The following is a 72,089-nucleotide window of genomic DNA, read 5'->3' as shown; positions in this document are numbered from 1 at the left end:
TCTGGGAATTTAGCTCTATCCTTTGCCCAAGGCCCTTTGTTTATTCATGGCTTTAAAACATAAAAGCCACAGCCTCATTCCTTGTTAGAGACAGTTCCCTTACTTGCCCTGCTGATCTCAGACTAATGAGCTTCTGTAATCCTCCTACCTCAGCTTGCTAAGTATCTGGGATTATTGTGGGTCTTTGTTGTCAAATATGACTGTTAGGCTGCCTCTGTCCTTTATCAACCCCTTCATGGTCAGGATCCAGACAAGTACTTTTTAAAATCACTTCCGCTGTTTTTAAACTTAGGCACTGGAATGTGTCAGCATTACTGCAACTCTTTAGATATGAAGCTATGTTGCTGTTTTTTATACTCTTCAAGTATTACATTTTATCAAAGAATGTTCTTTCTCTCGGTGCCATTAACTTTATATGCATCATGGTACTCCCATGCAGACATTTGTCCCTCTTGTTCTCCAACTTTCTGTGACATCTTCCTTCACATCATGCTTGTGTTAAGTATAGAGTGTGATTTAGTCTCTGCTATCTCCATTATTCATCTTTTTACTTTTGTCTTTCATTTAATTAGGATTTTTTACCTTATGGAGAGAAGATTTATTATATATTATTATATATGAATAGTAACCCTTTCCATACATTCAAAGTCAAGTAAAATATTTCCTAAACCCTTTACACACACTGTGTTTCTCTTTAAATTTCTTGTGGATTCTGTCTCTTTCTCTGAAATGTTTTCAACTCATTTCTTTCTCAAAGCATCCTTGTCCACTTCACCCACCCTGACGCACACCCCACAGATGATTCCTCACAATGTTAGTTTTACTGTTACTCTAGTCCTTTCTTCACAATGCACTTCTAGTTATCACTGACTATCTTCTCATAGATGTTGAGGAGTCTCTGTATAACATACACTCTAGAAAGTGCTTTTGAATAAATGGTCCTGTACCCAGGACACTAGAGGTCTGCATGCACCTTAGAGAACATTTCTCAGCTTCTAGAATGGGTCACATCCTGGGTGTGCTTAGTAGGACATAAAACAAAGGGCTGGGGATGGTGCTTGAGGCTGGTACTCACAGAGAAAACCTGTAAGGCTTTTGTGGGGCAATTTAAGTGGACAGGTCATTTAGGTTTGAGAACTGAATTAGTCTCATCTTGCCTTATTAAGATTCTTCCCATACAGCCACTGCTCACATGTAGCATGTCCATTCATACACCAATACACAATGACATTCAGAAGGTAGTGTGCATACCTGTGTGTAACACATATGCACATCACTCACAAACATCACACATTTCACACACATATACAGTTATACTTAGAAACATGTACACTCACACATTTATACAAATTAGTTTGTATTTTAGCAAAAAATTAATAAAGTATCTGTAGATAAAATGAGAACAAATTTGTGTGTTCCGATCCATATCACATTCAAAGAATGAAGTAACAAATATATGCTCATTCTCTTAGAAAAATAATTCCAAAAACATATTGATGTTTAAACATGCATGGATATGGAAAATCCATGTAGAAACAAAAGCAGTGGTCATAATTATGTATTGTTACACATATATTTTTTCATGAAATTAAACGCTCAATATTAATTGCTAATCACTAATCTCTTAACACTTCACACAGCAAAGAAAACACAAAGACTGAATCATGCTTATGCAAATAGTTGATAACTTCTGTACTTCGTGTACATATGTGTTGACAAGAACTTCATAAACATCTTATCAATTTTTAGAACTCAAACATCCAGCATGTGTATATACACGTATGCACACACATGTATATTCATATATATGTTTAAATACATGAGTGCATGTTCTCATAAATAATACCTTCTAAGAGTCTTTCATATCACATAAACCATTGAGTTATTCTTATTTTGTTTCCATAAATAATAAAGTGCTAGAAATACAAGTGAATCTCCCCATGAAATCTTGAATTCTGAGAGTTTAATTTTAACTAGCCAACATAGGAAGTGAGCACATCATTGCTGAAAGACATTTGTAAATACCACACAAGATTTTCAAGAAGACATAGTCTTTGTACTTTATGAAATTATTTTCCTGTTACTGAGATTCAGATGACCGAGATGACTCAGTGATTAGAACAGAATATTTAGGTATATTGGAAAGTTGATATTGGTATAATGAAGACAACTTGCAGATATATTGAAGTGACAGACAGTATGAAAGATTTACAGTAATTTGTTTGCCATCCCTAGCCTTGACATTTAAATACTTCAGGAAATGTTTTCTTAACATTTACGAGACATTGGATTACACAGTGTCTGCCTCCAGTGCAGACATTGATTCCTCCTTTCTCAAATCTGTAAATCTTAGAATGGCTCTAGTGTGTGGACAATATGGTAGAACATATAGCATGGACTGCACAGGGGATTGTGTAATCTAAAATAGGCCAGGCTAGAAAGCATGGCTAAGAGTACGGATTTCTCTTCAGAGTAGCGACTGCACTCCTTGTCTTGAGAGACTGCCATGCATCTCAGCATTAACTCATAATATAGTAAAAGAGATTCCTCAGTATTGAGCACTGTTGGAAGACATGTGGTATATATCATAGAGAGACAAAATAAGATATTAAGTCAGGTAAAAATATCCATATGAATATAAACAGCCAGATACAAAGAGGTCCTCCTTTTTATCAAATCCTTTTAGAGAACTTTACATTTCAGAGCTAATTAAATTCCAAAAATAAATTTATAAAGAAAAAAAAAAAGCAAAATGAGGGCAGAGCCATGTTGAGCAAGAGAGCAATCAAGGAATGCTAAGTATACAGTAGTCAGGTTTTAGACCTGTGGTGTAAATAACCCTCAAGATTTTTAGCCCAATTTCTGAGAGTGGATGAATTTGGAGAGCAGTTCTGTGTCACACTATATTACAATTTTTCTTATGCTGTCTCTTCATTAATGCCATCTGTGGGATTCAGCTTTTCCCTGAAGGACTGGGAGAACACAAGCCTAGCAGATTTCACTGGGGGGCAGGAAGTTGGATGAGCAACTCAGATTCAATTATCAAAGTTCCTCAGATTTACCATCCAGGATGTCTGGCTATCAGTAATCTGACTAAACTACACTACACATTTTAATGATATGTATCAACGATAAGTTTGGTTAACAAGGTCTGATGTAAATAAATGGTATTCAAATTTAGAGCACTTTATCCTCAGTTGTCCAACACCCTCACCCCGACCCGACCACATTTGATGCTGTGGGCTCCTTCACTGGACATCCTTGTCCCTGCAGCTGTAGCTGTCTCCTCAGTAGTGTGTACCACAGTTTAAGTTTCCTGTGATTCAGCAGCTCCCAGCTCCTCCAGGCATTGTGATACAGTGTTCCTTCACAGACAGGCATTACTCCAAATATTATCTCTATGTGTGGTCCCCACACCTCCCTACGCTTGCAGGCAGCCAGCACACTGTTACAAACCTCTCCAATCACATCTCTGACTCTGCGATTGGTTTAAAAACAGAGCTTATCTTTTCTGGTTTCCATTTCTGTAACAGCATCTGTCCATTGCATCAGACGCAGCTTACTGAACTTCAAGAGTTTTGAATTGGAAACACCTGCTTACACAAACATTATTTCATTGCCCAGATTCCTGGCCCCTGTCTCTGCATCCTCCCTGAGAGCGCTGGGCTTTTCCTAACCCCCTACCTGACCAATTTTAACTTTCTAGCTCTAGTCCATTTTTTTTTTAATGTTAGAAAGAGTCAAAGTAACATTCTAATTAGGGTGTTTCCCGGATCTCCTTCCTGAGCTTTCGGGCTCAGAAATGGGAAGTTTTATGCCAACCCCGTTCCTCCTTTCTCACTTACTTCACATTCCCATTCTTTCTTGCTTTTCCCTGTTTACATTGTCACAGGCATACCTGACGTTTGTCATCTTTTCCCACTGCCTCTGTCTTCAATCATTTACTCACCATACCTGGTTTCTCAGCGACCCTCACACACTCTAGTGTGGTAGTGGACTGCCTCTGCTGCATTCTTTATGTTATGTCTGTCAGCAGCACCGAGCCTAGGGGTAAGGGGAGGGTGTGGGGTGAAGGAAAGGTGAGCACAGGTGTCCAGGCCTCTCTTTGCCAGAGCCCCATGGGGAAGTCTCAGTGAGAACACTGTGGTTAGTTAAGAACCTGTTTGTCCCAGTAGAAAGGCCATGATGACCTTTAAATTGCAGCAAGAATCGGACGATCCCTTCATTACTAGCACTCAGCCTTTATTTCAAAATGAGAGGAGCAAGCCCCTGTCTACCCCACACTACTCTGATATTCATAGTCCCAATAGGCCCAGATGCCCCATCTTCCCTTGACCTGTCTGGCCTTTGACCATTATCACGTTATTTACCTAGCCTTTTGTTTTCAGACAGTGGATAATGAGCCCCAGAGAGTGTCTCTGGTTTGTTCCTAGGGGATCCCTTTTGGTTTTGTTGCTTCTGTTTTTGACTAATTGCCATTAGCACAGTGTGGCACCACATGGTGCTAATAGGACCCAGGTCACAGGTCCAGTCTCCTCAGGGATGCTTATTCACTTTGCTTTGCTTCTTCAAGCTGAGGTCAGAATCAACCCAAATGTGCTACAGCATGCTATTAATCCCCAGTGTGATTTGATCTCTGTCTCTACATACATGTAGTTGTATGTTTATAATCATATATACTTAAGGTACACCTCAAGATTAGCTAGTTCTCTGACTCTTCAGAGCCAGTGGTGGAATTCTCTTTCCTTTATCTTCTCTGGACTTTTCACATGTGTATTACCCTTCTTGTTCTCAGTAGACTCTTCCCCAGTTCTTAGTAGGTGGTAGCATATCACCAGGCATGCCCATTCCCATCCTGGGGTGTGGATTTTTCATTGCATCCTTAACACAATCAGCCTATATCCCTCTAAATAACTTGGGTACCCATTGTGGACAATGCCATCGCTGCTCCTCTTCTTCCCCAGACCTTTTGGCAGTGCCTTTGTCCCAGTAATTCCTTCTACCAGCCCAAGTAACCAAATCCTTGGCATATAACAGCTCCTCTCTAACCCTCCAAATGGTGTGACCCTTAGGACCTGGAGGCTGCTATCAGATTTGCCAATTACATTTTAAGTATTTTTCAAACGAATTAATTGGCCTTAGTTTCTCAAACTTGCAAAATTTTCATATCCAGGCCCATGTTATCTATAGATCTTTAAATTTAGTTAATAATGCAAATACAAAATAATGAAAGTTGTAGGATTTTGTGCTTTAAGCTGATATCTTTCATGAAATTGATGTCACCAATTATTCTCATATATTATAATCATTGGTCTAGATTTGCATTTTTAAATGTTTCTATTATTTTAATTGTATATGCAAAATTACAATAATGCAGCTTAACATATTTGTCCAAATCTGTCTTATTGCAAAAGTGCCTACTTTTGTTTAGCTCCACATTGCTCTGTGGTGTCTTTCATTTTAACTTGAAGGGCTCCTTTTAGAAGATTTTGCAAGCAAGTCCAGTTTTTGTTTTCTGAGAACACTCCAATTTCACGTATTTCGGAAGACACAGTTGCTGAGCACATTACTCTTGGTCAACAGGATTGTTGTAGTTATCTTGTTCTTTCTGGACCTTTCTCGTTCAGCATCTACAACATTGATTCAAAGCAAGATTTCTGCTGAAAATATATTCTCAGATCCCCCAGCTCATGTGAAAACAGCCTCAACTAAATTTAGCTGTTTCTAGGCATCTTCACAGCTCCACTCTCTCTTTGAATTAATTTCATTTTAAAGGATGCCAGCATGGTTCTCTTTGGTTTACCTTAACTGAAGTATTAGAACCTTTTTAATTTATGTGCCTACTTTCCTCCTAAGATTTGGGTATTTTAATATTCAGATTATGGATTTTCTCCATTCTCTCTCTTGCTGTAGTTATAATACCATGTGCATTTTATTTATTTACTTGGTAGTAGTCTATGAATCAATTTAATTATTTACTTACTTTTTTCCAATTTTGTAACTTTAAATCCAAGATTCCTAATGTCTAGACTTTCAAGTCTGAGAACTATTTGTTCTGTCTTATCTAGTGTGTATCTGGGCCCCTGTAATGAGCCTTCAATTTTGGTATTATTTACACCCAACTCTTCTAATATTCTCTTTTACTTGGTGTATCATTATCCTGATTTTATTTTTGTTATCTTTTGGCTCCTCCAGTACCGTGTTTATGTTTAAGTTTTCTGGAGTTTTATGTTGATTCTTTTATCGAGCTTTAATTTTTTTTATCGTATATACCTTGTAATGCTTTTTTTGTATCCCTTGTATATTTTTTGATAAAATATGGTCCTTTGAGAAAACATTTCTTTCTTCTTGGGTTTGCATGCTAGCTTCCTCCTGGGCTGTTCTCTCCAGTGATATTGTAGCCCATCAATCATCAGTCTAGAGCTTCTTAGACTCTCTCAACTCTTTTACCAGTCTCATGTTCCCCCTGCTGTCTGTTCGTGGTACTACAGTTACTATTCTGGTGGTCCTTCGGTTTTTACTTCCATGCCCTCCCTACCTTAAGCGCTCAATGAATCACATAGAAAGGCAGGTTAAAGTTCACACTAAACATTAGGGAGAGCGTGGAAATGGTGAACATCATACTGTTATTTTTATGCATATAGTATATACATATGCATGCATGTGGGTGAACATGGCATGTATATGTCTGTGTGTGGTGAAGGTCTTCTCTATGTAGCCACAGCTACTGATTGTGCCTGATTGTAATGACCGTGTCATACCCAGTAGATAACACTTCATAGCCTTTCTTCCTGACCTTTTTATCTTACAATCTTTTGCCCTTTCTCTGTGATGTTCTCCGGCTTTGCAGCAGGTCTGGGGATGACCAGGTCACAATCCCTGGTTCTTAGCCCTTTTAGCTGTTATGGGGGTTTGCACTAATTGGTGCATTCTACATAAAGAAACTTCTCTGACAAAGGCTGAAAGCAGAACTGGTTCATATCTTATAAATCTTAACATAGTTAAAAATAAATTATCTGTAATACTTTTTACAATTTAACGAAATTATGGTCAACCCCACCTAATATTTTATAGTTGTCAATAGTTGCATTTAGCGCATATAAGAAAAACCAATGGAACAAAAATAGAAAAAAATTTTTGAAAAAGTGAGGTAAATTGGAAAGAACTACATTCTTTGGCTCCTACTATTCTGTAAGTCCATAGTAGCTAAGGGGTGTGTGAAAGAAATAAATACATAGATCAGTATGCAATAAAGAAATCTAGAAAATTTCATAAAATATTTGACATGAGAAAACAGCAAAGTAATGCAGGAAGCACAGATTCTTCACAAATAACCATAGAATAATTGGATATAAAATAGTTATACAGAAAGTGACTTAAAAATAATATATTTTACTGTGTAAACATTATTTTTAAAATGTTTTATTAGATATTTTCCTCATTTACATTTCAAATTCTATCCTGAAAGTCCCCTATACCCTCCCGGGACCCTGCTCCCCAACCCACCCACTCCTGCTTCCTGGCCCTGGCATTCCCCTGTACTGGGGCATATGATCTTCGCAATACCAAGGGCCTCTCCTCCCAATGATGGCCAACTAGGCCATCTTCTGCTACATATGCAGCTAAAGACACGAGCTCAGGGCGTACTGGTTAGTTCATATTGTTGTTCCTCCTATAGGGTACTTTCAGCAACTTGGGTACTTTCTCTACCTCCTCCGTTGGGGGCCCTGTGTTCCATCCAATAGATGACTGTGAGCTTCCACTTCTGTATTTTCCAGGCATATTAGCCCAGAAACTTGTGTAAACGTTATTAACTAAAGTTAGAATCCATCAACACACACACGCACACACACACACACACATATACTTGATTTCATAAGTTATGTCTAAAATATTTACAAATTGTTAAAAATAATCCAGACACTGGTGACACAGTCTTTACTCATTTATATATAGTTAGCTTTATGTTTATTTCTTGTGCTTCAGCTGTGTTGGAATATTCGGGGCCTACTATGGTAGGATAGCTGGGATCTCATGGAAACACATTGCCCTGGCTGTTGGCTGTGTTTTTACAATGGCATCTAGGCACTGAGCTTGGGATGATTACAGGTCTAAGTACTGATTTTTGTGTTTGTCTTTGTTGAGTTAATGTTTTGTTGTTTGGTTTCTGTTTTTTTTCTGGATTTTGGGAGAGTGTGATAGCTGTGTATTACTTGTTTTACTGGCTTTCTAAATTGGTGACTTCACAGGGAATGCCTCCTGTTGTGGATCTGGGATACAGGGATGAGTGCGGTGAGGGTGGTTAGGAAAGAATGTTCAGTAGGATCCACAGGGGATGTGGAAAGGAGAAAGGGATGCTGAAGCTGTAGCTCCATTACAGCATTCAGGACAACACTGAAGGATTGGGTTCTGAGGAAAAGAGAGAGAGAGGAGAAGGTCTATGGACATCATACCTTCTAAAAGTAGATCATGCATACCCTGTTGAGTCCTTCTTGTTACTTAGCTTCTCTGGATCTGTGGATTACAGTATAATAGCTAATATCTACTTATAAATGACTACATACCATGGTTGTCTTTCTGGGTCTGGGTCACCTGACTCAGGATGAATTATTTTTACGTTCCAATCATTTGCCTCTAAATTTTGCGATTTTTTTAAACAGATGAGTAATATTCCATTGTACAAATGTACCACCTTCCCTTTATTCTTTGGTTGAAGGACATCAAACAGTGGGAGTGTGGTCTGTCTTTGACTCTTTTACTTGTTTTTTGGTAACCTTTTCTTTCCAATGGGTTGCTTTGTCCAACCTTATTAGGAAGGGATGTGCCTAGTCTTATTGTAACTTGACATGCCATATTTGGTTGATATGCCCTGGAGGCCTACACTTTTCCAAGGGAAACTGAGGAGATGGTGTGGATTAGATAGAGAGGGGAGGTGGCAGAGAGGAGGAACTTGGAGGAGAGGAGGGAGGAGAACCCAGTCAGAATGCAGTAAATAAAACAAGAATGAATAAGAAAAATATTTTAAAAGTAGATTGTGTTACCAATAACATTTTATTTTCAACCGTGTTTTAGAGTTAAAGAAATGCTTAGTAAGGCACTGGCAGTTAGAAAGTTGTGTTTTTCATCAACCAACGTATTACAATAAAAAATGATGTGGTGACATTTGTTAAAGTTTTATAGTTGAGCTGATATAGTATGATAGAAAAACAATAGAAATCAGATTACATAGAGATATACTTGATTGACTTGAATAACTAATAAAGTAATGTTTGTTAGGTATTTAAAATAGAATTATGATTATTCAATGGCAGAAACAATTATGTGTTTGAAGTGAGAAAAACTGAATAACAGTATGATATAGTGCAAGATGACATATTTTCTCTGAGCACTGGAATACAGAGGTTAGGATGCTGAAAGCAGAGAAGATCTTCATGTCATTAGCTTTGTAATCATACTAAAACATGGTTATGTGATTTAAATATGAACCTTGAGCTGGGAATATAACATTTCGGGGGACTCTGAGAACATAAGAATGTCTGCACCAATGTTTAACAAATCTGGGGCTATCATGCAGATAGATGAACAGCAGATGTGGAGCAGGGATCAGTATATGAATTTCATTTCATCATAATTTTGTCCTCCCCTTTAAGATTCCAGGACTCAAGAGCACACTTAGGGCAGGAATCACTATATGAATTTCATTCTTTGTCATCATTTCATCCTCACCTTGAAGATGTCATGACACAGAGAGCACAATTAGGCCAGAGTTATTTCTGTTATTTCTATCCTGTGCTATCTCTGCTATTTAATTTCTACAAATTTACTAAGTCTGGGACAATTCCTAAAGTGATCTTTTCTGAACAAGAGATCAATATACTTACTATATTTATTAAGAACCATGTGTATGAAAGACTATGAATAAATGCAATAAATAATATTATAGGAAGTAATATTTACTATGATTTCTGTTATATGTTATTTTTTATTTTTTATCTGATGTAATAACTAGATATTATAGGATTCATTCTCCTTTGATTGATGGAGGCATTGATTAATGACTCCCCAAATCTTCTCTTACTTGTTTTTTATAAAGGCATGACTTATGATTAGATTTACTAGATGGATATTGATGACTGAAAAATGAAGGTGAAATATAAGAAAAAGGCTTGAGAAAAATCATTATATTTGGGAATGTTTTTCAAGTGGGAAAGTAATGAGGTACTTTTTCTTTGATTTTTAAAAATTTGGATGCGTTTTGAGATAAATAAAAGTGGATATCATTTATTCAGTGCATGGAAACAGTGAGATGTATGCACTGGCCATGAGAAGATGTCATAGGTACTAAACAGTTTCTGGAATCCCCCCACTTACTGTCTTAGTAGTTAGTGCTCTCAGCATTATTTCATTTTAAAATCCTGAATGGTTGGGGATGGTTTAGATGCCCTGGAGAGATCCCTGTTTTGGAAGCCCAAGGGATCTGCAAAAGTCTCCATGGCACAGTAAAGGGGAGATTTCTAGAGTAGGTCTAACATAAAATTCCTAGAGGTGTCACTGCAATGGTTTCACCAGATGAACCTCTGGCTCTGATGTGTTATATCTTTCCTTAGTAGTGTAGTCTCAACAATCAGGTAAGTGTGAGAGAAAAATAGGAACATCAAGCTGGCCATGGAAAAGGAGATTTGAAGATATCACTGAAAAAGCATCCTGTTGCCTCCATTATCTCTATCTCCTGGCTTTGATTTCTCAACATAAGCAGCCTGTGGCTTGTGTGTGGTTCTCACTCACATACACTTTAAGGGAAATGGGTGAATCAGTAAACTTCTGCAATCTAAGCTGTAGGACAGGAATAGAGATCATGTTCCAGAGTGAACACACTGACTCTGAAGCAATGGATTTCAGCCATGGAGTTAATGTGGCAGATGATACATATGGATTATGGTGTGCCTATTTCTATATTGAGCAAATTTAGAAAATTCTTTTCTTGTGGTGCACATTCATGGTTTTACTATGTGATGATGGTTACAATTGGTCTATCCTGGGAGAATAAATTTATTGTTTTAATTCTAATCCTAGTCATAGTCTATTTTCTACCAATACCTAGGGATCTCTAGAATCTGAAAAGTTACTTATTGCTTTACAGAAAATCTAAATCTGGTTTTGTTTCTTGGTGGAATAAAGAATTCTACCTGCTTCTTCAATCTAAGATGTACATTTGAAGATGTGAGACTAGGAACTTAAGATGCAGGTATGGAATATTTACATGGTCTCATGTATCAACATGAGGGATACAGTGCAGGGTGTAGAAGACCACGGCTCCATCAATCCACAAATGGCAGAGCTTTGGGTCCAAGGGCACAATGTTCAGAAGATAGAGTTGAATTCCATCTGCTTTCTAGATCTTGGATAATTTACATAAATTCAAGACTTAAGGATTCATGTGAAAAAGGGTCTCTGTCAAGAGCTTCAGTGACCTTGCCTTTTCTAATTGAGTCTGCAATTCCCTTGGTACTTAGTTTTAATTCTCAACAATGCTATGCAGCTCACCATCTCTTATTGTCATAGAATTTTTGCTCCTAAAATGAATGAATGAAAGAATAATAGCAAATAATGGTAATTCTATTATCCAGGCTTTGTTAATAAATTATTAAATGCATCAACTTTTATCTCTACTGCTCCTGGATTTTTGTTTTCTTCCCAATTCTTCTTTCCTCCCACCCTACTTTACCCCTCTTTTATTTGCTCATCTTTTAAATTTTCTTTTATCATCAACCTGCATTACAGGCATTTTGCTTATTAACAATTTTTATCCTCAAAAAGTACTAAGGCATACATATGTGACACAATAATTTATTAGAGATAGAAAATGTAAATGCTAATATAAAAGATGAAATTGGTTAGTGAATAGTCAACTGTGTTTCGTAAACACAAGGGAAAGAAATGAGTGTTGCATAGAAGTAGTAAATATCTCATCTGGAATTCTTGGAGAGAAATCTTTAGGGAGAGTTTTCTGGAAGAGTTAAAGCACAATTACAAGCAGTTATAAGGTATTTTCCACCATGTCAGAGAATCAGCCAGGAATGGATGGACAAGCACAGGCTGATCTGCTTAACAATATCAGATCAGAGGGTGAAAATGTTTTTAATTACAAAGGATAGTAATTAAATATGATTCTTTGTGTTGAGGGAGAATCTATCAGCTTCAAATTCCACTGTTTGAAAAGAACTCCACTTCACCTCAATCAGTAAATAAAATCTCCAGAAACAACAGCCACAAAATTAAGAATCACACAAAATAGAATATCACTATTAAAAACATATGTTCATTCTAAATAATTGTGGTCCCAGCTCATATTATCTTTTTTTCTTCATAGTGATCCTTTTGGGTAAATCCTGTCATTGCTCCATATTACTTGACTGTGAATGGAGAACTGAGATTTGAATTCATAATATGTGGATATAGGGCACATATTATTAATATTTCATTGGCTGACAGGAGACTTAGTAAATGATAAAGTAAACCGTAGCATGTGTTAATGCTGAGAGGTTTTCACAGAGTATGTTTTACTTCTGATTGTGAATCATGCTATAACTTCTCAAGTGGGGTCTTTTGAAAAATCATAAATACTGGCAATATAAGCAGATACTACAGATTTCCATTAAGGTGACCACACCTTTCCCTCAATCAGGGTGTATGACATGATAAATGTGCTTTAGAAATAAAAACTGTAGCATGATAATGAGCCCCAGTATATTCTACATTAACAAAATAAATAGCTTACTCTGGAAAGGATTTTAACTGCTGCTTCCACAGCTAAAATCTGCCTTCTGCTAATATCTCACCAATTTAGAAGAGACAAATACATTCATTTTAATGATTGATGCGGTTGCAGTGTTTGGATTCAGGTGAAATCAGACTCAACAGGATGAAGAAAGGTTGTGCTCTGAGTAGAAGTCTACAAATGTGAACCAGGCATTTTAAGAGCCCTGAGCCCAAGGAGTGTAATTGGTAACTATTATGGCACATAAGAAATTTATATTTAATACTATTATTATTAGAAATTTACTGTGCTATTTATCCTCATTCAGTCACTGGCACTCTCTCACCTTATGTATGACTCACATGGAGGTTGTACAAGGGAGAGCTGGGGTTTGAATATAAGATGTGTGTTTCTCAGCTTAGTGAATTTGAATCCAATCAAGTAATAAAGAAAACTGTGTCTTGAGGTTAGCTTTTTAAGGAGGATGTTCTGCCCCCTCAGCTGCTGAATAACCAACAATAGGACTTTAATGAGGAAGAAAAACTAGAAAAGAGGAAGGTTTTTTTTCTTCTGTATTTTATATTGGAAGTATACTGTGTCCTTTAAGCTAACTGTGGCTCATGTGTATCTGGGTGTGCCATTTCCCCCTGGACTATTAGTCACTTCTTCAACAATATCTTCTGTAGAATGATAATTTCAGCACATACTCATGAGGAAATAAAATGGTTTCACTCCCAGAGAGGTTGGATTGTAACACACCAATAAACACTGCCATTATCTTTTCAGGAAGACACTTGTCAGGATTGCCAAAGACTCCTCTTCATGCCTGTATCATATTGACTTCATGGCAGATCATAACCACTCTCAGTTCCAGCATCTGCACTTTATCTTAGCTGGAATCCCTGGACTTGAGCAGAAGTATTACTGGATGGCATTCCCATTGGGTGCTATATATGTCATCGCTCTCTTTGGAAATGGCATCATCATTGCTACAATCAAGTCTGAATCTTCTCTGCATATGCCTATGTACTACTTTCTGTGTATGCTAGCATTTGCAGATATGGGGCTCACCCTTTGTACTCTGCCATCTATGCTAGGCATATTCTGGTTTAATTACAAATTCATTACTTTTGATGGTTGTCTTGTTCAGATGTACTTCATTCACACCTTCTCAGCCATCGAGTCAGGAGTTCTAGTTGCAATGGCCGTTGATCGGGTCATAGCAATCTGGAGCCCTCTTAGATATGGCACCATTTTAACCAATGGTGTGGTCTGTAAAATAGGGATGCTCATCTTGTCAAGAGCAGTCTGTGTGGTCTTCCCTGTGCCTTTTCTCATCAAGAGGCTCCCTTTTTATCGCTCCAACATCCTCTCCCACTCCTTCTGCCTCCATCAAGATGTCATGCGCCTTGCCTGTGCCAGCACCCGTGTCAACAGTCTCTATGGCCTTATAGCTGTCATCTTTACCAAGGGTTCTGATTCCCTTTCTATCCTCATCTCCTATGTGTTCATACTTCGCACTGTGATGGCTATTGCCTCTGGGGAGGGCCGGCTGAAGGCTCTCAACACCTGTGTGTCCCACATCTGTGCTGTACTTATCTTCTATGTGCCGTTGATTGGAGTGTCAGTCATTCATCGATTTGGAAAGCACCTGTCGCCACTGACTCATGCCCTCATGGCAAATGCCTATCTTCTTGTTCCCCCTGTACTAAACCCCATAGTTTATACAGTGAAGACCAAGGAAATACGAAAAAAGATTATCCACATATTTATTCGAACCAAGATTACAACAGAGGGTTAAAACCTGTTTTGAGAGAGCAAGAAACAGTTCTGTAAACACTCAACTATGACTATGAAAATAAAAAATATATTTATTTTTTAAAGTTCTCTGTGTGAGTTGAATTGTGAAAAGACATTTTCCTTCTTGGAAAATAGATACTTCATTTCACATGTGCCAAATTGTCTTTTTCGTTTTTTTAATTTAATTTTTTTAACGTATTCTCTTTACATTCCACTCACTGCCCCCCCCCCCAGTGAATCCTCCCACAATCCTTCCCCCATCCCTATGCCCTTCTCCTCTGAGTGTGTGGGGGTTTCCCTAAACCCTGGCACTTTATATTTCTGGAAGGCTAGACACTTCTTTTACCACTAAGGCCAGACAAGGCATCCCAGCTAGTAGAACATATCCTACATATAGGCAACAGCTTTTGAGATAGCCCCCTTTCCAGTTGTTCAGGACAGACACGAAGGTCAAACTGCGCATCTCCTACATATGAATGGGGAGACCTAGGTGCAGCCTGTGTATTCTTCGGTTGGTGGTTCAGAAGGGTAGCATATGTATTTCTGGCTTCCTTATAAAAACTCAGGTGTTCACATTGTGTGCATTTGCATTTGTGTCTTTGTCTTTCATTCAATTTCATTGATCTAAGTGTCTGTTTTTGTGCCAATGCTGTTTTTATTACTGTTGCTTTGTAGGATGACTTTAAATCAGGAATGTTGAGATACCCAGCAGTTCTTTTATTATTTAAGGTTGTTTTGGCCTTCTGGGTTTGTTCTTTTCCTTATGAAGCTGACAATTGATCCTTCAAGATCTGTGAAGAATAATGTTGAAGTTTGATGGGGATTGCATTGAATATGTAGATTGCTTTTGGTAAGGTGGAGATTTTAACTATGCTAATTCTACTGGCTCATGAGAACAGAAGATCTTTCCATCTTCTGATATATTCTTCAATTTATTCTATGTCTTCAAGTTTTTTTTTTAAAAGATTTATTTATGTTATGTAACTGTACAGATGGTTGTAAGCCTTCATATGGTTGTTGGGAATTGAATCTAGGACCTCTGCTTTGCTCTGGTTGGCCTCACCCAGGCCCAAAGATTTATTTATTATAAATAAGTACACTGTAGCTGTCTTCAGACACACCAGAATAAGGCGTCAGATCTCATTAAGGGTGGTTGTGAGCCACCATGTGGTTGTTGGGATTTGAACTCAGGACCTTCAGAAAAGCAGTCAGTGCTCTTACCCTCTGAGCCATCTCGCCAGCCCTCAAGTTTTTATCATACAAATTTTCTACTTCATTGGTTAGAGTTACCTCAAGATGTTTTATATTATTTAAGGCTATTATACAAGGTGCTGTTTCCCTTGTTTCATATTTGGTCTCTTTGTCTTTTGTATATAGGAAGGCTACTAATTTTGTAAGTTTGTTTGTTTGTTTGTTTGTTTGTTTTTTAAATCTTGCTACTTTTCTGAAAGTGTTTATCAGCTGCAGGAGTTCACTAGTGGAATTATTAAGGTCACTTATGTATACAGTCATATCACCTGGAAATAAAGATACATTGACTTCTTACTTTTCAATTTGCATACTCCTGATAACCTTCAGTTGTCTTACTGATTTAGCTAAGACTTCAAGTACAATATTTAATAGGTAGGGAGTAAGTGCACAACCTTACTTTGTTCATGATTTCAGTGGAATTGCTTTGAGCTTCTCTTTATTTAATTTGAAGTTGGCTATAAGCTTGCTATAAACTGCCTTTGTTATGTTGAGGTATATCATTTGTGTTCTTAATCTCCTGAAGACTTTTATTATGAAGGAGATTTTGTCAAAGTTTATTTTTTCATCTAATGAGAATATAATGTAGTTTTTTTCTTTCAGTGTGTTCATATGTTGTATTACATATTTTTTTTTTTGTAAGTTGAACCATCTCCTTATTTCTGGGATAAAGCTCATCATGGTGGGTGATCCTTTTGATATGTTCTTGGATTTGGTTTGCAAGTATTACATTGAAAATTTTTGTACCTATATTCATAAGAGAAATTGGGCTGTAATAATCTTTTTTGTTGTGTTTTTATGTGGTTTTGGTATCAGGGTAAAGGTGGCCTTATAAGATGAATTGGACAATGTTCCTTCAGTTCCTATTTTTCAGAATAATTCGAGGAGTATTGGTATTAATGCTCTTTAAAAGTCTGGTAGCATTCTGTACTAAAACCGTCTAGTCCTGGAAATTTTGGGTTTGTTTGAGAGAATTTAGGTCTGTTTTAATTGCTTATCTAATCTTAATTTAACTTTGAAAGTGGCATGTATCAAGAAAAATTTCCATTTATTTTTAGATTTTCCAATATGTTAGAGTACAGGTTTTTAAAGCATGTCCTAATGGCTCTCTGGATTTTCTCAATGTCTGCTTTTATATACCCCTTTTCCTTTCAATTTTGTTCATTAGATATTATCTTTGCTTTTCAGTTAACATAGATAAGGATTTTTCAGTCTTATTGATTTTCTCAAAGAACCAACTTTTATGTTTCATTGACTCTGTAAATTTTTTTATTGTTATTGTTGCTATTTTATTGTTTTTTAGCCTTGGGCATAATTATTTCTTGCCATGTATTTCTTTGGGGTATTATTTATTATTCTTAACTTTCAGGTGTGATTTTATGCTGTTAGTATCAGATCACCCCCTTTTTTTTAATGTAGGCACTTAGATGTAGCTATGAAGCTATGAAGTCGCATCTTACCCCACTTTTATTGTATCATATAATTTTATGTATTAAATTTAATTCAATTCCAGAAAGTCTGTAATTTCTTTCTTAATTTCTGTCTTGACTAATTTTTCATTTAGTAGGTGAGTTGTTGAGTTTTCATGAGTTTGTAGGCTTTCTGTTGTATCTGCTGTTGATATCTAGTTTTAATTCATGGTGGTCAAACAGGATACATGGTATGATTTCAGCTTTCTTGTATGTGTTGAAACTTGGTTTGTGTGGGAAAGTTATTGGAGAAAGTTCCATGAGGTTGAGAGAAGGAATATTCTTTTGTTCTTGGGTGAAATGTTTTGCAAGTATTTGTTAGATCCATTTGGTTTATAACAGTGGTTAGTACCGAATTTCTCTGGTAGGTTTTGTCTAGATGATCTGCCTATTGGCAAGAGTCAGATATTTAAGAGTGAGGTACATCACTGTCAGTGTGTTAGGGTCAATGTGTGGTGAAAGCTGTAGTCCTGTTTATTTCACAGACATTGGTGCCCTTGTGTTTTGGACATAGATGCTATGAATTGTAATGTCTTCTTGGTACAATTTTTCTTTGATAAATATGTAGTATATTTCCCTATAGTTTTGATTAGTTTTTGCTTAAAGTCTATTTTGATAGCTTTTAAAATGGTCACAAGAGCTTGCTTCTTAGTACCATTTTCTTGGAATACCCCTTTCATCCTTTTACCCCGAGATGATGTCTATCATTGATTTTAAGGTATATTTCTTAGAATCAGCAGAAGGATGGATCTTGAATCCATTCTGTTAGTCTATATCTTTTTATTGGGGAATCGAGTTGGTTGTTATAGAGCAATATCAATGAATAGTAGTAGTAAATTCCTGTTATTTGTTTGTTGTAATTTGTTTTTGTGTTGTTGTCATTGGTGTGCATGTGTGTGTGTGTGTGTGTGTGTGTGTGTGTGTGTGTGTGAGAGAGAGAGAGAGAGAGAGAGATCCTCTCTTTTGATTTGCTGGTCTGGGGTTAATCAATCTCTAATTGGGTGGTGTTAACCTCCTTAGATTGGAGTTTTCCTTCTAATACCTTCTGTAGGGGTAAATTTGTAGACAGATATTGCTTAAATTTGGTTTTATCATGGAAGGTCTTATTTTTCTATCTATTGTGATTAAAATTTTTGTTGGGTATAGTATTCTGGACTGATATCTTTGGTCTCAAAGTCTGCAGCATATTTGTCTATACCCTTCAGCTTTTAGAGTCTCCATCAAGAAGTCAGGAGTAATTCTAATAAGCCTCCCTTTATATGCTACTTAACTTTTTCCCCTTGCGTCTTTTAATTTTTCTTTGTTCTGTGTATTAAGTGTTTTGGTTATTATGTAGTGAGGGGACTTTCATTTCTGGTCCAATCTATTTTGTGTTCTGTATGCTTCTTGTACTTTAATAGGTATCTCTTTTTTATGTTAGGAAAAATTTCTTTAAGAGTCATTAAAAATAGTTTCTTGTTGTGTGATGGTGGCACATATCTTTAACTCTAGCACTCAGGAGGCAGAGGTAGGTGGATCTCTGAGTTCAAGGCCAGTCTTATCTACAGAGCAAGTTCCAGGACAGCCAAAAATATACAGAGAAACTCTATCTCAAAAAGACCTAAAACAAACAAACAAACCAACACCCATATAAATAAATAAGTAAATAAATAAATAGATAGATTAGATAGATAGATAGATAGATAGATAGATAGATAGATAGATAGATAGATAGATGTTCTGTCCCCTGACCTGGCTCTTTTATCCTTCCTTTATTACTATTATTTTTATATTTGTATTTTTCTTAGTGTCATACATTTCTTGGATGTTTTGTGTCAGGACGTTTTTAGATTTAACATTTCCTTTGAGTGACATGTTCATCTTTTTCTATTGTGTTTTCTTTTCTTTTCTTTTTTTTTCTTTTTTCTTTTTTTCTTTTTTTACTATTCTTCTGTTTACTCTTTGGCTAAGAAAGAAAACAACAAGAAAAAAAAACAAACCAAAACAAAACAAAAAAACAGAAGACAACTCTAACACTGGTGATAAAAGAAACTTTTTTTTTAACACGTAAAATAAAGATATCAATTTAAAATCTTGGTACATTTTATAAAAACAAGAGGTAATGTTGTAATAAAACAGCAGTTAGCCTCAGCTAGCAACATACTGTTTGTTAACCCTGTGCAATAAATGACTTTGTTCATACTACGCTTACTCAAACATGACTAACAGTTACTACAGACATTTCAGGAGTCTTGACTGGGCTCCTACAGACTTGCTGTTAAACTGAGACATTTACAATCATAATGTGCCACAAGACCTTGAAAACGTCACTTCTAATAGGAAATAATGTAGTTATCACTCGAATTTGTTTTAGGTATTCAACAGCTGAGTTACAAGAACTGAAAAGCTCTCTAAAAGCCCATGTACACTGTTGTTCACACCCTTCTTCAGTACACACTAAACTTGTTTGACACATTTCTCTTCATACATAGCAAGCAACAGCACCCAATAAACGCCTGAGAAGAAATGCTGCTGTGTAAATACGGCAACTATTCCTGAAATAAGAATTATGGGTTATATACTCCAAAGCTGCCCATTCCCATAATTTGTATTGCATAGGTCACATAATCACACACACATATATACACATGTGTGTATATACATGTACATGCAAAGAATATATTAAGACGACAATGAAGTCTAGTCACAGAGCAATTTACAGGCTCAATATATTTTTTTACATTTTGCTTGAAAGAAATTTCAATATTTTACAGTCTTTCAGTAGACATTATATACACCGCACTTTATGAAATCTAAAGGGTATTGAAATAAATCTTTCCAACATTTTTTTTAACAAAACACACAATGTTTCTCCAAATACTTGTGCTATCTACATGATCTGTTTGCTCTGATAACCACTAATCACAAAAATTGACTCAATGGAATAATTATAAAAAGTATCTAACACCATGCATGGGTTTGAATCATGTTTTAATAGCCTATCCTAGAAACAGTCTACAAATCTTAAGATTTAAAAAAATTAAGTCTCTCCTCTGATTTTTAAAAGATATCTTTTTTATGACAATATCCGTAACATTGACAAGTACATGTTTTAAGGCCAGTATCATCTCTTTTTGTGAATATTTTTGTGTTTTCTCTTTGTTTGTTTTTCTAAGAAAGATAATAAAACCCACACTCTGTTTTTTGTTTGTTTGTTTGTTTGTTTGTTTGTTTAACTGTACCAACAGAAAATGAGTGCAGTGAACATAACGTTCAGTCCTACAGTCAGGATGCAGTCGCTCCTTCCCACTCCACAAGATACTGCACCTTCCCATCAAGCGTCACCCGACGAGCCAAAACTCTGTATTTTTCGCCACACGCTATTCTACCTGCGGCACCAAAATAACTAGTGATGGAGTTTTTCAGGTGATTGAGCTGCAACTCCTGATCTGCTAAGTTATTCAGAATTTCTGTGTTAAGTTCTTCAAACTGATAATCTTCTTTGCCTTCATCATCTTTTACAACTTCTGAGTTCTGAGTCTGGAGTGCTCTTCGTGGAAGGCGCCCTCTTCTCCGCAAATGTGGTATTGCAGCAGGCCATGACCTTCCTGTGCGAGTTCTCTTTCTAGAGTCAGGTAATCCATAATGCCTGGAAATGCTAGACGAGGTAGTTTCTTTTGCACTGGAAGCACCCGTGAGGTCCACATCTGAGGTATTGGATGAATGAATGTGCAATTCCCTCAGTTCTCCCTATAGAACAAGGTAAATCCAACGTAGATTCTCTGAAACTGATTCCTTATCCAAAGGCAGCTCAGCAGGTTTTTGAATCATTTTTCTTGTATATGGGCCAGGAGGGCGACCTACAGATTTTTTCTTTCCTTTTTTTCTATCCCATTGCTTACTTCCCTTGAGTCAGATATAGGTTTGGATGCCTTTCTGCCTTTAATTTTAAATTCATGGGATGTTCCTTCAGGTTCTTTCTCTGCTTTGAAAGCAACATTTGGTGGCACAGGAGGAACACGAATTCGCAACCCAAACAAATGCTTCTTCTTCTTTATTTCTTTCCCAGACATAAACATTTATAAGAATTTCCTTGTCATTTTGAAAATATTTTCAAGAAATGTAGACATGCTGGATTTAAAGGAGGAGAGTGGTATGGTCTTGTAATCATTTAATGCCTCGAGAACATGCTCATATCTTTCAGATTTGGGTGTGTCTGCCAGCTCTCCAGGGTGCAGTCTATCCCAGTTTTCATTAATGTATGTCATAAGCTCAAGTTCAGAATCAAAGTATTTCTTCTTGTGAATAACACTTAGGTTGTAAAGGCATAGGTGTGCTATATCTACCCACTGTAACGGTAGACATTTGAGGTATTCTGGTCCAGAACTGCAGACAGAGCAAATAAATGTATAAAACCTATCTCCAAACAGCATTGGCTTCTGAAGGCATTGGACACAAGCCTCATGAAACCACTGCTTACATTTGCAGCACTGCAGCATCTTTAAATATCAGTCGCCAGGGCCTCCACAGTAGCAGTAGCACTGCTGGACATTGGTTTTATGACCTGCATCCCATTCAAGGTCAGCCACACTATAGGGTAATGTCTGTTTCATGACTTGCAATGCTTTGGCATTTGGTCCTTTCTTAAGCTCACCACCCCTCTTTGTTGTTGTTGCAAAAACGCACTGTTGACAAAGCCACTTTTCATCTGAATCAATCACACTGGAGTCAATGTGAGGCGTATGACACAGCTGATGATATCCTTGACCACACTTATCACATATAACCATTTCATTGGGAGCTTCTGAATACTCTTCTTGACATATTGTACAGACCATTTCCCCACTCCCAGTGGCTCCTGTTTGGATGTCCTTCCAGAGAACCCAGGATTTGGAACTGTCCTCAAATATGATGAAGCAGCTCTGTTTCAATATGTTTATCTTTTTGATAGTTCCAAGATAAAACAAACCATCTGACCATCTAGCTAAGACATCTTGACCCTCTTCAAATTTGCATGCTGTTTTTTTGGCTTTATGTCCATTCTGTAAAGACAGCTTGTTCAAGGATGCTGAGGTCTTTTGGTTTCAACGTAAAGGAGACCGCTGTGGACCAGTGAATTACCTGCTCCTGTAGAGTCTCTGTAATCCCACTACTGGGGAGGTGGAAATAGCAAGATCAGAAGTTCAGGGTCATCCTCAACTACAGATAGCTTGAAAAGTTCAAGACCAGCCTGGGATATGTCTAACCCTGTATAAATAAGCAAACACTCTAAGTCCAGTGATGACTTCAGGGATCTTGAATCCCTATGTAAGTAACTGTCTCATTACTTACTGCACTGGGTGAAGACTTGAGCATAGGAAACCTCAAATCAACCTACACGGTGATACACTTCATCCAACAAGGCCATACCACCTAATAGTGCTATTCAATAAAACACATGAATCTATGGGGCCAAACCTATTCAAACCACTAAATTCCATTCCCTGGCCCCTATAGGCTTATAGCCATAACACAATGCAAAAATGCATTTAGTCCAACTTCACAAGTCCGTCTATTGAAGTGACAACAATGTTCAAAGTTCAAAATCTCTTCTGAGATTCATGCAATCTCTTTACTGCAGTTCCCTATAAAATCAAAAAGCAGACAGCATATTTAAATAAATGGATATACATTACCATTTCAAAAATATCAGAGTTAGGAAATACTGGATTAAAACAAGACCAAAAACCTGCTGGGCAAACTCTCAACTCTGCATCTGCCCATCTGATGTCCAATTCCTTTCAGCTTTGTTAACTACAACACACTTCTTTCTCCTGGGCTGGTCCCACTCCTGTTAACAGTTTTTCTCAGCAGATATCCTATGGCTTTGGCATCTCGAACATCTTGGGGTCTCCAAGGCAACTTCAACTTCACAGCTTCTTGTTCCAATGTCTGGGATTCATACATGATCTTTGTAGCATGCTAGGCTGACTCCACTCCACAGCTGCTGCTGCTCTTGGTGATCATGGTGATGGTACTGCTATCTCCAATACACAAGTGTCTTCCGTTGCAACTAGGCTTCATCAATAGGTTCTCTTCACGGTACCAAGTCTCAACACTTTTGCATGGTCCCTTCAGTCCTGGGTCTTCAAATGTCACTAAGGCTGTACCTTCACCGATGGCCTCTCTTAGCCTCTCACAGTGCCTAACTTCAGCTGCTCTCCATGACCCCTTCATAACTTCAAAATCGGTCCACCTGGGTATCTCTTACACACTACCAATTCCAGCTGAAACATGAGCTACAACCTTGGCTATTACTGGAACACAGGCTCCTTTGTGCTCTCTGAAAACACTTCCCAGATTTCACTTCAGTGATGCTGGCCTCTTCTTAATCACCGTGAACTTCCTAGCTCTAGCTAACCAGCATCCCAGTACTCTGTCCCTTCTATTCTTGACTAAAACAAGAGCCACATACATGGCCTAAGCTGCTAACCAAGTTCTGCTGCTTTCTAGAGCTGAAGAAGGCCCCCTTCTTCTATTACATTATCAGAAGCTTTCTATTTTCCAAATCCCTTACTGCCTATGCTTGGCTGTCTTGGAACTTGCTCTGTAGATTGACCTTGAATTTAGAGATCTGCATGCTTCCTCCTCCTGAGTGCTGGGATTAAAAACTCCTACCACCACACTTGGACCTAAGCTTTTCTTCTCTATTGTGTTTTCAATGCTTTAAGTTCTTTCTTCTGTTTCTATTATTCTGTTCAATGAGGCTTGCCTCTGTGGTTCTTAAAACTTTTCATTTTCAGATTTCCCACAGTCTGGCTTTTCTTTATTGATTCTATTTCCACTTTCATATCTTGAAATATTTTCTTTCACTGTTTATGGTTCAGTTATGTTGAACTACTCAGGACTTGCTGTGATAAGGTTGCTGGGCATACTGTCCCAGCGGATATTGACTGTGGTTTTATGCTATTGTCTAGGCATCTGGGTTGATAATATTCTAGGTCCTGATATCTTGCTTTTATTGTGTAGGTGTTTCATTCCTTGTTTTCTGTTTCCTCTCTGATTCTTGACAATGTTGTGGCTGTGTGCTGCTGGTAGGAAATTCTTCTGGGGTCTTGATTAGTGTGGGCACTAGGGATTTCTGGTAAAATTTTTTTCTGGGTATTAGGAGCTAAAATTAGGATTGTGGGTTTGACTGGTGGGGTGTTGAGTATGTCCACAGGAGGAAGCAAAGCAGGGTGTTCCACCAGAATCTACTTTTTTTTGGTTTTTGTTTTGTTTTGTTTTGGTTTGGTTTGGTTTGTTTTGGTTTGGTTTTTTGAGACAGGGTTTCTCTGTGTAGCCCTGGGTGTCCTGGAACTCACTCTGTAGACCAGGTTGGCCTCGAACTCAGAAATCTGCCTGCCTCTGCCTCCCAAGTACTGGGATTAAAGGCGTGTTCTACCCTTCCTGGCCAGGATCTACTTATTGCCCTGGTAATGGGGCAAAAAGGGAGGAGAGGCTACAGAAAAATATCTTCAATATCTTCTATAAAGCTGGGGATGATACTGAGAGACTGAACTTGCAGGAATGGAGGGAAAGGTGAAGATCTGCAGTTCTCCTATGTGTTTCCTTGTCTGAAGCAGCCTGTGGGCTCACAGGGAATGGCAGCTAGAGATGGAGGCCAGAATAAAGGAAATAGGGAGAGAGCTCTATGGGATCCACTGGAGATAGGGGCAGGGTGAGAAGGTGGCTATAGTTGGTTTCTTCTGCAGAGCTGGGGATGAGACTAGAGGATTGGATTTGGAGGAGCTGAGACAGAAATGAAGATTGCAGTTAACCTAACTGCTTCTCTAGTCAGAGTCAGGAACCTGTATTAATCATAGCAAAGAAGTTTCTCTGGTGAAGGTTGGGTGACTAACCTATGCTATAAAGACAAAAAGTTAGGTCATTTTCAGAATAATAGTACCAGGTTCTCTTCTGGAGCCTATGACCAAACAGCCTTGGGCTTTTTGTGCTAGTAGAGGTTCTGGCTTGTGGAGTAGGCTTTAAATCCAACAAGATTGGTTACTCCCCTAACATTCATGCTACTGTGGTCCTAGTAGACATATCTTGTCAGCCCTGGACATTTTAGTAGCTCATAGAGTTCACAACTGAAAATGATTGTTGATGATTTTTCTTTCTTAGTGTGCTTACAAAGCCAGTCAGCATGAATGAAGTTTCCAGAAAAGTAACAAATTGGTCTCTCCATATTCTATGACTTATGCATGTGCTACTTACTGTCAAGTTCTGGAGAGATACCAAGAGCAATGTACAAAGCATGCAGTGTTACCGAGTGTATGTCATCTCACATGTAACTCTTACCTGGCGCTGGAATTTTTTATTTGATACCCTATAGTGTTTGGGGAAAGCATTACATCAGGTTAAGCCTATTTAAACTCTCATGTGTGTTTATATGTATGTATGTATGTATGTATGTATGTATGTATATGTAAATATTTATGGAAGCTTCTACAGTAGTTGATTTCCATATGACCTTTCCAAAGGTCCTTAGTGTTAGTTTTCTTCAGTAAGACTCCCTCTAACTCTATCCTCTATCTCCTATTCAATCAAACCTGGCCTATTCCATTATTACTCCTTTTCCTAGTCACACCACTTTACTGTATATCTGCCTTGACTTAAATCCCTTTGCTAGTTTCTTGCATTTGCAGTACCTATTGTATCAACAAATAAGTCTGGTGATAGACTCAAGATTAGTTGTCTTTAAGATATCTTATTTTAATTTATAATTAAATGTATTTTTGACCATTGTTTCTTGGCTTTCCTAACTTTCTTTTTCCTAAGAAAACTTTCTCCTTGTGTTTCAGTCACCTTCAAGATTCTGAAACAAAATGTAATATTTTTTTTGTAAGAAGACGAAGGAAGACTGATTTCTACACATACACACATATGCATGGTAAAGGCAGGCTGAAGAAAGAACATGGACTTAATTTACAGTGTTTATGTTGTTTGAATGGGGAATGTTTCACTTTAATATAGAGTAAAAGTAATTGCTGGGATATCAGAATTATTTCTGGGTTTTGTGGTAATTAAGGTGTGGCTATAAATTAACTGAAGGCAGTTAAATAGTAAAGATACATATATGGTAAATGACTTCTAATTTCTAAGGCTAGAAAACAGTAATTTGAATGGTTTCACCATAAAAGAAGTAATATTTTACTTGATTGAAGCCTTATACAACATATAGATGTGATTAAAGGTGAATATATATTAATAAAACCTATGTATTATATATAATACTCAATTTGCATATATTTTCATAATTTTATGGTTTTTAGAGTGAAATTAATTAAAATTTTAGAAAAAGGGAAAGATAAAAATGGAGGTGTAGGAAGGGAGTGAGAAGGAGGAAAAGCTAGCATGGAAATGCACACGTAGACTCACCACATGCTGGAAGAAGAACAGAAGGTAGACAATGAAATGGTGTCATGAAATTACTATCAAGATTAAATAGAATTGTAAATACTTGAACTTTTCACAAATAGATAAAGCTCAAGGAGAATTCAGACGAAATATTTGAATTGTTAATTAAAAGGAGATATGAGCTATGGAAAGACTAATTCAGGCAAAGTCAGACTGGAGAGGCATATGTGGAATCCCATGGTGTGCTGAGAGGCTTGCAGAAAGAATATTTGGTTTCAATTGTGTTTCCTCATAGACCCATTAAGTAATAGGGGTATAGACAATAGAAAGGTACCTTCAGCCTCTGTTTTTACAGTTGAACATTACATGATTTCCCTCAGCAACTATTTTTTGCTCTCAAATTAGATGAAATATAATTATGTTGTGGTTGTTAAGCTGTTAAAGTTGATATTGAATAAAAGAAACATACCTCTAAATATAATTATATTTTATATATAATCACTTAAATTCATATACAGCTACAAATATAACTATACTACTATATAGCTATATAACTATATAATTATATAAGTATATAACTTATATATATATATACACACACACATCTCATACATGGTATTTTTTGAATGATGAAGTAAACAAATGCAAGTAAACAAATAGACTAATAAAGTCTATTAATTTCCCTCATAGATCAATAGATCATAATGATTTTTGACTTTCTCTTTGTTGCTAATTTCCACTTAGATTGCATCAATACTGAGTCCTTGCTTAAATTAGAATAAAACTTCCTAACCTCCAGACATGTGCATTCAAATTCTGCACAGATCAAGAAATGATCAGATAATTTCTGTTGAAATTTCAAGCTTAGTCTTTCAGGATTAGTCTTTTTTCATTAATCATTTTATTCACTTATATTTCAAATGATATCGCCCTTCCTGGTTACCCCTCCATAAATTTTCCATCCCCTTTCCCCTCTCGCCCCACCCCTTTGCCTCTATGATGGTGCTCCTCCACCCACTTACCCATTCCTGCTTCACCTTTGTAGCATCCTCCTATGCTGGGGCATCAAGCCTACCTCCATTCCCATTGATGTCAGAAAAGGCCTTCCTCTGCTACATATGTATATGGAGTCATGGTTCACTCCATGTATACTCTTTGGTTGGTGATTTAGTCCCTGGAAGTCTGGGTGGTCCAGATAGTTGATATTGTTCTTCAAATGGGGTTGAAATTCCCTTCAGCTCCTTAAGTACTTTCCCTAGCTCTTTACTGGGGTCCTTGGGCTCAGTCTGATGGTTGGCTGTATTTGCATCTGTATTGGTCAGGTGCTGTTAGAGCCTCTTAGTGAATAGCCATATCAGATTCCTGTCAGCAAGCACTTCTTGGCAGCAGCAATAGTGTGGGGCTTTGGTGTCTGAAGATGGGATGGATCCCTAAGTGGGTTGGTCTCTGGATGGTCTTTCCTTCAGTCTCTGTTCTGTTTTTTGTCCCTGTATTTCCTTTTGACAGGAACATTTTTGGGTTAAAAATTTTGAGATGCATGGGTGGTAACATCCCTCAACTGGGGGCTGTGCCTATTTACTGGAGGTGGTCTCTACAGGTTATATTTCCCCTTTGTTGGGTATTTTGTCAAAAGTCATCATCACTGGGTCCTAGGAACCTCTTGCTTCCTGGAGTCTGGGACTTTCTAGTGGCTACCCCCAGTTCCCCATTCCCCACTGCTACATGTTTCTATTCATGACCCTCTGTACTTCTATCCTGTCCCTTCCAATACCCGTTCCTGCCCCCCCTTTTTTCCCTCTCCCTCCTAGTTCCCTCTTTCCCTTTACCTCCTGTGATTATTTTGTTTCCCCTTCTATGTAGGATTGAAACATCAGGATTTCTTACACTGACTCTATCTAGTTCATCTTGTCAAGTTGAAGTTCTTGTTTAAAGTTTCAACAGCATTGATTTATCTTGTTTGTCCACCATCTATCATAGGACTAAATGGTCTTTTTTTTTTTCCTCTGTGCAATTGGCTTTTGAGTTTTGGAACTCCTGAGGCTTGAGCCAAGTCTCAGTCCACAGGTTTCAAATAAGTAGCTTACAGTATGAATTCAGCTATGCCACTTAGAAGTAGTATGATCTTTGACAAGTTACTAGTCTGCATTTCATTTTCCTTTTGTATAAAAAAGCTTATCATACTTATTTTCAATGATTGTTGAAGAATTCACTGAACTATCAGGAAAATGATCTAGTGTTATTTCTTAGCCCTTACACATTAAATGCAGAAACCTAACACGATCTTGATTACATTGTAATCATCCGAGTGCACTTATTACAGAGAAACACTGCAGGATTGAACAGAACATACTAAATGTTTCTTTGTATCCATGTGGTCTAGAGTAACTATTGGGACTTCTCAGTATTAAATATATATTAATTGAGGGATAAATGACCTTAGTTGTCTGATAGTTAACATAATTATTAGAACAGATATTAGTATAAAGAGAAGAACATATTACATATTTAACTAACATGTGTATATTGCATTTCAAATCTCTCACTTATGCTCAGCACTTATACTCTGCTTACACAAACCTTGGAAGTGGCTTTACTATGTCAACTGTTTTCAAAACCTCTAGTACACAGTAAAATTGGCAACAATTTAGCTAGATAAAAGAATTCTGCATTATTGTATTAAATGTGTGAAGACAAACTAAAGCTGTATCATTTAAAAAGATATTTATAAGCCGGGCGTGGTGGTGCACTCCTTTAATCACAGCACTCGGGAGGCAAAGGCAGAAGGATTTCTGAGTTCGAGGCCAGCCTGGTCTACAAAGTGAGTCCCAGGACAGCCAGGGATACCCAGAGAAACCTTGTCTCGAAACTGCCCCTGCCAAATATATATATTAGAAATAACATGAATAATTTATTTTATAACAGAATTCTTTAAATGCATAAATAAATACCTAGACAGAAAGGTAACTAATTGTTGTGCTGTATTATAACTATAGGAGAATTTTAATCCAACAAGACTGCTTTGGCAAGGGATCACCTTCTAGACCTTCTAGGTCTGTGTCATACAGCATACAGACACACCTTTGTACACACTTTTAATCCCAAGCAATGGCTTCTAAATTAAGGGCACAGTGAGCACAGTCAGTTGACTTCAGACATGCAGTATAGTTCAGGTCCATTTAGTTCATGCAGTCAGTACAGTTCAGTTTATGGAGTTCAGAGGCAATTTTCTAATTGTTCTGATTGAACAATTCAGTCAGAAACAGAGAGAAGGCAATTTTAATCAGTCAGCTTGGAGAGGAGTTTGGACCAGAACATCTGAGTTGAATCAGCCAACCAGAGTTCAGAAAGAGGTAGAAAGGGTGAGCTTATTCAGCAGTAAGCCTCTGAGACAGCAATTACATCTGGTGAATAAAAGAGACTGACGTATAACAATTCTTTTTCTCTATTTAAAATTTATTATATTTATATTTAAACATATTTATATAATTACATATAATATATGAAATATGTTTATGTTTAAATATAATAATTTATACAGCCAATAATTCAGTAGCGTCGTGGGACTTATTAAATCCTTCTTGATGCAACTACTGCTTAACAGATTCATCAAATATTACTTAACATTATGAGAATAAATTCTCAAAGAACTAACTGAAAGGATAAAGAAAATATTCATAAGGATTATCTTATCTGTAAACATAATACATCACTACTAGTGCTCATATCTAATTTGTAGACAAAAAGTACAACATCATCAAATTAAATTTGATTTATGATAGCATGAATCAAAATACATGCTTTTTAAAATTGAGTACAAACATAACAAAATGATGTGGTTTATCTTCGCCCATATCCTTGCTTACTCATACACTGTATTTAAATCAGATTTTAAAATTTAATTGTGCCATAGCTGTTGAAAATAGAAATATGAATCACTGCAATGTTAACTTAATTTTTATTTTACATGCGATTTCATTTGACTAGGCTCTGCTCTTTCTTCCCTGGAACATTTGCATGACTCGACCTCTTATCTGTTTGTTCTTTACACTGTAGACAATAGGGTTTAGCACAGGGGGGAAGAAAAGGTAGATATTGGCCATGAGCATGTGCACAATTGGTGATAAATGTTTCCCAAATCTGTGGATCATGGTGGCACCAATGAAAGGAATATAAAATAGAAGCACAGTACAGATGTGAGAGAGGCAGGCGTTGAGGACTTTGAGCCTCTAAGCTCTGGAAGAAATGCCCAGCACTGTCTTCAGGATGAGTATGTAAGAGAAAAGAATGATGAGAGCATCAAGTCCTAATGTAAGGATGACAATGATGAGGCCATAGAGGCTGTTGACACTGGTGCTAGCACAGGCTAGGCACATCATATCTTGGTGAAGACAGTATGAATGAGATAAGATATTGGGATGACAGAAGGGTAGCCTTTTTATAAGAAAGGGCACTGGGAAGACCACATAGACTGCCAGGTCCAAGACAACTAGTCCAATCTTTCCAATAACACCATGAGTGAGGATGGAAGCATAATGCAGTGGATTCTGGGTAGTCACAAATCTGTCAAAGGCAATAATGGATAATAAGCCTCCAGAATCTATTAACCCAAACACATGGATGAAGAACATCTGTGTCACACATGCATCAAAGGGAATCTCAGGGGCATAGAAGGCAAGGTGGACATGCAGAGACTAACATCAGTCAGAGCCAAGATGCAGAGGAAGTAGTACATAGGCTCATGGAGGCTCTGCTCTACCTCAACAACTGCTAGGATGGTGTCATTTCCCAGGAGGGTTAGTGTGTAGAGAAACCCCAGGGGAAAGGCCATCCACAGGCTCTTGTCTGGCATCCCTGGGATGCCTGTTAGAATGAATACTGGGCGACTGGTAAGTGATCCATTCAAGTTTATCATAGTGTTCTCTCCACTAAGTTAACTCTTTCAGCAGTTCACTTGCAAATTGAAATATAGTCTCATATAAGAGAAGTAAATAGCTTTATAACAGCAAAAATAAAACAACAGAGGAAGAATAAATTTTAAAACAAATTTCTGGATGTCTTTTATATTATGTTGTTCTTATCTTTTTCCAAAAGTTCATACGTGGTGGGGGTTTTTTGATTTATTTGTTCACCCAATAAATGAAAATGACACTAAACATTCCATGTTTACATATTTAGAGATCGTAAACCTCAATTCTTTTGACAATTTTCAGGGTTTAAAAGAAAAGAAACAGCCGGGCGTGGTGGCACATGCCTTTAATCCCAGCACTTGGGAGGCAGAGACAGGCGGATTTCTGAGTTCGAGGCCAGCCTGGTCTACAAAGTGAGTTCCAGGACAGCCAGGGCTACACAGAGAAACCCTGACTCAACAAAACAAAACAAAACAAAACAAAACAAAACAAAACAAAACAAAACAAAACGAAACAAAATGAAACAAAATGAAACAAAACAAAACAAAATAACCCCCCCCAAAAAAAAAAGAAAAAAAAGAAAAGAAACAGACATACAACTTATAGCTTAGAGAAGTGAGCTAAAAATAATTGAAGCCACTAAACTCACTTCCACATCTAACCTTACCTACCCACATTTATACAACCTACACACAGATATTCATTTGAAATGTAAATGAAGAAAATATCTAATAAAATAAAAAAAAACTCAGAGAAGTTCAGATATCAGTCAAAATTAAAGTCTGTGTAAGGAAATAAAGTATACCTGTTACATTAGGTATTCTACACCCTATATAGTCCATAACTGGTTTTGATGTTTTCATGTGGAAAAAAGTAATACTTGCAAGTTTCTTGCAGATTTCTCATTCAGTTCCAACAATCTTCAGTTTATGTATCATATTCCAAACCCATCTTCTCACTATTTCTGCTTTTTGATTTTTCAATCCTTTCTCTGTTCTGTTCTTTCCATCTCAGCTGTCAATCATCTCTGCTAAGTCTGCTAGATCTACCTGGCTCTAGCATCTTATTTGGTTCTTACCAGAAGAGGAGGTTATCTGTCCATTCACTGTCCAGCTAAATATGTGTGCACAGAGCTCATGGATCAGTTTATCTATAAGGAACCCAAAGCACAAGTAACATTGCCACTAAGTACCCTTGGGACAGTAAACTAGGTACAGAAATTAGATGTACCCCAGAGGCTCCACACACTTTATAAGATCTTTATATATTATTTGAAGCTAGTATGAAAGTTGTTGTTTGCCTGATTTCCTCCAGTCTGATTGTAGTTTGCATATAGGAAAGCTATTACTTTATTAAGACAGATGTTTTAAAATATTTTCTTTCTTTTGTGAACTCAAGTAAAATTTATACATCTTATTTGAAACCTTACTATCCCTGGGAAGTATTTGTATACAAATAGTAACTTTTAAAAAATTTTATGAAGACCCACCTATACCACTCTTGAGAATATACCCAAAAGATGCTCCACCATGCTACAGGGGCACATGTTCCACTATGTTCATAGCAGCCTTATTTGTCATAACCAGAAGCTGGAAACAACCTAGATGTCCCATGACAGAAGAATGTATAGAAAATGTGGTTCATTTACACAATGGAATACTACTCAGCTATTAAGAAAGCTTAATTTGCAGGCAAATGGATGGAACTAGCAAATATTATCCTGAGTGAGGTAATTCAGACCCAAAAGGACATGCATGGTATGTACTCACTAATAAGTGGATATTAGCTAAAAATATAATAATACAGAATACCCAAGGTACAGTCCACAGAACTCAAAAAGTTCAATAAGCTTAAGTGTCCAAGTGAGGACACCTCAGTCCCACTTGAGAGAGAGAAGAAAGCAATCACAAGTGGGGAGGGAGGAAGGGAGGGAGGGACCTGGGAGGGAAAATGAATGGGAGGGAGTTGGGGGAGGGGGAACCTGATTGGGTATTGGGTGAGGGAAAAGTACTGAAGTCCCAAGGGTCAGCAGAAAGAATGTAAACAGGCAACCTCAGGAAATAGGAGGTTGGGGGGACCCCCCAGAATGCACCAGAGACCTGAGAGGTGAGCAACTCCCAGGACTCAAAGGGAGGGACTTCAGATGAAATGTCTGACAGTAGGGAGAGGAAACTTATAGAGCTCTCCTCCATCAGGAAGACAGGACATCAAGTGAGGGATGGGGTTGCCATGCCACAGTTACACCTCTGACCCATAATTATTCCCATCTGAAAGAATTACAGGGATGGAAATGGGAAGGAGCCTGAGGAAAAGAAGGTCCAGCAACAGGCCCAAAGTGGGATCCAGCTCAAGGGGAGGTCCCAAGGCCTGACAGTATTACTGAGGTTATGGAGAGCTCACAAAAAGGGACCTAGCATGACTGCCCTCTGAAAGACCCAACAAGTGACTTAAGGAGTCAGATTTAGATATTTGCACCCAACCAATGGACAGAAGCAGCTGACCCCTGTTATTGAATTAGGGAAGGCTGAAAGAAGCTGAGGAGAAGGGCGACCCTGTAGGAGGACCAGCAGTCTTAATTAATCTGAACTCCTGAGATCTTTCAAACACTGGACCAACAAATAGACAGTATACACCAGCTGATATGAAGTCCCCCAACACACATAGAGTAGAGGACTTCCAGGTCTGTGTTCATTCAGATATGATGCACCTAACCCTCAAGAGACTGGAGGCTCCAGGGAGTTTAAAGGTCAGGTGGGGTAGGGGGTGGGGACATCCACGTGGAGACGGGGTGGGGAGGAGGTGTGGGATGTGGAGCAGTAGGAGGGTGGATGGGTGAGCAGGGAATGGAATATGGAGTGTAAAAATGAATTAAAAATTAAATTAAAAAAGAAATTTTAATTTGTGTATACCGTGAAAAGCCCTTTTATTGTGAACTCATCATGCAAAGATTATAAAAAATGGATATGAAAAATTTTAAAAGAAGCAAAATCCAGGGAAAATTAGCTTTATAAAGATTACAAAAAGATGAATTCTAGTCAAACTAGGTTGGAATCAGATCTATAGGATAGTTAATTGAGAATGAAACATTGAAGCCATATTTATTTACCAATGATGTGAATAAAATAGTTTACTGAAAAGGGTGTTGTAGTAGACTGAGTGAATTCTAGAACTTTGTGATAAGGCATGTGTTTAATTTCCAGCTCTATAACGTTTTAACATTTTGATAAAGTTACTCAAAACCTCCTTCAGCCGTTAATTCCTTCAGCCTTTTAAAAAATGAAGATTACCCCTTCACTTGCAAGGTTGCTTTTGGATGCACATAACAATATATTTTATAAGTATAGCATCATTTCTGTACTTAACCTATATTAAGTTGTTTATACTTAGGAGCTAAGTAGAAAGCAGGTGTGACTCAACTAGTATGGGCTCTCAGGAAGGGTTCCTGTATAACAGGGGCTTGTTGGTGAGTATTAGAACCTTTCAGACAAAAGGCACATTAGCATCATAATAGAGAGGGATTATTTTTCTATCATGTCCTAATTAATTTCTGACATTTAAGGGAGCTCTGGCTGAGAATTTGTTGCCCAGGGCTGGGTGAAGAGAAATGGATGTAGTCATCTGACACAGGCAGGTTGTTTTTGTATACACCTATTACAGACAGCCTCTAGGCCAGGCCTTCGCTCCAGGCTTTGATGGATGGGGCTTGTTTGAGCCTGAAAGCATTGTATTAAGTTGAGTCTGAGCTGCTTTGGGGGAACATTTCATATTGATCTCATCACTCTTGTTTTATTTAGTGTATTTCAATAATCAAGATTACTGTTGCCTGGTGATTCTATGAGACTCTATATAGTCCCTTCTCTGGGAACTGTTTAAATCTCTGCTATGGGAAGTGGCTCAAGAGATGTGGTCAGGTAAGTGGAGTGTGTATGAGGGAAGGAACTGAAGGGTAAAAAAATTAAAGAGTGAGAGATGGAAGGAATCTCAAGAAAATCTCAGAAGATGATTAATGTGGTGGAAAAAAAGAGAGAGATTATTAGATCGTCATAGTTACTGAGACAAAGAAAGAGAGGGCAAGTAGAAAAATAAGAAAGATAACATGAACTTGACATCAGAACTCTCTTTTTATGGCCATTATTATTATGTAATCAATGTTATTAACCAAGGCTTTCTATTGTTCCAGATCTTGTATCACTAGCTAGTACTGAAAGATGTAAGACACACATACCATATGTATCAAGAAATTAACACTCCATATTGAAAGGATGTCTCTTGCTTATACTATTCTCAATGTCACTTCTGACTTATAGTTAAAAATCTAAACCAATGCCCAAACGTTGTGGTCCTAAAATTCATCAGCAGTGGAGAATTTTCAATTTACCATACTCTGGAATTGTCAAAGTATTGTGTAAATTGTGGGAAAAAATGCAAGAGTGTTGGTAATTGGAAAAAAAAAGATGTCTAGGAACTGCAGAGGTTGGACTTTGTCAATGTTGATGCTGGAGGCAGTGTTGTAAGCCTTTAAATTACTAAAGAATAGAGTGGAGTGGATCTTACCTAAGTCATCGTTTCTTGCCTATTTTATGGGCCAATGTTACCTCCAGCTTGGTTGGTCGGATAGAGACTTCCGTGGTAATTAGAAAGCACTAATCTCTTTTATTCTGGTTTGTGGGACATGAAGAGAAAATGAGAATCCTTATAATTCTTCTAGAATAATGTTCAGAAATCTTGACAGGGCTCTTTAAAACAGTATACCCACAGTATGTAGGTTCAAGCTACATGGTGGATCTCAGAAGGAAGGTATCAACAACAGGGCAAAAATGTGATTAGGAGGAAAGAACAGGAGCTAGCTGGTTCATTAGAGCTAGGAAGCTGCACAGAGAACAGAAACAGAACAGTGAGAGCATCTTACAAACATATGTGGTGGAAAAGGAAGACTTACTGGAATTATGTCAGTATAGGATATAAAATAAAGAATCTATGATACTAAAAAATAGACTAGGAGACTATGAAGAGAGGGTAGCCCATGATTTAGGTATAATGAGTCATTGGCACAGCAACATCTTAAAAAATATACCAACAGGGTCATCTTGTAGTGTGTATTCTAAGTGGAAGTATGGCTCCAATGTACTTCTCTAGTACTCTGGAACAGCTCATTTTAGTGACTCAGTGCAAAGCCCTATCGAGTTACAACATGACTGTTCTTATTTCATAGTCTACATTTATGTGATATATGCCTATAAGATTTTATTTCAAGACTAATCTGGAAAATAAGATGTGAATTAACCCAGGGAGACTAGGAGACATAATTTATAAAGGGGAAATGCTCATTTCATTTTATGGCTTTAGTCCATGGTATGTGACTTGGTTGCTTATGGCTATGGTGAGGCAGTATACCGTGGTGGAAGGCCAAATTGCTTGGTTGATGGCAACCAGGGGACGCAGGAAAAGAGGAAGAGGCAGGGATCAAAATGCATCTTTCTACGGCACGCCTTTAGTGACTAGCTTCTTTCAAGGAGATCCCATCACCTAAATTTTTCACAACTTCTTTATATCTTATTAAGCTAAACAGATGAATACATCCACGATTTTAGAGATTTTGTGGTTTAATCTATTTAAAAAGCTCAACTATAAACAGTGCTAAACTTGGAAGCAAAAGCTCAGCACATGAGTTTTGAAGATATTTGAAGCCTAAAATGGAAGTGATAGCTATAGCTAACAAGAGTAGAGGCAAGAAAGCAGGGCCAGGCACTAGTAAAAATGGTTTAAGATACTGTAGAATTTATGTCAGAGGTTTTAATCCCTTTGTATTATAGAGGTTGAAGAGTTCTAGAAACAGAATACAGTTGTATAATTTCAGAAAGATATATAAAAAAAACCCTTGGGGTTTGCAAGAAAGATCTGATGATAAATAATATTACTGCCATGTTTTTCAGAGTGTGTCTTCAAGTCACCATGCTGATCTTCAATAATACCACATCCCCCTCCTCCTCCAGCTTCCTCCTTACGGCCTTCCCTGGATTAGAACTTGCTCACATCTGGATCTCCATTCCTGTTTGTGGTCTCTACACCATTGCACTCTTAGGAAACAGTATTATTTTGTTTGTCATTATCATTGAACAGAGTCTCCACAAGCCCATGTACTATTTTCTCTCCATGCTATCTGTTGTTGATCTAGGTCTGACCATCACAACCCTTCCCACAGTTCTTGGTGTTCTTTGGTTTCATGCCCGGGAGATCAGCATTAAAGTATGCCTCATTCAAATGTTCTTTGTGCATGGCTTCTCATTCCTGGAGTCTTCAGTGTTGGTGGCCATGGCTTTTGACCGCTACTTGGCCATCTGCAGCCCTCTGAAGTATGCTACTTTCCTGACAGATATGATGAGCTTTGTGATTGGACTGATCATCTGTATAAGACAGGTGGTTTTCATGTTTCCCTCGGTTATGGCTGTGAAGAGTGTGTCCTTCCAAGGAGGCCAAGAGCTTTCCCATCCATTTTGCTTCCATCCAGATATAATCAAATTCACATACACCAACCCTTGGATCAGCAGCTTCTGGGGAATGTTTCTTCAGCTCTATCTGAACGGCACTGACTTATTGTTCATTCTTTTCTCCTACGTCCTGATCCTTCGCACTGTTCTGAACATCGTGGCTCCTCAAAAACAGCAGAAAGCTCTTAGCACATGTGTTTGTCACATCTGTGCTGTGACCATTTTCTATGTGCCAATGATCACCCTGTCTGTGGCACACCGTCTCTCCAGTTCTACTCCCAGGGTGATCTGTAGTATTTTGGGCAATATGTATCTGCTCTTGCCACCTGTGCTGAATCCTATCATTTACAGCTTGAAGACCAAGGTTATTCGCCAAGCCATATTCCAGCTGTTCCGATTCAAGGATGCAAGGGGCTACAGTATGAGGAGCCTTAGAGGAAGGTGGGATAGAAGGAGACAATTTTCCAGTACATGAGTTGTGACTAAAGAAGATTATTATTGGTTAGTTATTCCCAGGCATGATGGTTAATAAGAAATCCCAAATTGATTATAGGAGAGAGCCAGATGCCTTTGTATTTATGAGAGCTTTAAAAACACATTTCAAAGCCAATTTGTGAGCAAATATGTAAAATGATATCTAAATAATTTACATGGACTCTCATGTGCAAAATGATAATTTCATGGCTTGTGAGATGGGTCCTTGGGTAGATGCACCTGCTATTAAGTCTGAGGACCTGGATTTTATCTCCTAGACCCACCTCAGAGAAAAGAATTGAATTGCTCTCTGACCTGGACCTAGACCATGGCACACCCCATATGTACATGTGCATACACACACACACACACACACCAAAAACCCCTCAAAATCCTTCCAGTAGAACTCCTGTCTCTCTGTAAAGCAGGAGTATTTAGAGCAGAAACAACTGGCATCATTTATATTTTTGTGTTTGACTAAATAAACTCTTCCTTTTCCCCATTGAGGTTCATATTCCCCAGGGGGTGATGGAGTGTTAGGTTTTTTTCTGCCCACGATGGTCAAAGGAAAAGTTACTTGTATGTGCACAAGACACAGACAGAAATGTGTAATTAACAATCTAGAAGAATCTTGCATGCTTGTTTTGCTTCGAGTCAGTCCTGTTTCTTTGCACAGGGACCCTTATACTTTTGTTAATCCCCTTTACTTTCTTAACAAAGATGTCTTTAACTTTAAACTGCTTGTATATTTCCCTTTAGTACAGTACATAACATTACACATTGCCATTTGTTGTTGCTGCCAGGACAGGTTCTTATTCCTAGTCCCCAGCTCCTCCTTAGTGCAGACTCTGCCTCTAAGTGTTCGTTTGCTGTCTTCTGACAAGCTAGTTGCCTCTGCCCCTTACTGTACTAGACACAGCAGCATTGGGCAGAGATTTCAGTGCTACTTAACGAGGAATTCTGTGATGTGTATAATCAGTCATTTTGATGCAATTCTAACATCAAGAGACCACCTTAATTTATGATAGTTGCTTTGTCATGAAATTGCCTTGGGTATGGTGTTGATGGGACGTCAGAATTTTCTAAAATTTTTTTACACTCGTGGAATTATAAAACTTTTTTTTCCTACCTGAAGTAATCCAGAACTGAACATAGCAAGGCAACAGATTTCTGATCTGAACCATTGGCTTCTTTACAAAGTAGACAATACCAGCATTAAACTTTTGTGTGTGTCTCAGTTTTCTAGGAAACCCACAGTTCTGCAGAAACACTGCTGGCTTAGTGAGTCTGCTTTGCTTAGCTCACTATATTTTTTCAGTTAATAATTACCAAGTGATGTCACATTACTTACAATTAAAATTATTTGGACTAGGTTTCCTTTAGGTAAAACATTCACGTGCTTTAGGTATTTCACTCAGTTCATATTCCATCAGAATAAGCAATTTGTTATTCATTTATGTGTGCTGAAATTTTCCACATTCAGTCAGTAAACTTAATTATTAATTTAATGTTCCTTCCAACACCAGACTGTAAGATGTTTGATAGTGGGCCTACATCTTTAGGTAACCCCTTTTAATTTAGTGAATATCACTTAGTGAATACAGTGTGACATGCATTTAATCATAATTAATGTTACCAGTTATTGCTTTTAATAGTTCAGTAGCTCCTTATATAAAGTCTTACAAGCATGTATTTGATAATATCCATCATTATGCTTTATAAACTGGGGTCTTTAAAAAGGCTTTAAAACATTTTTCTAAGCATTAACATCTTACTGTGGAACAGGAGTAAGCAGTCATCTTTCACATGCTCACACCAAGTCTCTTGGTATTAATGGACTCACAGAGTCCAGTGCCTGGACCTGGTAACCATAGACATAGATTATATCCTATAACCATCCATTGCTTAAGTATAGTACCTTAAAAGTTATTTTTGAATAAAAACACCATTTTCTTTCTTTTGCACAAAACTTCTCCTACTTAATAGAGTTTTTTTTTTTTAAACTCCAGATTTTATTCTCCTCCCAGTCCACCTCCAACTGTTCCAAATCCCAAACAACCTTCCCATCCCCTGTCTCCATGAGGCTGTCCCTACCCCACACCACCACCACACCAGACCCTCTAAAGTTCCTGGGGCTTCCAGTCTCTTGAGGGTTAGGTGCATCTTCTCTGACTAAACCCAGACATGTTAGTCCTCTGCTGTATATGTGTTGGGGGCCTCACATCAGCTGGTGTATGCTGCCTGTTTGGTGGTCCATTATTTGAGAGATCTAGGGGGTCCAGATAAATTGAGACTGCTGGTCCTTCTAAAGGATCGCCCTCCTCCTCAGCTTCTTCTAGCTTTCCCCTAATTCAACCACAGGGGACAGAAGCTTCTGTTCATTGGTTGGGTGCAAATATCTGCATCTGACTCTTTCAGCAGCTTGTTGGGTCTTTCGGGGAGCAGTCATGATAGGTCCCTTTTTATGAGTGCACCATAGCCTCTGTAATAGTGTCAAGTCTTGGGGCCTCCCCTTGAGCTGGTTCCCACTTTGGGCCTGTCATTGGACCTTCTTTTTCTCAGGCTCCTTTTCATTTTCCTCCCTGCAGTTCTTTCAGACAGGAACAATCATGGGTTTGAATTTTGACTGTAGGATGGCAACTCCATCCCTCACTTGATGCCCTGACTTTCTGCTGGAGGTGGACTCTACAAGTTCTAAATAAAACTTAAAACTATCTCTTAGGTCAACTTAATATATGTTTTTTATTTCCATGTTACAAAAGTATCAGACGTATATTTACAATACTTAAGTAAATTGAATTTGTCTTTTCAGTGTTATCTGATTAGCCAATCTATCTCTATCCTGTGATATTTATCAGCATGTTAAGTTTACAATCTACAATAATGTGTTCAAGGATTTGCTTGTTGTCTTCACTGATTTACTAAGGAAACACAAATCTTTACAGCTTCTTAATAAATGCCATTATCACACTCAGCTTAAACCCAGTTTTTATTTGTTTTTATTATTTGTTCATTCATATAATTTTGTAGCTTCAGTTGATGGGAGATATGTGGACTCTCTAAAAAAGGCTGAGGGGAAGTCTCTCTTTAGCCTATTTACTCTTCTGGGAAAGAAATAGCCTAGCTGATAGGGATTTAAATTTCTGAACACAGGTTAAAAATTAGGAAGGATATAAACATTTTCTTATTTCTTACACGACAAAGTGCTTGCATTATGATGCAGACCATGTGGTACTCTAGGTGCAAATTCATTAAGTTTAAGATTAAACTACCCATCTTTCACTTGTAACAATATGGCTTTTCTGAAATGAATGTGATGGTTCATGCATATTATCCTAAGAATTAGGATGTAGAATTAGAGACTCAGAAATTACGATGTAGCTATTAGAAGCTGACCTGGGCTACACAGTGCAACCAAGGCCAGCCTGAAACATTCTGAACGGTGTCTTAGATAATCTAAATATCTCTGCTCCACACTTTGTCTCCATATTTCCCTTAGACAGGAGCCATTCTGGGTTAAGAATTTAGAAAGGAGTGGGTGGCTGAAGGAAAGGCCATCCAGAGACTGCCCCTCCTGGGGATACAAACACCAAACCCAGACACTATTGCAGATGTCAAGAAGTGCTTTCCCACAGGAGCCTGTTATAGCTGTCTCCTGAGAGGCTCTGCCAGAGCCTGACAAATACAGAAGTGGATGCTCTCAGCCAACCATTGGACTGAGCATGGAGACCCCGATGGAGAAGTTAGAGAAAGGACTGAAGGGGTTGAAGTGGTTTGCAACACCATAGGAAGAACAACAATATCAACCAACCAGACCACCCAGAGCTCCCAGGGACTAAACCACCAACCAAAAAGTACACATGGAGGGACCCATCACTCCGGCTGCATATGTATCAGAGGATGACTTTGTCAGGCATCAATGGGAGGAGAGGCCCTTGGTCCTGTGAAGGCTCTATGCCCCAGTGTAGGGGAATGCCAGGGAGGTGAGGTGGGAGTGGTTAGGTGGGTGGGTGAGTACCCTCATAGAAACAGGGGAAAGAGGAGATGGGACAGGGAGTTTGCAGAGGGGAAACTGGAAAGGGAATAACATTTGAAATGTAAATACATAAAATATCCAATAAAAAATAAAATGTCATGCTCATGATCCTTAAAATTTGGAGAAAATACTTATTAAGACCACGAGGTTGCAGTTAAAATAAAGAGGTTGCAGAACAAGAAACAAGAAAATTATTTGAGAGGCCCAGTTTTCTTTAGTTAGCTGCTTATTTTTTTCAGAGTATGAAAAAAACTTTTCACCCACCCCGCACACAGATGAATTTCTGCTACTAATATACAAATATCTTCAATTATTTGAAAAATCACTTCTAGTTCATTGGGTCATTTAATTATATCATAACCTGAAATACAAAGTATTTTTAAAAACCTATAAAATCTCTTATTTAATAATGGATGTTTTAAACCAAGCAATAAAAAATGCCAGTGATTTTAAAATGCCATATATTTGTTTGCAACTTCTCTAATTCTTAGTAATAATGAAGTCTTCCCTCTTTATCCTTATTTTGGCCATTATTGCTAGCAGCTCAGGCATAATGTAGAGAAAGACTGTTTTCTTTTATCTTAAAGAATAATCTATAGGAGAGAAAGAAAATAATCTAAAATAAAACCTCAAATTGAATTAAATTGGAATAATAGCACTCTATAATAACAGCAGTCTTCTCGAGTACTCTGATATTCATTATTTTCTAGCAGACAATAGCTACTTCACTCTGTAAAGGGTAAAGCGAAACTACTATATAAATGTGTGAACTCAGTTTCTATTCTATTCTATTCTATTATATACCTGTTCTCCATTCTCCTATCAATTCTTATGCAAATTTTCTGTTCATATAGTATCCAGAATACTGGTTGTATTAATTATAAAAATGATTAAGGTAGGTAATGGTGAGATTATATCCAGGCCACCTTGAGTGGTAACCTTGAGATCACCTGATGTTGGTATCTAAAAGGATTTGTCTTGTTTAGAACTTGTCTGAGAAAATGAAATTGATGAATTCTTGAAAATACTTTGCTTAGAAAGAAATTATCTTCTCAGTGACCTTGAGTAATCTGACCCGGTTTCTGCCCCACCCAGAAACTATTTTCTATTTTTATTTTAGACCTAATTTTCCTAGAACCTTTTCACGATTTTGCTGTGTCTTTACATAGTACACAATGGGATTCATCAAAGGTGGCACTAGCAAGAAGATGTCAGCAATAAGGATCATGGACATAGGTGACTTGTGCTTGCCAAAGCGGTGCATGGATGCTAAAGCAATGATAGGTACAGAGAAGATGAGCACAGCACAGATGTGGGCAACACAGGTATTGAGGGCCTTGAGGCGCTCTTTATGGGATCCAATGCCCATCACGGTCTTCAGGATGAATACATAGGAGACAGCAATGAACATACTGCCTGACATCATACAGAGTGCAACAAAAAAAAACCATAGAAGAAGTTGACTGTGTTGTCGGAGCAGGCCAGCTTCATGACATCCTGATGGAGACAATAGGAGTGAGAAAGGAGGCTTTTCTGGCAATATCCCAGTCTTTTCAGAGTGAAAGGAAATGGGAGCTCTAGGAGCATGCTTCTAATGAGAAACGCCAGTCCCAGTTTGGCGACTCTTGCACTGGTGAGGATAGAGCTGTATCTGAGGGGGTTGCGAATGGCCAAGAAGCAGTCAAAAGACATGATCAGAAGCACTGAGGATTCCATGTCAGTGAAGCCATGGATAAAGAATTCTTGAGCAAAGCAGGCATTTGTGGAGATTCCTGTGGCATTGAACACAAAGATCTGGAGCATGGTGGGGAGGGAGGAGAGGGACAGGCCCAAGTCAGAGATGACCAACATGGAAAGGAAATAGTACATGGGAGCATGGAGTGAGGGTTCAGTCCTGATCACAAAGAGGATGGTGCAGTTGCCCAGGATGGCCACCAGGTACATGAGGCAGATAGGAATGGAGATCCACGCAGGAACATACTCCAGGCCTGGGATTCCAATCAGGAAGAAGGTGGTGATCTCAATTTCTGAAGAATTGAGAATGGACATGATAGAAGACTTCACAAGCATCTACTTAGAGATCTGAAGTGGCACTTCCAACATGAACTTGTTTTGCTTATCTTCCTTCCTTTTACCACATATGCCCGAGAGACAGAGAAAATGAGTTAAAAACAAAAGAAGATGACATTTCTTTTAAGTAAACTATGAGATGGTTGGTTCATTTTATTTGGCAATAAGAATATAATCACTGCTTCAAGTAATCCTGTCTCCAGACAGAATAACTTGCAGATTTATTTCTTTTGTCATATCAAGCTTTGTTTCTATCATGTGAAAATTCATACAGTCATGCTGGACTCTAGGATAACTCATTTTCTTCTGCTTGGGGGGAGAGACAGGGATGGAGGGAGGGAGGGAGAAGGGAAGGAAGGAGAGGCTGGAAGATTAAGAAAGATAAATAGGGGCTGGTGAGATGGCTCAGCGGGTAAGAGCACTGACTGTTCTTCTGAAGGTCCTGAGTTCAAATTCCACATGGTGGCTCACAATCACTGGTAATGAGATCTGATACCCTCTTCTGGTGTGTCAGAAGACAGCTACAGTGTACTTACATATATTAATAAATAAATCTTTGGGCCAGAGAGAGCAGAGACTGAGTGAGCAGAGTGACCAGAGCTAGTGGGGAGTGGGGTTGACCAGAGCGAACAGAGGTCCTAAAAAAATTCAATTCCCAACAACCACATGAAGGCTCACAACCATCTGAACAGCTACAGTGTACTCACATACGTAAAATAAATAAATACATAAATCTTTAAAAGAGAAAGATAAATAGATGCTAGATAGATAAATAGAGAGATAGATATATGGCAGATAGATGATAGATGATGTACAAGATAGGAAAGACTATTAATCTTCAATTATAATGGAAATCCTTCTTTGTTGTAGGATATCATATATAAAAAATCATGTCATATATGATATATACTTTTTAGGGTAGAATAAGTTGTCTCACATATACTGATGTCTTAAATTCACAGATAGAAAGTAGTTTATCGAGTACAAAGCTAGAGGCAAAGTATTGAGGATGAATGGGGTCAGTACCAAAGAAGTCCTCTTCAGCTATAGAATATTTTCAAAGGCAACTGAAATATCAGCATATTCTGAGATTTTTAAACTTAATTTCATCAAGGAAAATGAATCTCCATATATATACGTAAAACACAACACTTTTGGGCTTAAAGAATGTGAAGGCTTCTTTGAGTTGGATTCATGACAATTAAGAACAGATCACAAGATTTTGTATTGTTCCTTTTCCATTATGAGTCACTGAAATCCTGTTCTAGGAGACCCGAGCTACCTACCCTCTCAAGAGAATGAAGCAGAGGAAGAAGTGTAGCAAGTTCCTAAAGAGAAGACTGGAGAGTGAAATGGTCAGACACTGATGTTCATGACACTATAACATGTTAGCTGCTCTAAATCTGGTATCTCATTCACTCTTCACATCAAAGCACTATTTCTACTAATGTAGAAATTTAAAAACTGAAGCCAAAGTTCAAACAATTTCTCTAAATATCATTGTGAACATATATGAGAATAATACGCTGTTTGAATCTGAGCTTTGTCAATTATGTGACAATTTTCATTTCATCTCAGCTAATATACTAAAATTACTTAAGTTACAAAGAAATTGTATTCTATTGCTGGTTGCATAAATATTAATGCTGCTATAAGAAATGTATCAAGAATAGCTGTTGTCTTGAACTTTATTATGGACAAGTTACACATTGTCTCCCATAGTTATGTCAGTTAACACGCATCTTATCAGTATAATTTCTGACTAAATGGGGTCAAATGATGTAACAACATTTGGGATTGTCAGTAGCAAAACCCACCAAGCAGCATCCATTCTGAAGAAGTAAGATAAATGCACATTGTCAATTTCTGTCTAGGGAGACCAGAGGATGTTCAGATAAGACTTGATGTCCTGGGTTTTTATTCTGAGAAGGTAGAAAAGAGAGGGGGTGGATAGCGTATTTAAAAAAATCCATCCATCCATCCATACATACATACATACATACATACATACATACATAGATACACAGAGAGATAGAGACAGAGAGACAGAGAGACAGTAGAGACAGTAGAGACAGAGATAGAGAGAGACAGAGAGACAGAGAGAGAGAGACAGAGAGAGAAAAAGATAGAAAGATAGAGAGACAGAAAGAGACACATTAAGAGATCTTACAACATACTAGATACTTTGTGATTCTTACATTAAAGTTTTTTTTATTATAGTTTAATACATTTGTAATACTTTTTATGTGGATTTAGAAATATCTATTTATTTATGGCACTCATAGCCTGGTGAGCAGAGGATATCAAAACAACACATTTTCTTTAAGGATGAGTGATAAACTTGGCAAAGTTCTACATTAATCTAAAATATAATAGCTTTCATATTAGCCTTATTCTCCATCAGAATACTACAATATATTTATTTCCAAGCTCTGTGCCTGATAAAGAAAAGAATCTGAATACTTTAAAAGCTTGACATTTTTGAAAGAATGTCTTAAATTTTACTATTAACAAGAATTAAAACTCAGGTAGGCTTTCTCTTAGATAATGCCTTGAGTTCTTTCTAGCTATCATTTTATTTGATTATATAAAAACCCCTATGAATCAGGCACCGTTTTTTACTCTTTACTTGTCAGGAAGGAAATAACTAGCAAGGAGGACACAACTGCAACTCCAGCCTGTGTCTCTCTCATGCCTTTGCAGAAGACCCTGTGCTGCTTCCCTTCTAATTGCTTCTAGTGCATAGGCATCACTAGTCTTCTTGGTCCAAAGTTTTTCTTCCTATCACTTAAGACTATAAACTTATCTCACTTCCCCGTTCTTTCAATAATGGATCTTTTCTCTGTAACTCCAGTGTAGAAACTAGAATTCTGTTTTGACTGTTTGAATTCTGTATTTAGGGATGACTGCCTTCCTGTCCTTTTTAGGTAAATGCATTTTATTCTTTATAGATGATTTTCTAAGCTACTCTTATACTCAAAATTGGAAGCTTATTCAATGGCCATTCTTGTTTACAACTCTTTTGAGTTCAGGCTCTTAGAAGATTCCTGGGTTAAGTATGCTACAGGCCTTAAAGCCATATTATATTCCAAGACAATGTGATGTTATGACCATTCACCATTCAACCAAACAGTGAGGTAAAATGAACTTAGACCAGCATCTTCTCAGCCTCCTGCTTCAGGTCTGCCCGTCAAAGCTCTTAACTACACATAGCAGATATTCAGAGGTGCATTTGGGCTTTGCTCTCATGGGACACCTATTATATCATCTCTTCTCCCCCTGTAAACACATGATTTCTTTGACCAGTGGAATAAAACAGGGGATATGGAAATAAAATGACAAAGCTGGGTTCACTTAATTTTGCCAAAGGAGGCAAAAGCATAGAGAGGAAAAATATGCAGGTTGTTTATCTGCAGGAGTATGACATTAGATTTAGATATTTATTTTTTCTAGTTCTCCCTGTGTAGAATTAGGGAAAGGCTGGAAGAAGTTGAGGAGGAGGGTGACCACATAGGAAGACCAGCAGTCTCAATTAACCTGGATCCACGAGACCTCTCAAATACTGAACCAGCAACCAGGCAACATAGACCAGTTGATATGAGGCCCCCAGAACATATACAGCAGAGAACTGCTTGGTCTGGCCTCAGTGAGTGAAGATGCACCTAACCCTCGAGAGACTTGAGGCCCGAAGGAATGGGGAAGCCTGACAGAGTTTGTATGTGGGGGCATGTGGGATGTAGGAACATCCTCTTGGAGCTGGGGGAGGAAGAATAGGATGAGGATCAGTTGGATGGCAGAACGAAAGCAGGATAATGACTGGACTGTTAAAAAAGGTTAAAGATAACAACATAAATAATGGAAAGCCAACATTTTTTAGGAAACGGAACAACACTCTTCTTCTCAATGATACCTTGGTCAAGGAAGGAATGAAGAAAGAAATTAAAGACTTTTTAGAGTTTAATGAAAATGAAGCCACAACATACCCAAACTTATGGAACACAACTAAAGCATTTCTAAGAGAGAAACTCATAAAAGCTCTGAGTGCCTCCAAAAAGAAAATAGAGAGAGCACACACTAGCAGCTTGACAACACACCTAAAAGCTATAGAAAAAAAGTAAGAAAATTCACCTAAGAGGAGTAGACAGCAGTAAATAATCAAACTCAGGGGCAAAATCAATGAAGTGGAAACAAGAAGAACTATTCAAAGAATCAACCAAATGAGGAGCTGGTTCTTTGAGAAAATCAACAAGATAGATAAACCCTAGCCAGACTAACTAGAGGGCACAGGACAGCATCCTAATTAACAAAATCAGAAATGAAAAGGGAGACATATCAAGTGATCCTAAAGAAATCTAAAACACCATCAGATCCTTCTACAGAAGACTATACTCAACAAAACTGGAAAACCTGGACAAAATGGACAAATTTATAGACAGATACCAGGTACCAAAGTTAAATCAGGATCAAGTTAATGATCTAAACAGTCCCATATCCCCTAACGAAATAGAAACAGTCATTAAAGTCTCCTAGCCAAAAAAAGCCCAGGACCAGATGGGTTTAGTGCAGAGTTCTACCAGACCTTCAAAGAAGAATTCCAGTTCTATAAAAACTATTCCACAAAATAGAAACAGAAGGTACTCTACCCAACTCATTCTATGAAGCCACAATTATTCTGCTACCTTAACCACAGAAAGATCCAACAAAGATAGAGAACTTCAGACCAATTTCCCTTATGAATATAGATGCAAAAATGCGCAATAAAATTCTCGCTAACCGAATCCAAGAACACATCAAAACAATCATCCATCCTGACGAAGTAGGTTTTATTCCAGGAATGCAGGGATGGTTTAATATATGGAAATCCATCAATGTAATCCATTATATAAACAAACTCAAGGACAAAAACCACATGATCATCTCCTTAGATGCTGAGAAAGCATTTGACAAAATCCAACACCCATTCATGATAAAAGTCTTGGAAAGATCAGGAATTCAAGGCCCATACCTAACCATGATAAAAGCAATCTACAGCAAACCAGTAGCCAACATCAAAGTAAATGATGAGAAGCTTGAAGCAATCCCACTAAAATCAGGGACTAGACAAGGCTGTCCACTCTCTCCCTACCTATTCAAAATAGTACTTGAAGTCCTAGCCAGAGCAATTTGACAACAAAAGGAGATCAAGGGGAAAAGATGAAGTCAAAATATCACTTTTTGCAGATGATATGATAGTATATATAAGTGACCCTAAAAATTCCACCAGAGAACTCCTAAACCTGATAAACAGCTTCAGTGAATTAGCTGGATATAAAATTAACTCAAACAAGTCAATGGCCTTTCTCTATACAAACAATAAACAGGCTGAGAAAGAAATTAGGGAAACCACACCCTTCTGAATAGTCACAAATAATATAAAATATCTTGGCGTGACTCTAACTAAGGAGGTGAAAGATCTGTATGATAAGAACTTCAAGTCTCTGAAGAAAGAAATCAAAGAAGATCTCAGAAGATGGAAAGATCTCCCATACTCATGGATTGGCAGGATCAACATTTTAAAAATGGCTATCTTGCCAAAAGCAATCTACAGATTCAATGCAATCCCCATCAAAATTCCAACTCAATTCTTCAACGAATTAGAAAGAGCAATCTGCAAATTCATATGGAATAACAAAAAACCTAGGATAGCAAAAACTCTTCTCAAGGATAAAAGAACCTCTGGCAGAATCACCATGCCTGACCTAAAGCTTTACTTTAGAGCAATTGTTATAAAAACTGCATGGTACTCGTATACTGACAGACAAGTATACCAATGGAATAGAATTGAAGACACAGAAATGAACCCACACACCTATGGTCACTTGATCTTCGACAAGGGAGCTAAAACCATCCAGTGGAAGAAAGACAGCATTTTCAACAAATGGTGCTGCCACAAGTGGTGGTTATCATGTAGAAGAATGAGAATTGATCCATTCCTATCTCCTTGTACTAAGGTCAAATCTAAGTGATTTAAGGAACTCCACATAAAACCAGAGACATTGAAATGTATAGAGGAGAAAGTGGGGGAAAAACCTCGAAGATATGGGTATAGGGGAAAAATTCCTGAATAGAACAGCAATGGCATGTGCTGTAAGATTGAGAATTGACAAATGGGACCTCATGAAACTGGAAAGCTTCTGTAAGGCAAAAGACACCATCAATAAGACAAAAAGGCCACCAACAGATTGGGAAAGGATCTTTACCTATCCTAAATCAGATATGGGACTAATATCCAATGTATATAAAGAACTCAACAAGGTGGACTCCAGAAAATTAAATAACCCCATTAAAAATAGGGCTCAGCACTAAACAAAGAATTCTCACCTGAGGAATACCGAATGTCTGGGAAGCACCTGAAAAAATGTTCAGCATCCTTAATCATCAGGGAAATGCAAATCAAAACAACCCTGAGATTCCATCTCACACCAGTCAGAATGGCTAAGATCAAAAATTCAGGTGACAGCAGATGCTGGCGAGGATGTGGAGAAAGAGGAACACTCCTCCATTCTTGGTGGGATTGCAAGCTTGTACAACCACTTTGGAAATTAGTCTGGTGGTTCTTCAGAAAATTGGACATAGTACTACAGGAGGATCCGGAAATACCTCTCCTGGGCATATATCCAGAAGATGTCCCAACCGGAAAGAAGGACACATGCTCCACTATGTTCATAGCAGCCTTATTTATACTAGCCAGAAGCTGGAAAGAACCCAGATGCCCCTCAACGAGGAATGGATACAAAAAATGTGGTACATTTACACAATGGAGTACTACTTTGCTATTAAAAGGAATGAATTTATGAAATTCCTAGGCAAATGGATGGACCTGGAGTGCATCATCCTGAGTGAGGTAACACAATCACAAAAGAACTCAAATGATATGTACTCACTGATAAGTGAATATTAGCCCAGAAACTTAGTATACCTGAGATATCAGATACAATTTGCAAAACACATGAAACTGAAGAAGAACAAAGACCAAAGTGTGGACAATTTGCCCCTTCTTAGAATTGGGAACAATCACCCATGGAAGGAGTTACAGAGACAAAGTTTGGAGCTGAGAGAAAAGGATGGACCATCTAGAGACTGCCATATCCAGGGATCCATCCCATAATCAGCCTCCAAACCATGACCCCATTACATACACTAGCAAGAGTTTACTGAAAGGACCCTGATATAGCTGTCTCTTGTGAGACTATGCTGGGGCCTAGCAAACACATAAGTGGATGCTCACAGTCAGCTATTGGATGGATCACAGGGCCCCCAATGGAGGAGCTAGAGAAAGTATCCAAGGAATTAAAGAGATCTGCAACCCTCCCTGTAGGTGCAACAACATTATGAACTAACCAGTACCTCAGAGCTCTTGACTCTAGCTGCATATGTATCAAAAGATGGCCTAGTCGGCCATCACTGGAAAGAGAGGCCCATTGGACTTGCAAACTTTATATGCCCCAGTACAGGGGAACGCCAGGCCCAAAAAGTGGGAATGGGTGGGTAGGGGAGTGCGGTGAGGGCATGGGGGACTTTGAGAAAGTATTGCAAATAAAAAAAATTTAAAAAACAAACAAACAAATAAAAAACTCAAAACAAACAAACAGAAAGATTATAGATAATTAAAAGGAAAGAAACAAGGAAAGAATGAAAGAAAAACAGCAAATCTAGACCTAGATAATAAATACACAAACTGCTAGAAAAAAAATCCCAATAATCAAAACTTAAATATTTAAAGGCAATTGAGGGTTTCCAGGGAAGATTAGCCTAGAAGGCCCCATCCATCTTTGAGGGTTTATAGATTGGTGATGGATACTAGGGAAGGAAGATGTATCTTGTTCAATGGTGTAGTCACTTGTAAGTTGCCCATATGCCTTTTAATAAATCCTGACCCTTGTCCCTGTAAATAATCTTGACTGAAGTCATTGGGTTGTTTAAAATAAAAAGACATGGAAGTAGAATTTATTGGATATGCTCGCTCTTTCTTTCTTTCTTTCTTTCTTTCTTTCTTTCTTTCTTTCTTTCTTTCTTTCTTTCTTTCTTTCTTTCTCTTTCTTTCTTTCTTTCTTTCTTTCTTTCTTTCTTTCTTTCTTTCTTTCTTTCTTTCTTTCTTTCTTTCTTTCTTTCTTTCTTTCTTTCTTTCTTTCTTTCTTTCTTTCTTTCTTTCTTTCTTTCTTTCCTCCTCCTCCTCCTCCTCCTCCTCCTCCTCCTCCTCCTCCTCCTCCTCCTCCTTCTTTGTTTTTTTCTTTTCTTTCTTTCTTTTTTTTTTTTTGGTTTTTCTGAGTACACAGGGTTTCTTGTGTAACCCTGGCACTGGCTGTCCTGGAACTCATTCTGTAGACCAGGCTGGCCTTGAACTCAGAAAACCACCTGCCTCTGCCTCCCAAGTGCTGGGAATAAAGGCGTGCACCATCATGCCCAGTGATTTTTTTTTTCTTTATTGGATATTTTCTTGAAAGTAGAATTGTTGAGAAGAGAAAGATCAGTGGGAATGGAAGGGTGACAAGAGAAAGTAGTTGCGTGGGTGACTAGGATAAAAATACATTATATGCATGGATGAAATGTCATAATAAAGCTCGAGTCATTAATATGCACTAATAGAAAACATAAAAAGTATTCAAACTCAATTAATGGAGTTTGCTACAATTTTCCCAAACAAGTCTTCATTATAGCTTCATTGTTTTTAGTGACTTTCTTTCTTTTCAACACAAACTACTATATAGGGTTGATAAAAACACTAGAAAACTATGGTGGAAGCACAGAGAGTGGCCATTAAATACCTTATCATGAGTATAGCATGTAGTGCAAGATGGATGTAAGTTTGAGATGTCTGGCTAGAAATGTGACATAGGACCGCAAATTACATGCACCTACTGTTTACCAACAGTTTTGTGGATTACAGGGAAAAAATATCATTCAGGACTTGTAAAGTGGTTTCAGAAGTGTTTGATGCTTGGGTGTTACTCATTATTTTACAAATGATGAAACTATTCTTAAGGAAAGTCCAGAAGTATGGCTTGGAATTGGAATCAGAATATCTGATTAAACCAAGTCCATTATTCTAATTCTGCTTCCAGACTTATGTGAACATCACATTTCAAGCTTCATTTTGAGTTAGACTGTTTACCTCTCACAGATATGATCATCCAATTGGTAACCTGTCTTTGGCTCCTGCTGAGACCTGGGTGCTGAGGAGTTAACTCACAGATGCACCATGTTCTTTATAAACGTACAGTCAGAATACCCAGGAGACTTCCCTTAACTCCCAGAGGTCTATACTCCAGAGCAAACAGAAGAGACTGATCGAGATAAGGTTGAGGGCAAAGCAGAGGACTCTTGTTCTTGCCTTTCAGGGGAGTGTGCTTCTGGTTCTGGTAAGGACAAGGAGCTGAACACCCCATTGAGAGCTTAAAATTAAAGCTTTCTTAAGTAAAATTGTTAAGTAAAATTAAAGCGTATGTTTGAATAAGTAATTATGGATAGGAAGGGGAAGCAACTTTGGGCTGTGCATGTGTGAGGATATGTGAGTAAGTGGGTTAATGTGTGTATGTGTGTTTGGCAGGTTCATGTATGTGTGCGAGTGTGTTTGTGTGTGTATGTATGTATGTATGTATGTATGTATATATGTATGTTAGTGTGTGTATGCTCGTGTGCCCGTGCACATGTGGGCCTTGAATGGTCTGATGATTAAACAGCAATGTTAAGTACCAGGCTAATATTCAGACATTCATAGCACTTATTTAATTGATAAAATATCAAATAAAAGTAACCTTTATGATCAATAAAATAGCACTACCTTGTCAGTTTACCATGTGTTGCCACAAAGAAAACACTAGCCATTTTTTCTTGGATTATTTGTGAAAACAGCTGCTCCTATTGGTTATTTAAATTTTGCTAGAGACAACACCACATGGTCTAAAATAACTCTGAGGCAGAAATTCTTATTTACAATATTCAAGGAAAGAGTAGAAGGCATTTGATGCCTTAGATTTGCAGAGGGTAAGTTGCCTGGTTGAGCATTATGTACAGATGTTCATAATGTCTTTGAGATCTTGTTTCTTATCTAAGCTACTAATATTCTAAGAACTTGGATCAATGCTTGCTTATGTATTTCCTTCTCAAATCATTCTTCTTACAACAGTACATGACACTCTCAGCAATCTTGCAGCTCCTAAAGTTTTGTGAGATTCAAATTTGTATTTTGTATATTTTCCCTCCTTGATGATCTCATTTATTCTCACAGCCCCAGGTACCACCTATTATATTAATGCTTCTTAATCTAATGTTGTGGGGTTTGTAGAAATATTCTCTAATAATCCTGAAGCAAAAGCAATTATTAAATGAAATTTAACTAACATGTCTTTGTAGCTCTGGCTTTTCCTTGGTTCTTTATCATTACTACAAATTTGGATATTTTATAATTTCAAATTTGTTTCATAATTTTCATTAACTTATATGTTTATTCAAACAGAGATTTAAATATAGGACAATTTATGTTAAATATATTATATTTGTGTTGCTTTGGATATATTTAGAATCATTCAATACTGGATTATCTTGAATCAAAATATTTAAATTGCAAAATTATATATTGAATCTGAAAATGAAATGATGGACCTGTTGATATTGACCCCAAGAATACAACCAGGTTTTTTTATGTGGGTGCATCTTTAAAAATTATATTTCAAAGGGAAATTTCATGGTTTGGATTTGTTTCCAAATTTGGATATTTTTTTTTTGTTTTTGTTTTTGTTTTTTTTTTCGAGACAGGGTTTCTCTGTGTAGCCCTGGCTGTCCTGGCACTCACTTTGTAGACCAGGCTGGCCTCGAACTCAGAAATCTGCCTGCCTCTGCTCCCAAGTGCTGGGATTAAAGGCGTGCGCCACCACACCCGGCGGATATTTTTATTCAATTTATTTACTCAAACTGATCAGAGTAAATTAATCCAGTAAGGTCTGTCTGGTAAGGGGAGTATATTTATCATATTGCATAAATCATCACACTGTACAAATTGCTTCTGAAATAATAAGATGAAAATCTGAACTGTGTAAACTAGGAAACTTCTTCTGATTCAATACCTGACCACGAGGGTGAGGAAACAAACAAACAAACAAACAAACAAACAAACAACTTTTCAGGGTTAATTTCTCACATTGTGTTAGAACCTAGTGTTTCTAGTAAATGATGTTAACATTTAAATTTATTTGTAATGTGAGATATCTAGATATGTGTTTGATTCTTCACAAGTCTCTGAAACATAAAAACCTTACTGATATAAAACCAGTCTTATAAACAAAGAAAATCAATTAAGACCAATCAAAGAAGTGGTATAGATACTTGAACAACCATTATTTTCATTTTTATAAAATTATATATAATTATCAATAATATGGATAAATAAAAATGTACGTAATGAAAACTTATCTCTTAAGATTAATCCATTAATTATTCACACTTGCTTTCTAGCACTTACTGTTTTCCAAATTATTTTTAGTGATCTCTGAGCATTTTAGTTATAATTATAGACTATAATTTCCGACTGTCTTCTATGAAGTTCAGAGATTTCTTGTGAAGACAACATGGAAGTTGCTTAAGGTTGTATGGGGGAAAGTAGTGCAAAGGATCTTGAGAATCTTTTAACTGATCCAACAAAAATAGTTGAATTGCCATCAATAAAATTTGAAATGTAAATAAAGAAAATTCTAATAATAAAAAATAAAAATAAATAAAAATAAAAATAAAATATTAAAAAAAGAAAGGTAGTTAGAATTGCCTTTTGTCATTTTGGAAGATGTTAACTGATAAAGGACTTAGAGTATCTTTGGAAAAATATACTGATTGTATACACTAAATATATTTTGTTGCAAAGCATTTAACTCATTCATGTAAAATTGAATATCACCTAAAAGAATGATTGCTTTTTTGTTACATGACTTCACATGCAGTTCCTATTCCTGCACATGTCTGTTTTCAACAACTCCGAGGTCAAGTATTTTCTTCTAATTGGGATACCAGGACTGGAATATGCCCACGTGTGGATCTCCATCCCTATCTTCCTCATGTACCTTATTGCCATCATGGGTAACTGCATTATCATTTTTGTCATCAAGACAGAACCCTCTCTACATGAGCCCATGTACTATTTCCTTACCATGTTGGCTGTCTCTGATATGGGCTTGTCCTTCTCTTCTCTTCCTACCATGCTTAAAATCTTTTTTTTCAATGCCATGGAAATCTCACCCAATGCCTGCTTTGCCCAAGAGTTCTTTATCCATGTCTTCACTGCCATGGAGTCCTCTGTGCTTCTGATTATGTCTTTGGACCGCTTTCTTGCCATTCACAACCCTTTAAGATACAGTTCTATCCTCACTGGCCGCAGAGTTGTTAAAATAGGGCTCATTTTAGCCTTCAGGAGCACAGCTTTGGTGCTTCCATTCCCTTTCACACTAAGGAAACTGAAATACTGTCACAAGAATCTCCTCTCTCACTCATACTGCCTTCATCAGGATGTCATGAAACTGGCATGCTCTGATAACAAGATCAATTTCATCTATGGCTTCTTTGCAGCTCTCTGTACCATGCTGGACTTTGCCTTGATTCTTATGTCTTATGTGCTGATCTTGAAGACAGTTCTCAGTATTGCATCTCTAGCAGAGAGGCTTAAGGCTCTAAATACCTGTGTCTCCCACATCTGTGCTGTTCTCATCTTCTATGTGCCCATCATCACCCTGGCTGCCATACATCGCTATGCCAAACACAAAAGTCCCCTACTTGTAATCCTTATTGCAGATATGTTCTTGTTGGTGCCACCCCTGATGAACCCCATTGTGTACTGTATAAAGACTCGGCAAATCCGGGAGAAGGTCTTGGGAAAGTTGGTTAATGTATGTGTGAGATAAGGACTTGGGAATGTAAATAATATGTTATCTGCAAATAGGTACTTTCTAGCACCTGCTGTGCTCAGCATCATTATAGCTGTGCTCAGCATCATGGTTATTAGAAGCTCTGTAGAGAGGTTCTGAATTTCAATGATGTATAAAACTTATAATCGGGTTGAGAACATTTGCAGTAACTGTACAAGAAACAGCTGAGAGTATGATATTATTTAAGGAGGCATAACTAACATTTTCAAAGAGGTTTAAAGAAAAAATTTATGTGATTGAATAGTTAAATCAGGCTTTAAAGAATTGACAAAATTTGAGATTTTTCCTTTCAATTAATATTTATAACGTATTTCTGTAATGCACAATATTTATACCACAAAGGAAATCAAATTAACAGTATACATAGTAGCTATTTTGTAAATATTGAGTGAGAGTTTTAGATGGAATGATTGAACTGGTTAAGGAGTATAAAAAAGAAGTTGAACCCTAGATAAATTTGAAAGTCTTTTGTGCAGAAGGGCAACATGTCAGATCCATATTCAAAGTAGATTGAATCTGGGAGAAATAAGAGGACAAGTCAACACTCTCTTGCGAGGTGTTAACTCTTAGATGAAGAAAGAAGGAACAGAAGTATGTAGTATTTTTTGTTTGTTTTTGTTCTCATTTTGATTGTTACTAAGTACAAATGTAATTCATAGAACGTTCCTACATTCCAGAAAGTACCCGAGAAATAGCTTTAAGCCCTATGTTGTTACTGTTTATATATTTATTTTTTTAATATCATAGCATTAGTGACTTTCAGATAAAATGTAGCTCTTAAAGTTAGATTTCTACAGGTCACAGAAATTGGTACCATGATATTTTTCATTAAATTTATTCATTAACATTTTCATGATACAAGAAGTATTTTAAAGAAAGATTAAAAGGTAGAATTTACACTTGAAAGTGCAATTGAAAGGAAAGCTAGGTGTTAAGATTCTCATTAATTCTATGTAGGTTGCTGAGGCCCCAATTTTGCTTCGAACACATCCAAACTTTTCAAAGATATCATCAGAGTTTTATAGGATGGATCTAAATATTTTTGGGGATTTCTCTCAGGTGACTGAATATTAAATATAGCATCCTGGAGAAAGCTTGAAATAAGAGGCTATCAGGCTGTTTACCAGTCACTAATCAAAGATTGAATGGGTCCCTTTGGGAAGATGAGAACATTTATATGTAGATGTATATGGAGTAAACATGTATCTTAAACAAGGATCAATCATCAAACTATGAGGATCCTTCCTCTACAGAAGTGCCTCTCTAATGCCCTTTACCCACTGATACCCATTGTTATGTTTGTGGAGAAATGTTGGGGCCTCTTCTAGAAATTTGGCAGGAATTTGTCATTAGGCTAGGACATGGAAGTAGGGTCAGATAACAATATTTACATTTGGGTTAACACAAAGCTCAAGGTAAACTCAGCCTAGGAATGTGTGGCATTCCTTTTATCTTGGTCATCCTGATAAGCCCTAGAAACAGTGACCACTGGGCTTTGCTTCCTGCCTTGTTTGATTCTTTGTTTATTGCCTTGTTTGGTTGCTTTGCCTTTGATCTAAGACCTTACCCTTTTCTTTGTATGTACTTAGAATGGTATAAAAGCAGACTGGGGAAAAAATAAAGGTGCTTCAGCCTCAGTACTGGCTGGAGTCATGTTATGTTGTCTGATTGTCTTTTTCTTTTCAATCCTCCCTCCCACCTTTGGGGCTCTTGGCTGACTGAGCTGGCTTGGTCTTATGTTCTTAGTTCATATTTAAAATTTGCTCTCATTTATAGTCTTAAAACAAGTTTTAGTAATTTATACTGTAATGGCAGGTCTCCACACATTTCATTTATATTGTGCATGAATGTTCTTCTCTACTGTATATTAACACTGTCTGTCTTGCACTTTGAGCAACATAAATATACCATGCTGCTAGTTAGCTTATGTCTTAGCCTCTGTTTGTGGTCAATCCTGAAGTGATGTATTTGTTTTTTATTATTTCATAGTAAACTAACATACATTAAATGGCTAAATATTATAGACATGTTTTTATCCTATAGTCACATATCTTAAAATATATGTTTCATGGGTCTAAATCAAAGAATAGACAAGCCCACATTTCTTTCTGAGGTCACTGAAAGAGCCTTTTTCTTTGGCTTTCCCAGCTTCTAGAAATCACCTTCATTTCAGGACTTATGGACAACCCTTCTTCCATGCTCAAGAGAAACATCATTGCACCTCAACATGACTTCAACGCAGTCTATAGGTCAGGTTTCCAACACTGATCACTGTCAGAAAACCTATGGGTTTGCATTAATAAAAATAGTACCCGACTCTCAATATATGTAGCTGTAACATATCTGCAGAATATCTTTTGCAATGTATAACAACATACTCATGATTATAGAAGTTAGATGCTGAAATTTTTGAAGAGTATATTTTTCTAATTATTATGAACATATTTCCTCTGCCTCTTTTTTCTACCTTTCATATCTTTAGCAGGGAATTATAGTTGTGATTATGATATTCAAAATTTAAAATAACACTAATCATGGGCTAGTTAATATTATGTTAATAAATTCATATTAACATGTATCACACACTTCAGAAGGTAGCACAATCAAATGAAACTAAAATAATTTATTAAAAAGGGGAGTTATTGAACAATTTTTTTATAGATTGCATTAATTTACGATCTCAGTAGAAGAAAGGTAGAATGTCAAATGTTCCACATGTATTTAACATAGTGCCAAAGTATATGTCCTATATCTTTTGGAAACCCTCAGAACATGAGTGCGACTGAATGCCAATGAAAATTTAAACAAACACAAATCCAAGCTGCTTAATACTGTTACAAAAATACCCAGGACTTCAGATACTCCCAGGAATTGGAATTACTCCAGAATTCCATAATACTCTTGAGAACCTCTGATTTTCTAAGGGAGTCTGAAGTTTATGAAGGAGATAAACGAGTCAGAAGCATATAAACAAAAGAGACATTAGACTCATCCCGCATTAGACTATCTGCATTCTCATATCAGGAGACAGAGGTTGACAGTACAGTCTGTCATGAGTTGTGGCAGGTCTGGTTAGGAAGTTGAATCACTTGGGATTCTCAAGGTGATTCTGAGTTGCAGACAAGAATTAAAACATCTTATCTTCACCATGCGTGTTTTTGTTGCCTGCAGGTGATTTCACAAGTTGAAAGGACCCTCTGATTGCTCCTACAGAAGTGAGACTGATCTCTTTCAATTACTTAGCTATTTCCCCCCAGGCACCATAATCACACAGCAGTTAGTAAGTTGTGAGCTACTAATGGATTCTGTGTTAAGTTCAAAAAACAATGCAGGGGCTTGAGGTATTCTCCATTCCTTCTGCTCTCTTTGCTTCCTTCACTTTCACTTTTTTTTTTCTAGGAGCCATAGAGATCCTTGTACATGGCTTAATAAATCACAATATTCCTCCACAATGATGTGTAAACTCTTAATGTTAATTTCCAACTAAATCCCATCATGTCTACTTGGAAGACATAGCCATCTCTTTCTGCTTCTATTACTAACTTTTGTTTCCAAACAACACCTTTTATTTCCTGCATTTTTACAATAACCCCTTAGTCTATTTTTCCCTGCTTCCACCTGCAGACAATTCTGTATATATTGTATCCTTGGCATCTTCCAATGACTTTTCCATCTTATTCTGATTGAGATTAAAAATCTATCAACAACATACCTACATGATACAGAAACAGTACCTCTCTTCTTGCTATGCTCTCCATTCTGGTGATACTAGTTGCAGGGATATTTTTCACACATACACATTCTAACTTTAGATTATCAACATAAACTCTATCCACCTGGAACCCTATCCTTCTATCCATGTGGCAACAGCCTTCTGCCTCATACCATATATCTTTGAAATATTCCCTCCTTGGTGAAGATTTTTATTTTTGACTTTTATAAATCTGAACCTTCTGAAGCATATTTTACTCAACTTTTCCATATAAGATTCTCTATCTCTATCATAGTATGCTTTTTATTCATTTTCATGTTCATTGGCTGCCTAACTCTGACAGAAGGGCCCAAGGGTAGAGTTTTTTGTTTGTTTGTTTTGTTTTGGTTGTTTGTTTGTTTTTTGAGACAGGGTTTCTCTTTGTAGCTTTGGCTGTCCTGGAACTCAATCTGTAGACCAGGCTGGCCTCGAACCCAGAAATCCACCTGCCTCTGCCTCCCAAGTGCTGGGATTAAAGGCGTGTGCCACCACCGCCTGGCCCAAGGGTAGAGTTTTATCTGCTTTGGCCACTACTCTAGTCCAAAACCCAAGAACACTTATTGTTTTTAGTAGCCTCTCACTATACACTAAAGGAGTTAGCAAATCTATGCTCCTTCAGGTGCCAATCTCCATGAGTTTCTGGCTATACCTCAAGGTGTCCTTTTCCTTTCAGTCTACCACTTTATCACATGAGTAGAACTTTTCCTTACTTGTCTTTCTTTAGTATTACAAGGACTGCCACTGAGTTAGAAGACCAGCCTGAAGTAGCTCTTAGCAAGAATTATAACAACATTTATTACATTTTGGTATTTTCAAGGAACTCATGCTTTGATTAGAATGCAACTTCTCTTCCCTATGACATATGAATAATATCCGTGTGTTGTTCAAGACTCAAGTTGGGTCATTTAGAACAAATGAAATATTTTGGATAGTTTCATCCATCTATAAGTGTCTCTTTAGAAAGCTGCCTTGGCCCTTTCTGGCCTGTCTTATATATTTATCATATATTTTCCATGTTATATTTCACTTTATGCTTCCATGGGTTTTGTTTGCTTAATAAATTGAAGAAACTGAAGTTTATTGCAAGAAAAAATCTGATAAGCCTTTTCTTTGAAATTTTCTTTTTTTTTTTTTTAAGTTATAAATTTAGGCATCTTTGAGTTTCCACATCCCTTTTTATCTTATTTTTCTAGTTGGGAAAGAAAATATTTATATATATTTAGCACACTTATATTATTTTTAAAAACTGTATATATTGTGAAATAGTTTAATTTAACTAACATGCATTATCTTGTCGGTTTTTTATCAAGAACACTTAAGGTCTATTCTTAGAAATTGTCATGAAAATGACAGACATCTTTGCAAAATGGGAATTGTTAGCTTTGTTTTAATAGAAAATTGAACTCAAACAAGCTTAATACAATTAGATCAAATATGCTACTGCAATTTACCCAAGTTATACAGAACCTTATGCCTTCTAAATATGACTCTAAGTTAATAATATAACTTTTTAATTCATTATAAGATATCAGAGGGCAGGACTCATTGTTAATTGTAATGAAATTACAGGTACACATCACAAACATAGAGTTCAATGGTGCAACTACATGCAAGCTTCCAAAATTTCAGTGGCTTCATGTTTCTATGATGTTTGTATATTTACTGACACATATAATATAAATCACTTATAATGTTCAATCTCACACTGTTTTCTATACATTGATGTTCTCACATGATGATGCTTAAATACAGACGTGGACATCATTGTAGATGTGGCTTTTGAATGCTAGAAAAGATAAGCCATTGGTAGTGAATGGTGGGGTGCAGGTGACAAGCATGAGAGAAATATTAGATACTCTTATCCCTGACAGAGATCAATCAGGAGTGAATCAGGAGTGAGATGTGATTGCACATAAACTCATGACTGTAGACTTGGTGTTTAGCTGTTTCTTTTTTCTTTTTTTTTTTTTTTTTTTTTTCGAGACAGGGTCTCTTTGTATAGCCCTGGCTGTCCTGGAACTCACTTTGTAGACCAAGCTGGCCTCGAACTCAGAAATCTGCCTGCCTCTGCCTCCCGAGTGCTGGGATTAAAGGCGTGCACCACCACGCCCGGCTTGTTTAGCTGTTTCTTCTTTGAATTACGCACTATGTACTGCTTTGTAGAGACATGGCGTCCCCATAGTTTCCTCTAAGTAATCCAAAACCCCTTTAAAGCATCTTACCAAGGCCAATTTTTCCATAAATATCTCCAATCACAAGTCATAAATCATCATATACTTCTCATAAATTAACTTTTAATCTCTAGCAGTGGTATAGTCATAATGCACATTAACATACTTTAGTCACTCATTTATTTATGACCTTTTGGATGTCGTGTGTGATTGATCTCTTCCCTCATCATCAACTCTTCTCAGATATGAAAGGTAACGGCAACAGCCAGAACAGCACTGACAAAAATTATCTCAGACCTGGAGAGATAGCTCAGTGGTAAAAGACACTTGCCACTCGGTCATACAGACTTGAATGTGGATCCCAACACCTGAGCAACAAAATGAATAAGCACCCTAAATCTCAGCTTTGAGGGACCTGATATCCTTTTTATACATAGGAACCTGAGTGTATGCGCACACTCTCACACACTCTCTCACAAGTAGATTAATAAATGAAATTTAAATGCAAAAATTATTTGAGTTACACAGTTACCTTAGATACACTGTTTCTTTTTCACCTTGGTTTAGTTATTCATGCTAATCCAACAGCTTGGACTATATTAGCCTCTTTCTTCAAAATCTTCAATAACCCAGCTCTCACATGTCTTCAAAGGTGAGAACTATGTATCTCTAAAGACAGCTTTCTTTATCCTCTTTACTGAAAATCAGCTGTCTTCTCTAGCTATTTACTTTATTTACATTCTTCTTTGAGCAACAAAATTAAAATTGATCCCAACTTAAGTATCTTAAATTTTCCTTTTGTTTACAAATATGCATTAGGATTGGGTTCACAGTAGAATTGATTTTTTAATGATTGCCCACTGGAAAGACTAGAAAGATGAAGGCTGCGATAATCTGAGTTACTTTCACTCAGTGGTGTTGACATTGTCTTAATTAATACTTTGGCATAAGCTGGGCCTGTAGAATGGAATATTTACATGTGGCCCTGCCATAGGATTTAGTCTTCTCAGTGCAGTGCCTCGGTTCCACAAGTAGATATCAAGGAGATCAATTACAAATGAAGTTAGAAATGTTTGAATAGGGGAAGAGAAGAAGAAAATCTTTTTTATTGTTGTTAACAGTTTTCATTTCTTGAGCAGAAAGTAGGATCATCTATATTTCTGCTGCCATTTTTTTGCAGTATGATTTACCACACCATTCTGTATTACAAACCTCCATATCCTCCTGTAAAAGGAGAATTGCATAATCAATTTGTCAATCTTCTATTTTTTGTTGAGAAAACAAATAATTACATCCTCTATTCAAGCATGGTAAGAGATTGCACATTTTTGTAACTGATCTAGTTGCAAAAGGCATGGGTTACCCTATCCCGTATCTGTTTGGTCTTGACACTATAGACAATAGGGTTCATCACAGGAGGGAAGAGGAGATACACAAAGCCCATGACCACCTGAACTAGATGGGGGGCCTGTTTCCCAAAGCGGTGGATTACAGACAATCCTATCATGGGAGTATAGAACAGAAGCACAGCAGAGATGTGTGAAACACATGTATTGAGAGCTTTGAGTCTTTCAGCCCTTGAGGCAATGGACAATACAGTGCGCAGAATAAGTGCATAGGAGAAGAGGATGAGCAAGGAATCCACTCCCACTGTTGAAACGATGACGAACATGCCATAGATGCTGTTTGCCTTGATGTCTGCACAGGCCAGTTTCATTACTTCTTGGTGGAGGCAATAGGAATGTGAGAGAACTAGAGAGCCACAATAAGGGAACCGTTTGAGCATGAAAGGCAATGGGAAAATGAGTGCAACACTACGGCCCAGAGAGGCCAGACCTATTCTGACAATCACTGTGTGGGTGAGGATGGAAGCATAGTGCAAAGGACGACAGATAGCCACAAAGCGATCAAAGGCCATAGAGAGAAGCACAGAGGATTCTAAGAAGGACAAGCAGTGGATGAAAAAGAGCTGGGTAAAGCAAGCATCATGGCTAATGTCTCGTGCTCCCACCCAAAAGATGCCTAGCACTGTAGGGAGGGTACAAAGAGAGAGACCAAGGTCCGTCAGAGCGAGCATGGACAGGAAGAGGTACATGGGCTCATGGAGTGAGGGCTCTGTCTTAATGATAAAAAGGATTGTGCAGTTACCCAGGATGGAAACCAGGTACATGAGACAGAGTGGAAGGGAGATCCAGATATGCATGTGCTCCAGCCCAGGGATGCCACTCAGCAAGAAGGTAGAAGACATGCTTCCATTTCCTAGGGGTCCTGGAGTCATGGTAAATGGAGTGAATAGGGGAGATGGACTCTATCCAAAATCCTGAAATGAATTGTAGAAGTGTTAGTAATCAATTAAAATTGCCAAATTTATATTAAAAACCAAAAAGATTAGAACCAAATAATCCTAAGTTTGCATAGTCTCTGAAGAGATTATTTCAACCATTTTCTTGTTTCTTCTTTTTATTGAAACAGGGTCTCATATAAGCCAGGCTGGCTTCAACTTGATATGTAGCTGATGAAGATGACATTGAGTTCTTCACCTTCCTGCCCCACCTATCCAGTGCTGAAATTATAGGCATGAACCACATGCTCATCTTGCCAACCTCGTTTTGAAGAAAGCATTTTGTAGTCTCACCATTTCAATGAGCAACAAGGACACATAGTATAGGCGCTTCTTATTAACCTGTGTGACTTCTAAGAGATGGAGTAGAGAAGTTCCATTATTGATGAAGCTGTCCTCCCCTTTCAATCTGCTCTGACTTCCAGGGTCCCCCTCCTAATCCATGGAATTTTTTCCTACTGAAATATGACATTTCTATGCTCCCAGAAGGGTTGTCTTGGCTCTGGAGCCAAAGCAATCCTCCTGCCTTGAGCTCACGACTTGAAGTTAAAAATGGAATGTAACATCTCATTTTTTTACATAATCTGTTATGATCATATCAACTCCTACATCATATATCCACCCAGCAATCGAGTTCAAATTCAAATTTATATCTATATAACCAAAATGTTCATAGTGAAAACTGAAAAATGGATCAATGATTATATCAAGGTAGGTGTTTAGCATTTCAGAGTGAATTGATGCTAAACAAAAACCAACATACAGAGATATCTAAAGTTTTCCTTTCTTACCTTCTATTAGTTACAAGTTAAAGTTACATTCTCTTTGGAATTTGAAATTTTTCTTGTTGGAAATAGATTGGGAGTGGATCTGGAAAAAAATAGAAAGTGGAAGGGTAGGAGGAGTAGAGGGAGGGGAAACCGTGGTTGGGTTGGATTGTACGTGAGAAGAATCTATTTTCAATAAAAAGTATTCTTGTCATTGGAAGTGGGTAGCACTGAACAGAAATCAGCAAGCATGGTAAAGATATGTAGTTAAGCCAAGATGAACATCTTTTAGCCTACCTGGGGTTTGCTGGGGATTGAAATCTTAGTAAGGTAACTATTAAGAGCTCATGGAACAACTGTCAGAATATGCAGTTATCATCTGAGGGAGGTTTTATTGCTTCATTATACGAAAACTATTGCTATAGTTAAGGTTGGGAATGGGAATAGATTTAAACCATGATCTTGTCTATAATTTTTCTGCTTAGAGATATCTTTCTGAAATAAATATTACAACTTTAATGGCTTCTATTATTGCAACTTGGTGGTTGCTTGGAAAATAATCTCTTTCTGTCACAGGAAAGATTTTCTTCCAAGAGGTCAATTAGCTTCCTAGCCACCTTATTTTTTTTCTTAGAAAATTGCTTCGGTGTCTTAATCTTGTTTGTAGATGAAATGGTAGATGTGGAGCTTATGATTGCTGATTCTATCTCAGCACCTCAGTTTTCTGTCTCAACTTGTCTCTGTTTCTCACCAGTATTCCCACTGTTTCCATAAAAAAGACAACTTCCTGGGCAGGAAACTAAGTGGATAGATATGAAGAAGCTCTCATATGCTTTCTGAACTATCTCTGCTATCAGACCCAAGATTCCACAAAGATAGGAAGACCTGGCTGCAACAGCTGTCATCTTCAGCAGACATCCTTGTATACTTTTGGGGCTCAAAATCTCCTTTTCTGCCTCTCCAAATCCCAGGACAAGTCTTCCATGGTCTCTTCTTCGTGCTACAATTGCACATTAAACATATGTCTACTGGAGTAACTCATCACATGCTAAGGCTCAGTCCCAAGTCTGCAGATCTCACATCAAGGCAGAAGGAAGCTGGTGCTAGAGGCCATGAATATAGAAAGAGATTGGAGGCTGGATACAGAAATCCCTGACTTTAAGTGACTGTGGTGCCACTGAGACACTTTCAATTGCTTTTAATCAAGTCCCCACTGAGACTGGGCTCTTGGGCCTCATTAGTTCAGTTAGAAAGTTTTGCACATTCTTTACATCTCCAGCAAAGCAAAGTAGGTGCTGTTGATAATATTTTATGTATGCTAGGGCACACTACAACTTGAATATATTAGATATGATAATGTGTGTCCTAAGGATAGATAAGCATATAGGATATTTATAAAGGACAGGGTTATTTTAAAGGAGAAATATAGGAGTCAGACTTAACTGGAGAGAAATACAGGATAACACAGAAGAGGAGTGAGGCAGGATAGTTAAATAGCATAATGGATGTGTGAAAAGGGGAAACATTATTATGCTATTTATAATTTAAAATTATATTATACACATCAAATGGTGTTATTCTACATATGGTAATAATGTTCCATCTAAGAGCCATAAATGGCATTTACAAATGCCACTGACAAATGCCCAGTGCCAGAAAAGGGAAGTCTCCTTTCAGGTGTTAGTCAGAGGGGGCCAAGACACCCCAAACAACATAGAATATTGTCATTTCCCTTGGTTGCCTCCTAGAATGTGACAGTAAGTCTCTATCACTGAAGATACCATGAACAGTGGACACATGACTTGGAGGATTTGACCTTCCACTGAACTGGAAGCCTTCCTTGAGGACTAGCTCTCCTGTATGAGAAGATGCTATACAAGTTATCAACAGAAAGAAAGCAATAAATAGTTTTGTACAGTGGTAAAATCTCTCTGAAGCACAACAATGGCCACTACCCAGAAAGATACTCTCAGTGGTGTGACAGTGCCTCCTACATCTTGAGAGTAACCAACTGTTATCTAAATGGACTTAAAGTCTGCTCAATGCCCATGTCTGCTACTGTAAACGTAAGTAACTGCAATGGCTAGAGAGGTCAAGACCCTAGAGGAGAGCCTATTACTGCTGTTTTCCTAAATAAATATGCTTTCTAACTGTATTCTAAGTATCTGTTTCATACCTATATATAAGTGTGTCTCTCACCTCACATCAAAGGAGCCTTTTTGAAGCAGTTGAAGGTACTACAGAGATATATAACTGGTCAAAATATAGAGAATAAATGACTGTGAAGTGTCCAGCTCCTACTGGTAACACAACCTTTTGAACTCAGACTCAGAGGATGTATTTTCTAGACCTGACAGATGATGAACCCTTGAAATATCAATGCTCTGGTTGCCCAAGAAAGAGCTGACTACTGAGCACATCAGTTTATATGTTAATGTGCTTGGAGAAAGTTCACAAAGTCCCACCCACTAGAAGGAGTACTACAGGAGAAAATGAATTGCTTCTGGGGAGAAAGTTTTTTCCTGTACAATAAACCTGATAAATTATCTGACAGTGGTAAATTAATGCTTAACCTGTATGAGGGCTTAGATTTAATCTTGGGTATCAAATCCAAACAAAAACAAAAAATAAAACAATCATTTTTATATGTCGACGAAGGTTTCTAAAGAGGTAATCATTTATTAATCTGGCACTAGTAAAGATGATGAAGAAGGTATTATAGACAGAAGGGTAGTTACTATTTCAATGTTTAGTAATATTCAACTAAATGTATCCAATTCATTGAAGGGAATATGAAGGAATTTCTCAGAGTCTCTGGTGCCATTGTAGTTTATTCCGATCTGTTTATTTGGCTTATGTCTTTGGATGTGAATGGTTCCACTGTGGCCACAATCCATTAGACTTTTGGTTGCACACAGTCTCCATATTAGTGTTATATAAGGGTGTTTATTCAAATCACAGTTTCCCAGGTGATCTAGACTAGAATGGCATGTTACATTTGTGAACATACACATGTCTTGGCCTTTCCAAATAAAAAAACTTGGCATTGTAGAACACTACAAAGACTTGCACGTTTTGTTTATCTTTGTGATTTGTTGCAATTTGATTTCAAAGTTTTATTATAAAATAATAATAAAATTATTTTTCTAATAAAATTAGAAACTTCACATTTAGTCTAGAGTTATTTCAAAACCCAATTACCATCTATAATAATTCAAAGATGACATAAATAAATACTGTAGACAATGGAGCTTTACAATAACAGTTTATCTTTCCTACAGTTCATAAAGGAAAAAAAATCCAAGAATAAGGTGCATACAATTTTGATCTTCCAAAATTTCTGGGTTTATGTGGGTCATTATTCAACAATGGTTCTTACATATTTTATCCTGAGTAGATTCAGCTTTGCCTTCTCTTCAAGTGTTTAAATCACCTCTTACATGTACATCAGTTATCAGATGTTGGTCCTCCGTTATTGACTTTATTTTATCCATTACCTGCTACATGGCCTAATGTCTCAATTTTTGTAAGTTAGAAATGATCCAACTTACTTTCCTCAATACTGCCACCAATTTATCTATATATTTAACATATTTTGCAGAAAATGTTTTGTGAATAATAAAATGATGCATTTTATTCTTCACCCCCTTTTTAGTATGAACTTATCTATAAACCTGAACACTTGAATAATAAAGCTAGTCTCAGAAATATTTTGGCAAGGTTTGAATACTGTACTGTAAAGAGAGAGGGAGGGGGGAAAGAGATGGAGATAAAGAGAGAGAGAGAGAATAAAAGAAATGTTATTAATGTTGACTGATCTTTTGCCACACCTACTCCAGTAGAGTCTAAGTGACAAGTCCAAAAGCTTGGCCACAGTCCTGTGGCACAAAGTTTCATGGAAGATGGTCTCCTGGAGAGTCTCTGGCATCCCATTAACAGATATGTTTCAGATTTGTCCTTGTGATAGTTGGTGAATGGTTCTGCATTCTTTCCTTCAGTATTGTTTTATTATAGGTGCTCCCAAGGAATGATTTGACAAATAGCTAAGTTAGACTGAACATTGCTTCCTGGCCTTCACCAGTGTCTCAATATTCTAGGAAGTCCTTGAACCGATCTTGGGCTTGGAATTTATAAGAATGTTACTTATTCAGATAAAATGCCTCCAGTATTGAAGAGAGATAGTGAAAGAAATCAGGCATTACAATTTACTGGATAGAGTTAAAAATTTCAGGACAAGTTTAACAAAGTAAGTTGAGAATTCTTATTATAGTCATGTATGGTAAACTATATTACATAATAGAAGAAAGTTGGTGGGCTCCTCTAGTAAATGGAGGTCCTCCACAAAATACTTAGAATAACAACTGAGTCACTCCCATATACAGGAATTTATAATAGATTAGAGAGAAGATTGGGCTGTGCTTTAAGAAGAAATTAGAGTACTGTGTTGTTCATAAAAGGGTTATTGAGTATGGACCCTCCCTGGTGCATACTTTCACAAGTCCAGAACAATAGCGTAGTTAGGTATTTACTAAGAGTTGGCTGGTGGTGGGTTAAACAATAAATTAGAATTAGAACTATGGCTTGGGCATGAAAGCATAAAGACCTCAACCCTGGAGCATAAAGGCCTCACACCTGGCTTCTAAGAATAAGCTGACCTTAGGTAGGGCTAACTTTGTTCTAGTTGTTCCACTGCCTGGTTCCTGCCAGTTTTTATGTATGCATTTTTCTGTTTTGTGTAAAGAGTCATTATGTATCAGATAACCTCAATGTACCTTGACTGATGTGTCACCTAACTTCCTTGTTTTCATTCTGTAATATAAGTCTGGCCTGGCATTCCCCTAACTGGGGCATATAATTTTCACAAGACCAAGAGCCTCTCCTCCTATTGATGGCCAACTAGGCCATCCTCTGCTACATATGTAGCTAGAGACATGAGCTCTGGAGGTACTGGTTAGTTCATATTGTTGTTCCTCCTATAGGGTTGCAGGCCCCTTCAGCTCCTTGGGTACTTTCTCTAGCTCCTTCATTGGGGACCCTGTGCTGCATCCAATAGATGACTGTGAGCATCACCTTTTGTATTTGCCAGGCACTGGCATAGCCTCACAAGAGATAGCTATATCAGGGTCCTGTCAGCAAAATCTTGTTGTCATATGCAATAGTGTTTGGGTTTGTTGGTTGTTTATGGAATGAATTCCCGGGTGGGGCAGTCGCTGGATGGACCTTCCTTCAGTGTCAGCTCCTGTAACTCCTTCCATGGGTGTTTTTTCCCAGTTAGTGGGTATGTTGGGGGAGGGTAAAGGGGACTTTTGGGGAGGAAACTAGGAAAGGAGATAGCATTTGAAATGTAAATGAAGAAAATATCTAATTAATAAAAAAACAAACTGTAAATTACATCCCTTGAACAACAAGACCTCAAAGTGGTGACATCATATACATAACTATTAACAGACAAACATGCTCTTAAAATAATGCTCACATTCTGATCCTGTCTCTAGTGTGTACT

At 37.5% G+C, this 72,089-nt stretch overlaps 5 protein-coding genes and 2 pseudogenes across 5 annotated transcripts; 3 read left to right on the top strand and 4 right to left on the bottom strand.

Moving 5' to 3' along the window:
- The first annotated feature begins 13,601 nt into the window (after positions 1-13,601).
- On the top strand, positions 13,602-14,558 carry LOC110299480 (olfactory receptor 51H1-like). The gene has a single exon (XM_021169187.1). The coding sequence runs from the start codon at positions 13,602-13,604 to the stop codon at positions 14,556-14,558; it is 957 nt and encodes a 318-aa protein (XP_021024846.1).
- A 5,861-nt stretch (positions 14,559-20,419) lies between these two features.
- Positions 20,420-22,334, bottom strand: LOC110298766 (metal-response element-binding transcription factor 2-like; annotated as a pseudogene).
- An 8,280-nt stretch (positions 22,335-30,614) lies between these two features.
- On the bottom strand, positions 30,615-31,546 carry LOC110298002 (olfactory receptor 51H1-like; annotated as a pseudogene).
- Positions 31,547-37,463: 5,917 nt separating this feature from the next.
- On the top strand, positions 37,464-38,504 carry Or51t1 (olfactory receptor family 51 subfamily T member 1). Its single transcript, XM_021169237.1, has one exon. The coding sequence runs from the start codon at positions 37,464-37,466 to the stop codon at positions 38,502-38,504; it is 1,041 nt and encodes a 346-aa protein (XP_021024896.1).
- Positions 38,505-43,650: 5,146 nt separating this feature from the next.
- On the bottom strand, positions 43,651-44,609 carry LOC110299157 (olfactory receptor 51A7-like). Its single transcript, XM_021168782.1, is given in 2 exon segments — positions 43,651-43,983; positions 43,986-44,609. Coding segments are annotated over 2 exon segments (957 nt in total).
- Positions 44,610-56,593: 11,984 nt separating this feature from the next.
- Positions 56,594-57,532, top strand: Or51a7 (olfactory receptor family 51 subfamily A member 7). The gene has a single exon (XM_021168600.2). The coding sequence runs from the start codon at positions 56,594-56,596 to the stop codon at positions 57,530-57,532; it is 939 nt and encodes a 312-aa protein (XP_021024259.1).
- A 7,285-nt stretch (positions 57,533-64,817) lies between these two features.
- On the bottom strand, positions 64,818-65,756 carry Or51g2 (olfactory receptor family 51 subfamily G member 2). The gene has a single exon (XM_021167610.1). The coding sequence runs from the start codon at positions 65,754-65,756 to the stop codon at positions 64,818-64,820; it is 939 nt and encodes a 312-aa protein (XP_021023269.1).
- Positions 65,757-72,089: the final 6,333 nt, after the last annotated feature.

Source organism: Mus caroli, unplaced genomic scaffold (assembly GCF_978045245.1).
Source record: "Mus caroli unplaced genomic scaffold, Mus_caroli_1 scaffold_8, whole genome shotgun sequence".
Lineage (NCBI taxonomy): Eukaryota > Metazoa > Chordata > Mammalia > Rodentia > Muridae > Mus > Mus caroli.
The sequence above is the reverse complement of the archived record's forward strand: the minus strand, read 5'-3'. Positions and strand labels throughout refer to the sequence as shown.

Bases quoted from the DNA above. Each gene is read 5' to 3' on its own strand.
- Or51a7 (XM_021168600.2), top strand. From the start codon at position 56,594: ATGTCTGTTTTCAACAACTCCGAGGTCAAGTATTTTCTTCTAATTGGG.
- LOC110299480 (XM_021169187.1), top strand. From the start codon at position 13,602: ATGGCAGATCATAACCACTCTCAGTTCCAGCATCTGCACTTTATCTTA.
- Or51g2 (XM_021167610.1), bottom strand. From the start codon at position 65,756: ATGACTCCAGGACCCCTAGGAAATGGAAGCATGTCTTCTACCTTCTTG.
- Or51t1 (XM_021169237.1), top strand. From the start codon at position 37,464: ATGTTTTTCAGAGTGTGTCTTCAAGTCACCATGCTGATCTTCAATAAT.